This window comes from Triticum aestivum, chromosome 3A (genome assembly GCF_018294505.1).
Source record: "Triticum aestivum cultivar Chinese Spring chromosome 3A, IWGSC CS RefSeq v2.1, whole genome shotgun sequence".
Lineage (NCBI taxonomy): Eukaryota > Viridiplantae > Streptophyta > Magnoliopsida > Poales > Poaceae > Triticum > Triticum aestivum.
In genome coordinates this window covers 39,256,904-39,328,992 of record NC_057800.1, presented here as the reverse complement: position 1 = coordinate 39,328,992, position 72,089 = coordinate 39,256,904, and the positions used below count along the sequence as shown (strand labels likewise).

The window sequence follows — 72,089 nt, the reverse complement described above, 5'->3', positions numbered from 1 at the left end:
GGCAGCCCCTGGTGCGGTTTAAGCCGTGTTTTGGGCGTGCCGGGATGGTGTCCCTCCCCCTATGCCCATGGTATTTCCAGAGCGTAGTTATGGACGCGAAGTACTGGCGTCGCCTTTTTGCGAGGGTTGGGGTTGGGGCCGCATTGCTACGCCTGCTCGGAACGTGCCAGGCGGTCTTGTTGTAGGTTACTCCGGGCGCGCTTGACGGTGTCCGGACGTTTAATGGCCGGACTGGAGAACTGCCTGGAGGGGCTGCTTTGTACTTCCGCTGCAAGGGCCCCCATGTGCTCCTCCGTTCGAAGGGAGCGTTCGGTGTTTCCATTGACCATAATTACTCCACGAGGGCCTGGCATCTTGAGCTTAAGGTATGCGTAGTGCGGTACCGCATTGAATTTGGCGAATGTGGTTCGCCCGAGTAGTGCGTGATAGCCACTACGAAACGGGACTATGTCGAAGATTAACTCCTCGCTTCAGAAATTATCCGGAGATCCGAAGACCACTTCAAGTGTGACTGAGCCTATGCAGTTGGCCTCTACACCTGGTATTACGCCTTTAAAGGTCGTTTTGGTGGGCTTAATCCTCGAGGGATCTATGCCCATTTTCCGCACTGTATCCTGGTAAAGCAGGTTCAGGCTGCTGCCGCCGTCCATAAGGACTCTAGTGAGATGAAATCCGTCAATAATTGGGTCTAGAACCAATGCGGCGAATCCGCCATGACGGATGCTAGTGGGATGGTCCCTTCGATCAAAGGTGATCGAGCAGGTGGACCATGGGTTGAACTTTGGGGCGACTGGCTCTACCACGTATACGTCCCTTAATGCACGCTTCTGCTCCCTTTTGGGGACACGGGTTGCGTATATCATGTTCACCGTCCGCACTTGTGGGGGAAAACCCTTCTGTCCACTGTTGTTCGGTGGCCGGGGCTCCTTGTCGTCATCACTATGCAGCCCCTTGTCTTCATTGTCGGTGCTTAACTTGCCTGCCTGCTTGAACACCCAACAATCCCTGTTGGTGTGATTGGCCGGCTTTTCGGGGGTGCCATGTATTTGGCACAAGCGGTCGAGTATTCGGTCCAAGCTGGACGGGCCCCTAGGATTCCTTTTGAATGGCTTTTTCCGCTGACCAGATTTAGAGCCTCTGAATCCGGCATTAACTGCCGTATCCTCAGCATTGTCGCCATTAATGCGGCGCTTCTGCTTGTTGCGACGCGTCCTGCCACTAATGTCCCTGGTGTCCGAACTGCCAGGGTTCTTGGTCATATTGTTGCTACGAGCAAGCCAGCTGTATTCTCCCGCGCAAAAGCGGGTCATGAGTGTCGTGAGTGCTGCCATAGATTTTGGCTTTTCCTGTCTGAGGTGCCGGGCCAGCCACTCGTCGCGGATATAGTGCTTGAAGGCTGCTAGGGCCTCAGCGTCCGGACAGTCGACTATTTGATTTTTCTTTGTTAGGAACCGTGTCCAGAATTGTCTGGCCGATTCCTCTGGCTGCTGGATTACGTGACTTAGGTCATCGGCGTCTGGGGGTCGCACATAAGTGCCCTGGAAATTGTCGAGGAATGCGGCTTCCAGGTCCTCCCAACAACTGATTGACCCTGTTGGCAAGCTATTGAGCCAATGCCGAGCTGGTCCTTTAAGCTTGAGTGGGAGGTATTTGATGGCGTGAAAATCATCGCCGCGGGCCATGTGGATATGAAGGAGATAATCCTCGATCTATACCGCAGGGTCTGTTGTGCCATCATATGATTCGATGTTTACGGGTTTGAAACCCTCGTGAATTTGATGATCCATTATTTCGTCTGTAAAGAACAGTGGGTGTGTGGCACCTCTGTACTGGGCGATATCATGATGTAGCTCCAATGAGCTTTGTCTACTGTGTTCGGCCCTGCCGAATTTGTGGCCGGCGTGACGCTTACCGTCTCGAGCCGTGGGGTGCCCACGCGATCCGTAGATCGAACGTGTTTGCCTTGCCTTGTCCTCCAACATGTCTCGTAAGTCCGGCGCATATTCTTGTGCCTTGGTACGGGGTGCGGCTTGAGTAGAGGGCCGGGAGGCCTCTCTGTCGCGGCCACGAGGTGGCCGTTCGGCCGCATCAAGTGCTTCATCCTCTAATTGGGGTAGCAACCTGCACTTTGGGTAACTCTTGAAGGGGGGTTCGAGTTTATGCTCTTCGGCCGCAAGGACTTCGGTCCATCTGTCAACCAGCAAATCTTGATCAGCTCGGAGTTGTTGCTGTTTTTTCTTGAGGCTTCTTGCCGTGGCCATAAGCCTGCATTGGAAACGCTTTTGCTCAACGGGATCCTCTGGAACGACGAATTCGTCGTCGAGGCTTGCCTCGTCTTCGGAGGGAGACATATAGTTATCGTCCTCGACCTCTCTGTCTGCCGCTTTCTCATGAGGGCTGGTTTCTCCATCCTCCTGTGCTAAACCTTGCTGGAGGGGGTTTTCTTCGGCACTCTCCGGAGTATTATTATCTCCCGTGCTGGAATCACCGTTTTTGTGTTGGCGGGATTTTGAGCGGCGCCGCTGACGCCGGCGCTTGGGCTGTTTCTTGGAGGGGTCATCCTCCGCTGTTCCATCGCCCTCTCCCTCTTTTGGGGTGTCCACCATGCAAATGTCATATGACGAGGTGGCTTTCCAGGGCCTAGTAGGCGCTGGTTCTTCATCATCTCCTTCATCGGCGTCCATACCGTCGATGTCTTCGGAGTCGAAGTCGAGCATGTCGGTTAAGTCGTCGACAGTGGCCACAAAGTGGGTGGTGGGTGGGTTTTGAATTTCTTCATCGTCCGTACCCCAACCTTGCTGGCCGTAGTCCGGCCACGGCTCTCCTGATAAAGAGAGAGACTTCAGTGACTTCAGGATATCGCCGAAAGGCGAGTGCTGAAAGATGTCTGCGGCAGTGAACTCCATGATCGGCGCCCAATCAGATTCGACTGGCAGGGGCGCGGAGGGTTCGGAGTCCGGAGAGGAGTCCGGCTCCTTGGAATCACGAGCCTCGCAGAGTACGGGGCTGGAGTTCGGGTCAATCGACGTTTGGATCGCAGCCCCCAAGGTGGCGTCCAACCGCCCATCCTCGATCGGCGTGGTCGGCTCCGAACTAAGGGTCGGAGCCGATGCGGGTGCGGCCTCCGGGGCACTGTTCGGTGGCAGAGCTATATCATGCTCATCGTGACAGTGCGGCGTGCTCGGCAGTGGTTCGAATCCGTTGAGGATCAAGTCCCCGCGGATGTCAGCCATGTAGTTTAAACTTCCAAACCTGACATGACGGCCAGGGGCGTAGCTTTCGATCTGCTCTAGATGGCCAAGTGAATTGGCCCGCAGTGCGAAGCCGCCAAAGACGAAGATCTGTCCGGGGAGGAAGGTCTCACCCTGGACTGCATCGCCATTGATGATCGTAGGAGCCATCGGGCCTGACGGCGACGACATAGAGGAACTCTCAATGAAAGCACCAATGTCGGTGTCAAAACCGGCGGATCTCGGGTAGGGGGTCCCGAACTGTGCGTCTAGGCCGGATGGTAACAGGAGGCAAGGAACACGAAGTTTTACCCAGGTTCGGGCCCTCTCGATGGAGGTAAAACCCTACGTCCTGCTTGATTAATATTGATGATATGGGTAGTACAAGAGTAGATCTACCACGAGATCAGAGAGGCTAAACCCTAGAAGCTGGCCTATGGTATGATTGTTGATGTGTATGTTTTCCTACGGACTAAAACCCTCCGATTTATATAGACACCGATAGGGTTAGGGTTACATAGAGTCGGTTACAATGGTAGGAGATCTGAACATCCGCATCGCCAAGCTTGCCTTCCACGCCAAGGAAAGTCCCTTCCGGACACGGGACGGAGTCTTCAATCTTGTATCTTCATAATCTAGGAGTCTGGCTGAAGGTATAGTTCGGCTATCCGAACACCCCCTAATCCAGGACTCCCTCAGTGGGGCACTGTCAAACTCAGGGAGGCCGATCCGGACAGGATCCGGCAGCGGGACGTCCTCTATGTAAAACCATTACGAAGGCCAGTCCTCGGACGCCTTCTTTGGGGTTCCAGATAGATATCCGGTCCCGGCGATGCGCCACACTTCGGCTCCGCCCACTTGATATGTTGACCCCTTCTTAGAACGGGGCACGAGGCAGAACAGCTCTTTCCACAGCCCGAAATGAGCCTCAACACCCAAAAGCAGCTCGCAGAGGGCTATGAAGCCCGCGATATGCAATACGGAGGCAGGCGTAAGATTGTGTAGCTGGAGGCCATAGAACTCCAAGAGCCCCCGGAGAAACGGATGGATTGGAAATCCGAGCCCTCTTATTAAATAAGGGACAAGGCATACCCGCTCTCCTTTGGAGGGATTAGGGTCACTCTCCGCTTGCTCTCCGCCATTATAGATGGCAAGACCGGCTCGAACCGGGACCATATAGGCCGGGGGGAGAAATCCCTTGGTCTGGAGCGTCACTAGCCCGCTATGCGGGATGGAGCATCTCTCCCAATATCCAGGCTTAGGGCTGGAAGGGCGAAGGGAGGAGTTGCGACGGCTGGCCATGGTGGAATGGACCTTTGTCGGATGCGCTCTGATGAACACTCGCGAAGGGGAGAAGGTGTGGTATGGATCTAAATCCTCGTCCCCTTAAATGGGCGGCTCATTTACGCGGCTAGGGGTGTGGATGTAAAAACACTCAGACTTTTCATATTCGTTTGACATGTGGGAGACGGCCATTATTGGGCGTAGAAGCCAAGGAGCGCAACATTTACAAGAAATCGGACTTTATTCGGCAGTTACACGGAATTCGGAAGAGAACCCGCCTTGCAATGCCGAAGACAATCTGCACGCCGGACTCATCGTCGGTGAAGCCTGGTTAGGGGGCTACTGAGGGAGTCCTGGATTAGGGGGTGTTTGGATAGCCGGACTATACCTTCAGCCAGACTCCTGGACTATGAAGATACAAGATTGAAGACTTCGTCCCGTGTCCGGAAGGGACTTTCCTTGGCGTGGAAGGCAAGCTTGGCGATACGGATATGCAGATCTCCTACCATTGTAACTGACTTTGTGTAACCCTAACCCTCTCCGGTGTCTATATAAACCGGAGGGTTTTAGTCCGTAGGACAACATACAGAACAACAATCATACCATAGGCTAGCTTCTAGGGTTTAGCCTCTCCGATCTCGTGGTAGATCTACTCTTGTACTACCCATATCATCAATATTAATCAAGCAGGACATAGGGTTTTACCTCCATCGAGAGGGCCCAAATCTGGGTAAAACTTCGTGTCCCTTGCCTCCTGTTACCATCCGGCCTAGACGCATAGTTCGGGACCCCCTACCCGAGATCCGCCGGTTTTGACACCGACAGCCACTCTCTTTGGAGTAGCCCCTGGGATAGCATGGCTCGCCAAACGCCTCCCCTTTTGAGCGCAAAACTGTGCGGTGGGTGAGGCAGAACGAGGGAACTCTTTCGGAGGACATGTCTCCTGATTACTTACGTGCGAAGCGGGGAGAAGACCGGGATAGTCGGCGGTGATGGCCACTTCGTGTCGTCATAGATCGCCTGCTAAAACAACCCATCCTCGAGCACCACGAATATATCCGGATCCTCTTCAAATCTGGGGTCAAGGTCCCGTTTGTGGCCCTCTGGCTGCGGGGCGGGCCTGTGAAGCCCCTCGGAGATCTTTCGCCATTGCTGTTATAAATGGACGGATTAATATTAATTGAAAGTGGCTCAGGGAGTGGAGTGAGTAGAGCAGAGGGGTTGGGACTTACCCAGCTAAGAGGATTGTACATGGAAAATCCATCTCTGCGCTTGATATGAAGAAATTCCTCTTCCTCCCCTTTGAACAGTTCGACCAATATTTTGGCCAATGCGGCGGGGGTGTCCGGACCCTTTCGGCCACAACGGGAGGTGTCATCCTCCCCATTGTAGTGCCACATGGGAAGCCCTCTGTATTGGAGTGGCTGAACCCCCCGTACTATGGAAGTCGCCATTACCTCGACTATTGATAATCCAAACTGGGCGAGCGTCTTTATCTTCCTCATGAGTTGACGAATTTCCGCACTATCTTCCTCCTCGAGGCTTCGAGGGCGCCAACTGTGGCGTTTCTTCAAAGGAACGCTTGTGAACACGGGAAGACCCCTCCGAACTGGGTCAGGAAGTGCGACGTCCTCGATATAGAACCATTCAAAAGGCCATTCTTCAGAGTGCCGGACAGGTATCCGGTCTCGGCGATGCGCCATACCTCGGCTCCGCCCACTTCAAATATGGATCCCTCATGGTTACGTGGGACGAGACAGAACAACTTTCTCCACAATTTAAAATGGGCCTCACAACCCAGGAACAGCTCACAAAGAGCCACGTAACCCGCGATGTACAGGATGGAGGCGGGAGTGAAGTTGTGCAGTTGGAGGCCATAATACTCCAGAAGCCCTCGGAGGAACGGATGAATTGGAAATCCGACACCTCTTAGCATATAAGGGATGAAGCACACTCGCTCCCCTCTAGATGGGTTGGGGAAATTCTCCGCCTGGGCCTCGTATGAAGGAGGTCAACCTTGCCCGAACAGGGACCAGATCCGCGGGGGGAAGGAATCCCTGTGTTTCCAGCTTCACTAGCTGACCATGGGATACGGAACATTTCTCCCAATCGCCTTTTTCTGGGATGCAGGGACGGGAGGAAGAGCTCGGAGCGCAAGCCATGTGGGAATGGTCTTTCCTAGCAAGCTCTGAGGATTTTTTTTCGCGTGGTACTGAATGGATCTGAGATCCAATCTCTTTAAATAGACATTTCTCCTTGCATGGCCGGGGTGTTATGTGTAAAAACACCCTAACCTTTCGCATTCGCTAGACACATGGAAGCTGAAGTTGTTGATGCGCAGAAGCCAAGGGGAATGACATTAAATGAAAAGCCGAATACATCACTTTGAAGTCATCGGAGGAGGAACCCGCCTTGCAGTGCCGAAGATAATCTGCGCGCCGGACACCTCGTCATTGAAGTCTGGTTCGGGGACTATTGAGGGAGTCCTGGACTAAGGGGTCCTCGCGCGTCCGGCCTGTTAGCCATGGGCCGGCCTGATAGGCTGTGAAGATACAAAGACCGAAGACTCTACCCGTGTCCGGGTGGGACTCTCCTTGGCATGGAAGGCAAGGCTGGCGACCAAATATGAAGATTCCTTTCTCTATAACCGACCTTATGTACCTCTAGTTCCCTCCGATGTCTATATAAACCGGAGGGCTAGGTCTGTAGAGGGGACAATCATAATCATAGTCATACATGCTAGACTTCTAGGGTTTTAGCCATTACGATCTCGTGGTAGATCAACTCTTGTAGCACTCATATTCATCAAGATCAATCAAGCAGGAAGTAGGGTATTACCTCCATAGAGAGGGCCCGAACCTGGGTAAACATTGTGTCCCAATCTCCTGTTACCATCGACCTTAGACGCATAGTTCGGGACCCCCTACCCGAGATCCGCCGGTTTTGACACCGGCACCAAGTGCTTGTGATAGTTTGAGAAGAAACATATTTAAGGTGGTAGAAACCCTCTTCGCGGAGCGAGGTGGGACTAAATTTTTTTTAGTAAAATTAGCAGTAGCGGGTATTATAGGAATGCACTAGTGCTATGATCTGTAGCAGTAGCGCTCTTCGCGCTGCTGCTAAAACTAGCTTTGCGGCGGGGTCGGGGGAATTATAGCAGTAGCGCGGCTTTGAGGGCCCGCGCTACTGCTAATTCTATTTCAGCAACGTGTTCTGTTGGAGTGCGCTGCTGCTATGTAGCAGCAGCGCCTTATTTTAAAACATGCTGCTAGTAAGATCCTGTGTATATGCTTTTTCCTAGTAGTGGGCCGTTGGGGAATGGGACGATCTATGTATTGTGTGTCTTGGATGTGAAAATGGGTGCAAACTAGAGGAGATCGGCGCGGGCTTGTGAGGTTACAGAGAAGAACGAGAGAGAGAGAGAGAGAGAGAGAGAGAGAGAGAGAGAGAGAGAGAGAGAGAGAGAGAGAGAGAGAGAGAGGGGGGGGGAGGAGGAGAGGAGGAGGAAACAGAGTGCGAGCAGTCGAGAGGAAGGAGACGACCGCGTCGGCCTTATCCAGACCTTTTCGGTCAAGGCCTGGCCGAAAAGAGCCCAGTTCGGTCGCGCGTAGGCCGAAGCTATGATTTTCGGCCGGCCCGTCACCGACGCCACCTCTTCGGCCCAGATGAGGCCTGCTTTGGTCAAACCCTAGACGAAAAGCCCTTTTCAGTCTAACCCTGGCCGAATACACCCTCTTCGGCGAACACGAGGCCGACAGGGTCATAGTTTTGATATTTTTACATTGGGTGCTATAGTTTCCGAATTTTCTGTAAAAAATGATAGTTTTGATGCAGACCACAATCTGCATCCGCTCCTGCACTACCTCCCAAGCTCCATGCCGGTGCTGGAGCAAACGCCGTCGCAACGGCGGACCCCGAGGACACAGGTCCACGACCAGGATGGCACCGCCGCCACGCCATCCTTACTTGAACAGACTGGTTTCTAAATTCATCCCCAACCATAGGACGAATGGCCTCATCAGGAATAGATCCGAAGAATCTTTATTCAGCACTGTCATCATCGCCGCCGAAATCAAGATGAGTAAAAACGATCCACGCGCGTGGATCCGGCAACCCCTTACCACCGACAACCGAAGTCGCCGACAGAGGGGAGCCGCCGGAGGACGGCGCTAGAAGGTTGGCCTCCTGGCGGCCGCTAGGGTTCTAGCCGCCAGGACGCGAGAGGAAAAACGGGCTTAACCGCGCAATTTTCTGCTTCGTTTTGCCGACCTACACTGGTAGTCGGAAGCCCCGGTTCTACTCGGACCGAACTTCCTAAATAAAAGCGAGCCCCTTCTCCCTCTTCCCAGCCAACAAATCCACGGCTCGACTTGGCGGATTGAGCTATCGATCGAGTTCGTTCTAAAGTTCAGATCGATCTTTAAATCTTTTCTCATGGAGGCAGCGATGGCTGGATCATCGTCGCTGCAGTGGCAGGCGGAGGAGGCGTGGCAGGCGTACCTGCGGCAGCAGCGGTCGCGGATCGGGTGGGCGCAGTACCTCCGGTGCCGGCCCATGGCCCTTCTCGGCAAGGCGGGCGCGGACGACGGCAACCGGGTCGTGATGCCGGCGTCGGCGCTGGACGGGATCAGCTCGGCGCTGGTGGACTACCCGCTCATGTTCCGGGTCCAGAACGCCGCCACCCTCGACGCCACCAACTGCGGCATGCTCGAGTTCGGCGCCGAGGAGGGGTTCGTGTACGTGCCCGCACTCATCATGGTGCGGCTCGGGCTGGAGGAGGACGACCTGGTGCTCATGACCAGCACGTCGCTCCCCAAGGCCACGTCCGTCAAGCTGCGGCCGCACACCATGGATTTTCTGGGAGCCAAGGACCTCAAGCAGCTGCTCGAGTTCAACGTCAGACTGAACACGCCGTGCGTGACGGTCGGCGACACGATCGCCGTCGCCGAGGGGGGCCGGCGGTACCTCCTGGACGTCGTCGAGGCCAAGCCCGCCGACGCCGTCTCCACCCTCGACACCGACTGCGAGGTCGACTTCGCGACGCCGCTCGACTACGTGCAGCCTCCTGCTCCGGTGCCAGTGAAAGTCGCTGCCGCCCCATGCCAAGACTGCGCCCACGGCAGCGAGCGGCGGTTCGTCGGCGTCGGGATAAGGATGGACGGCAAGCCCGTGGAGCATACGCCGGCCCCTGCGCCTGCGCCGGAGGCCGGTTCTTCGGGGGGTAAGGGGAAGAGTGCTAGTGAGCATGTGCTTCGGTTCTTCGGCGGCCGCGGCTCGGTGGCGGTGCCACCTCCCGGCCCCAAGATGGCGAAGAAGAAAGTGGACGGCAAGGAGGACAAGGAGGCCAAATGGTTCACCGGCCAGAAGTATACCCTCAACAAGACGCAAGCAACGACTGAAACAGTCAGCAGTTGATGTTTTGTTGTTAGTGACATACAAGTTTAAAGTTCGCCACGGAAAATATGTGGCTTTTTTTTTGACACAATGTATTGTGGCTCTCTACCTAGATGTTGGTGAAAATTTGGCCATCTTTTCAGTGTGTACTGATTAAGGGATCTATGTAGTGTCGTCGTCTATGTATTGTTTCACGCATATAAATATTTACGAGTTACAAAAAAATTCAATAAATTTACAGAAAAATTATCAATGTCTATATATGAAATCAGGATCGCCTATTTTTCTCCTTCTCCGTCAAGGACGTGTTGGCTTTGCCTTGTCTCCCGGTCTGAGTTACTCCCTTCGTCCTATAATGTAAGAACATTTTTTAAGCTAAAGCAGCTTGAAAAATTTCAAAGGCGAATGGAGTATGTTGTCATGTGCTCGTTGGTTGTTGTTAAAAGAGAATTTGAGTAATCATGCACGTGCAATATAACAATGCCATGTTTTCGTGGAGGCAACAAAAAAGTGCATTGTATTTGTCTCTATTTTTCGGGTAGAAGATGGCGATTTCGTGTTGTGGTGCTATTTTGCACGCATACTGGTCAGTGGTACACTATTCTTTACAAAGTGGTGCTAAGGAAAGAAATGCTTTAAAGCTGGCTCAAAGAATCACAAACTTTTTTCTTTATGTAAACAAACAGTTAATCATATGAAAACAAAGATATGCAGAAAAAACATTGTAGGCATATATTAAAAACAGATGAATACCAACCACCCAATTCTCGTCCGAGGAAAAAATTTCAAATGGAAATTTTCAAATTTTGTACATTACTCCCACTCAAACGTAAGTAATTATTTATTGGACATAAGGCTTCATTGAGAAGAACATAAGGCATCTTTGAGGGAACATGAGAACCTCTCCTCGAAAAAAAGAAGTGAACAGAGGAATCAATAGAAGCTAACCCTTGTAACGACTGAAGCAGTCTGTAGTTCATGGTTTGTTGTTAGTGTAGCAGAAGTTTAAGTTTGCCACGAAAAATATGTGGCTTTTTTCATTTTTGAGACACAAATGTTTTGTGGCTGTCTACCTAGATGTTGGTGAAAATTTTGGCAAAATTTCAGTGTGTCCTGATTAAGTGATCTATATGTAGTGTCATTGTCTATGTATTGTTTCACGCATATAAATATTTACGAGTTAAAATTTTCTATATTTCATTAAATTTACAGAAAAAATTATCAATGTCTACAATACGAAAACAGGATCTGGCTAGGACACATCTTGATTAAGTCTCAGTTGACTGATGTCATCCATATGTGCTCTAGCCTATTTTCCTCCTTCTCCGACGATCTTGGCGTGTTGGCTTTGCCTTGTCTCCGGGTCTGAGTTATGTTGTTGTGTGCTCATCAGTTGTAGTTAAACGGGATTTGGGATGGACTTTGTGCTTGCAATTCCTTGCTCATGAGTTAGTACATGAACTTACTTCCCCATGTGTTGGAGTGCACACCATTTTTATTAACAAACACCCACATAGAGGCATTATAATGTCTACACCATTTTTAATTCCACGGACATCTTGTGAAGAAGTGTGTAACCTCTTTTCTAAAATTACATGAATACTTTTTAAGAATGCGTGAATATTTATAAATTACATGAACACTTTAAAAAAAGGAATATTTTATAAATACATAAACACTTTTTAAAATGTGAGAATATTTTATTAAAAATTGCATGAACATTTCTAAAAATTGTTCATTGAGTATTGAAAAAATGTTCATTATGTATTTTGGAAAGAACTTAAACATGTATTTTTTCTAATATACACACAAGAAAATATATTTCTAAAAATGATTATGGTTACAAAGGAAAAAGGAACAAATTAACTAGATAAACAATGGAAGAAATAAAAATGATAAAATAGGAGAAGGAAAATAAAAATGGAAAAAAAAAGAAAACTGGGGATAAAAAATGAGAAAACAACAAAAAAATATAGGAAACAAATTAACAGTGCAGTACCTGTTGTACCATGTGCAGTTGAAGATTTAGTGGTAGACATGCAACTAGCCGACATCCGTTCCCCCAAGCTGCAGTCGCATTGTCCCCCCTTGCAGGTGTGGGGGTTGGCCTACTATATATGGAACGTTGAACTATTTGTATGCGATGAAGTTCAAAGCTTGTGTTTGCTTTGGTCTGTTATGAAATAAATATATTTTTTTAAATTGTGACTATACATATCTTATTGTCCTTCCTTCCATCAAAAAAGCGCAAATTATGAGCGTAATCTTACCACCTCAAGTCAAAAATGTTACCACAACCCTATCCTTCATTCATTACTCGACCCAAACACTTCGATGGTTGTCCTCAACCATATTTCATCCTTTGAACCAATCAAATCATGGGATAAGCCACCCATCCAACCAAACAGAAAAAGGGTCATCCCTTGCTAGCTGGTTGGAGTACACTCAACTACAGTAGCATGTCCCTTAAACTAAACACATCATGGGGTATTCCGAACAAGAAGGAAAGGCTGACTTGGCTAATCTCCTAGCTTTAAGTTTTGTGTTTTGAAATCAACTCTCAGTAAGACATTCTAAGATTTTTATCAATTCTGTTTAATTTTGCATGGCCCAAATACATATCCAAATAAGTTTTGCTATTTCTCATCTAGACCAGAAATAGTTACCTCACATCTACTTCTCCAGCCATCGGAGTAACGTCGGGATTCATATTTTCTTTAACGCGCAGAATGCCAGAGCGAGGCGCGAGCATAGCCGAAGCGATCAGAACAGATTTTTTTTGTCGAAAGCATGGTGTTGTGCGAGAGGCCAAGTGGCTCACCATGTGCAACTTTCCATTTTTTTTTCTTAGACTTGTCTCTTTTTTTTGCGGAGCACATCTATGTGTATTTTTTAGTCTCTTTGTTCTATTTCCCTTTCCATGCGGACCCATTCCTGTATAGTTTATTTTGTCTTTAGACCTATGTAGGTTTTTATCTTTAGTTTATTTTCTTGAAAAGCTTCTTCAAAGCAGAGTCAAGAAGTCATCGAAGTTCAACTGGGACTATAGTTTGTTTTTCATTCTAGTTGCAACTTCACCTTGACTCGCAACTAGGGCTCATAGTTTATAGTTGTCTCAATTGCCAGTCCATCGTCGATTCGCAACCGATATCGTAATTTTGTGTAGTCCCAGTTGCAAGTCCACCATAGAATTGGACCCATTTTTTTAATCCCAGTTGCAAGTTCACCCTCGACTACCAACTCGGTCCCAACATTATTTGTGTCACAGTTGCAAGTTCACCCTTGACTTGCAACTGGGATCCAACCTTTTCTGTCTTAGTTGCAAATCCACCCTTGACTCACAACTCGGGCCTAACCTTATTTTGTCCCAGTTGCAAGTCCATCCTCGACTCGCAATTGGGGCTCGACCTTTTGTTGGTCCCAGTTGGAAGTCCACCCTCAACAGGCAACTAAGGCCCAACCTTTTTTTATCTTAGTTGCAGGTCTACCGTCAACAGCGTGCAAACCACGGATGACACGGCCCAACAAGCTAGGATACTTTTTTTCTTCATGTTTTTTATTTTCTTTCTTTTACCATTTTTTCTTTTCACCTCTCCTTTTAATTTTTCTAATTTTCAAAAGTTTATTTCACTTTCATTTTTATTATTTTTTCGTAAATTCACAAGTTTTTAAAAATGTTCAAAAATTCATAAATTTAATCATTTTTCCAAAATTGTTTGTGTTTATGAAAAATGAAAATTTCAAAATGTATTCATTTTTTCAAAATTTGTTCGCAAGATATAATTTTTTTTCATGTTTTTTAAGCAAGTCCAAATGTTTGAAGCACTGTTCACATTTCCAAAAAAAATTCAAAAAATGTCCAACCTTTTTAAAAAAGTGTGCGCTTTTTCAGAAAAAAATTCACGTTTCCCGTAAATGTTTGGAAGTTTGTAAAAATATTTGTCTTGCCTAAAAAGACATTTCTCAATTTTAAAATTATTACATTTTGGCAAAAACATCTTAATTTTAAAATTTGTTCATCTCAATAAAAAAATCATAATTTCAGGAAATGTTCAAAAAATTCTGAATTATTGTATTTACCGCTGAATATCTCTACTCCTAATGTCTCGGTACATAAGTCGTTCGTTCGTTTCGTTAGTTCCTTCCATCCTTCCCTTCTATATACGACGCCAATCAAATAAGTTCAGGATTGTTGAGTGGATTAGCGGCTGGCCCAACAATAAGGGAAGGCCAGGAGAGGTGGCTGGTTTTTCGGGTTTCCGTGTGCGTGCGTTTGCATGATTTGTTTCTTTTTTTTTACCGTGGAGAAAAGGGTGAAGGAAGGGGCGAACGATGGAAGGGGTAGCGATCAACGCACGTTACCCCTTCCATCCCACCTCTGGAGATGCCCTAACGTCGTTCGTTTGTCCTCCCATCCCACCTCTGGATCGATAAGCCTCGTATAATCCCACCTCGTTACCCCTTCCACCGATTTTCTTTTGAACCAAACCTCACCGATCTTTTCTGGTTTTTTCTCCATCATGTATCCCACGTCTCAGCCCTCCCGGTACGCTCACCCTGATCGATCATTGACCGACGAGGTATCCCATTTTTTTTGCGTGGAGACGAGGGATCCTTTTCCTTCCCACAAATCTCAATAGAATCAAATCTTTCCCAAATCACAACAGAATCAAAGACTTTCATGCCACGGATTCCCTCATGTTCCTTCCCGAACATATCTCAAACGAATAAAATTATCTCAATCAATAGAGTAAATCAGGAGTACATCGCGTACGTATGCCCAGAACAAAATTCGGGACGTGATCCCCTGAATCTTTCTGTACATACTCCTTCCAGATCGCTGCTGGTAGTCTTGGTCTCTTGGAACATGAAGGGCACCAGCTTGTGAGCCAACATCTTTTCCATCTCATGCTGCTCCAGCGGTAGATTATCTTAGTATATTGTTATAAGTTCTAACCCTCCGTGTTATCTATGGATTTCTCAAGCATGAGTCGTGCCGCTGATGATGCATCACAAACATGCAATGGTAGGATACCTCTGATCTCTGTTTTCCCCGTAAATCCCTCTCCTCTCTCTCTATGGTTCGGGTCTCTAATCTCGGCATGATGCACCCGGGCCTGCCATTGCAGACGTAGCCGACATGAGGGTCGCCATCAATCCCGCCGTCGAAACCACCCACCAGACGTGGCCAAGCCATCTGGTCCTCGCCAACGAGTACCGCTCCTCCGGAGCTTGCAAGGTTTTCTCCTCCACACGATCGAGTTGAGGAAGTCATCTTCGATCTCGTCGCTCGGGGTTGTGTGTCCTGATCTCATGAGCGGCAGCAGTTTGATCGACGCAGGAGGTGGCCGTGTTAACTGATGTCACCCACCCGAGGCGGACGACCCTTGCCGCCACCAAGCTCCTCCCGCAGGTGACCCGATGCGGGGGAGTGGTGTTGCCTGCAGTCGGTGGCTTCTCCAAGGGTGAGCGTAAGCGTGGCGAGCCAGCGGCGCCGTGGGCTACGCTCAGCGCCATGGTATGGCTGCAGGGGTGGACATCGTGTGGCATGGCCACGAGGCCAAAGCAAGATCATTAGATCAGGCTGGGCTGCTACTGGTTGCCGTTCCTCGTTGCTCGAAGGTGAAAATCTCATGCTGCCATGTGCTTGTCCTCTCATGTATGAATCATTTGCAGATGCAGGTAATGTGCACATATCTCTATGCCTGTACTCCCTCCGTTCGGAATTACTTGTCGCAGAAATGGATGTATCTAGACGTATCATCCATTTCTGCGACAAGTAATTCTGAACGGAGGGAGTATTTGGCAATTTATGCAGGTGATGATCCAGCGCCATGATGCAAAATTCAGTTTATGTGTTATGTGTCTTCAAAGGATTTGGCAGTTTTGGCACCAGGATTTTTTGGCCAAATGCGTCATTTCAACCATAAGTAGAATACGAACTTGTGAGACAGAGCTGATTGATACGTTTGTGGACCTTTAAAAAATGTAGAACTGAGTAGTTTTCTTCAGTAATTATACCAATTAGCTACCTACTTACATTTAAGTTCTTTGTGAAATACTGTAATTGTTAGATATAGCTGACTTTGAATAATTATTAGTAGCATGTACACGTCTATCATTACTGATAATGCTAAGTAGGTCCATTGTTTAATGAAAGTTATACGGTTTCGGTATTGTAATAGGTTATTTGTTGACTGATGCTTATCTTGTTCCCTGGTTGAGCTCAACATCAAACGTTCTACGCTTCCTTTTTGATAGCCGAGAGGTGTACTGTGAAAGGAAGACTTGCTCCAAAGGTTGTAATGCCATTTACTATGTAGATGATTCCGGCAACTTCTCAAACAAGTCAACATTATCATTCATCATGTAGATGGTTGGAGAACGCACAGAGCGCGAATGACAGCATCAAACAAATGTAGCAGAGCAAGGTGATGAATTCTCCCATGTTTTGTAATCTGAATCTTCACTAGAATCTCTCGATTGTTCGATCCAGTTTGTTGTTATAGTACAATTATTCCTAAACTGGATCTTTGCTCGAATAGCTTGATCGATCCAGTATGTTGTTATTGTGGTGCCGGTCCCTGGCCCCGACATACTAATCCTCGTAGCTTGTGCCTCTGACACGGCCTCCCTCATCGACGCGACCAAGTTTGGGATGATGCATAAGCATGCAGCATCCCTCGTGAAGGAGAAGCAGGAGCTGCTCCTTCACACCCTCCTTATATAGTTGGGTTGACATTTATCTCACGTTGTTTCAAACATAAATTGATTGTCCATCAAGTAGGAAATTTTGGTTTTCTCTGCATGGCATGATATTATTCCCTTTTCTAGGTCTAATTTATGAAGAAACCAGTACAGAGGATCTTCTAGAAAGAAACCCTTTTCTAGGTCTAATTGATGACGAGGCTTTGCTATGCCGTGTGTTTGAATGATTTCTTCAGAGTGTTGTCATTATGAAACTAAATATGTGCGACAATTATTCAGTTGGCGGCTGTGCCCGTGTTTTTCAGGTTTATCTTGAATAATGAACTTTAGCGACTGTTTTTGCACTGTGTGAATTGTTATAAACATGTTAATACCAAGTGTGTCTTGATGAGTAATAAAAAGAAAAATCATCCTTTGCATGAATGGTCGATCTGATATGGTGCTTCCAGTTTGATGCGTTGTTCCTGTGTTTTTGGTTTGGTCTGCTAGAGCAGGAGGAGTTTTCTATAAAAGTGTATTGATCTGTGTGTGTAATTCTGAAAACTGTATTGCCACCATGGTTTCTGTGTGTTGAATTTTAAACTAAACATAAGTTGGTTATCTTTTCTTGTTCGATGGGCCATGGAATTGAATGCTGGGGACATGGCAGTCAGGGGTACAGTTGTGACAAGTGTGTGCCTGTGTGAGGTTGCCCACCCAAAGTTCGAATTTCAAATGACAAGAGCAGGAGAAACAGAGGTTGTTTTTAAATAAACAGCAGCAGAGTCACTCCTCCGCCATTCTTGCCCCATTTGATGCATTCCATCGTCGAGTTTGAAGAGGACTGAAGAGTAGAGGTTAGCACTTAGCAGTTGTGTCGATGGCTCCTATAGTGCTATCTCTGTCGGGGTCTGGTGCTACGAAGTCGGATATAACTTCGAAGCTGAATGTACTTTCTCTTGAGGTAATTCTAATTACTCTGTAAACGTTCCACTAGGTTGGATTTGCATGAACTTTCAATCAGCAAGTTTAGCTCGCGTGTAGGGTTCAACTGATATGAAAGTTCAATTAACCAGACATCAGAGATGTGTGTCTGGTACTCTGGTGTCTTTGACAATGTAAGCATAACGCCCGTGTAGGCAACTGGCCAACTGTGCATTAAGATCGTGTCCATAATCTGTAATTTGGTGGCCCACTACATCAAGCTTGGGCATTAAGATATCTATTGACCTATCCATGTGGAATTAAGACGTCTATTGACCTATCCATGTGTATTACTTCAGATTATCAATTTTGGCACTCCAATTTAGAAAGTTAAGCAGTTGGCAATTATATGTGAAGTTTCAAGCGGAAGTGAGATTAGTAATCAATTTTCTATGAAAGAGAAACACACATAAATAAATAATAGAAAAGCTTAAAAATCCAAAATAAATGAAAACTTTGGTGTTCATAATTTTCTCTTTGTTCATTATATTTTTCTTGATTGTTGTATCATGCAATATTAATCAAATATCTACATTTGAGCTACATTTTTTTTATTTTGTCTCAGAACTTTTAAAATCCAAAATACCACGTAACATTTTGAATGTTATCTCTTTAGGTTATCATATTTAGCTCACGGCTCCAACTTCTCTTGAAGGGAAACTCATGGTTCCAACTTGATATGCCCTCTCTTTCATTTGGTTTATTAGAGCATATAATTTTTAAAATTGTTGACCTAAAAGCAGTTTTAGGTATAGGAGACGGTAATCTTTTGTTTTTGCTCTTCTCTAATGAATACATAAATTTGTACCATGAGTCAGGCATACGCACGAGGGAGGGAATAAGAGAGAAATATCGACATTTTTCATGCTTTGGATGATCATTTCTATTCATAGCTTTCTTTTTTGCTTGGCGACACATGAGTGTGGCTCAGTCGTGGTAGGACTCGGGATCATGAGTGGGTCCAATATAGAACCAGGAGGTATAATACTAAGATGGGAAGGCGGTTGCCGCCCTTGTTTCTTGTTGTTGTCCTGTCACAACAGCATCTATCACTGGCTCACTTAGAACCCGAGTTAGTAGATTTTGTAATAAGAGTGAGGATTGAGAGTAAGTGGGATGGGGGTTGGTCTATTCAGTATTGTTGTTTGAGTGCAATAATTTCCCTACTTTAGAAAATGTGGCAAATTATATTTCACTGGAGATGGTTTCATAGCAAATTGAATGAGCAAATGGTTCATTTTTTTCTATAAGTCGTAGAATATTTTTGTAGGATAGAAGGGTAAATGCATTGGTTGATTGCTTCAAGAGTTAATAACGGATAAGATGTCATATCAGTTGCATGCCCAACAACGAGTATCATATTTATGTTTTGTGGACATGCACGACATTCCACTATATGTTACAACGTGGTAATGTTTCAGAAGACATTGGATCTGCCCTTTAGGCACAGAGGGGCGGCACGGGCGGCGCATGCCTCCTCCCCCTTGATGGCGGTGGTGGATCGGCACAAACACGTGGGGAGGAGGCAGAGAGCGGGGCGATTGGCGGGGGACTCCTCATTGGCGGTCCATGGGGAAGTATAGTGTGAATGAGGGAGGGTCCATGATGATGGTGAGGCGGGTGTCATCTTGTTTTAAAGAAGAGGGGTCCAGTGAGAAATGTCCCGCTACGGCGGAAGACCGAGATGGAAGGGAGGGTTCGAGCATGAAAAGGAAAGGGTGCTTCGTAGGGTGGTTTTTTTGGTTGGGGCCGTGTGTTGGGGATCACATCGCGGATAGTCCGCACAACCATATCCCCCCCCCCCCCCCCCCGTTTGATATCCAAACACGTCTGAACGTATGCGAGAGAAATGAGCTTCGACCTTGAAGATTATCTTAATCATTTATTTGATTCATTTATATGTGTTATAGCCTATAGCAACGCACGGGCGTTCTACTAGTAGTCTTTAGTGTTTCGCGGTGACAAGAAGTCACTAACGCCCAATAGTTCTAGTGACTAGCTACGGGCGCGCCTTCGTAAACTCCATAAGAGTTGTTTTTTCAAATAAGCCCCCGGATCTATTATAGAGGATCTCCAACAGTACAAAGCACCCCACATAGAGAGAAAATTACAAACAAGTCCATGAGATGCTCAACAACTCAAAGCTCCAACGCGAGTCGCAGGCGCGCCTCCGCTGTCGCCATCACTGCTCCACAACCTTGGCCGGCCAAACCTTGTCTGATCGTGCGGACGGGAAATCGCCGTACTACAGTCTAGGAGGACCAACGCGCCGAAACCGAAGCCGTCGTCGAAGAAGCTTTAAACAAATCTGAAGAAGCCCACGTCCAACACACACTCACTAGCTTGACGGCGACGCCGGAGAGAAAACCACCACCACAAAGTAGAAGCCAGAGAGCACGACACCATTGCAGCAACAGGGAGCCACCAGAGCACGAAAATCGTCGACGCCACACATGGCCGGAATCGCAGCGACCACCGACCCCTCTTGCCAGACAAAGCCACCCAGATCTGCCAGAACGACCCTGTCCGGGACACCATATGCCACAGCAGAAGGAAGAGAAACCAGTCCGCTAGGGAAGGATCTGGTACAAATTTATTTATAACCGCTGCCATCGCCACCAAGTATGAGAAGAGCACCGGAGGAAACCCTAAACACCTAGGCTACTGTTGTACAAGCACACACGCCGATTCCGGCGACCCCCCTCCCACCGGCGACCACGAACAGGCCCGACCCATAGACCGGGCGAACGGGCTGCCCGCCTTGGGCCCCGAGGAGGCAGGGGCCCCGGCCCAGGTAGTATACCTTCATAGAGCCCCAAAAAAATACACGAAAAACAAAACGTCGAACCGTGCAAGGAAAAGCCCACTAGGCAAACCTCACAAAGGAATTGATTGACAATCAGTCTGTTAGCACGGGACCCCAGACCGGCTATTCCTCTGCTTTGCCAAATCCCAGACTTAGCGCCGCCCCTCCGATGCCTCTCCGATTCTGAAGTCGTGGCCGGCCATTAAAGGATAGCTACGGCGCAAATCATTCCCCAATCAGCTCCCCTTCCTTTCTCAACGCCCTGCCCGTTTCCTAGACTTTTGAGAGACCGGGAAGGTACTTACATGTTCTTCTTTCCTGTAATTTCGTTCTTCAATTCCAACATTCGTTGATTAGTAGCTTTGCGCACGATTCAACGTTGCACATCCGCTACATCTGCATGGATCTTCTTCTGTTCTTCATTGGATCCAAATGTGAGAGTGCTCAGGCAGGAGTCTAGGGGAAGGGAGAGATTTTATCCACTTCATCGTGTCGTCTTCTTTGTTCCTGCTAACTACTGCGGCGTACGGATCAAGCCATCTACATCCACATCAATCAAAATCCAGGTGCTTTTGATCCCTTTATTAACCGGTTTTATGCAGCTTGTTCAGTGACATGTCTTCAAAAAATTATTTGTCTAGTAGTGGAATCTCAAAAGGGATCAATTACTGTTAACTTTTTCAAAACTAGAACTCTTCTAGAGTACTCAGTTTGCTTTGCTATTCCTTATGCAGGATAGTTTGGAAGAGGTGAATTATTATTTGGGTGAAGAATTTTTGGAGTAAAGAAACATTGCATATTGGGGGAGGATCCAGAACAACTGTAAGTTATCCAATTAATTTTATATATCATGGTAACACAAATATTTAAGTAGCAACCAGTTTTTACAAGGACATTTGGTGTGCAAAAAAATTGATGTCTGTATTGATAATTAGGAAATTAATCTTTTGTGGAGCTATATTGTTTCATTACTATCCCGATGCACTTCTATTGATCGATTAATAGTGATACTGCCAGTCTAAGAGTACAATGATAATCAATCTATGCTATGTACTGGATATTTACATTAATTTTGAAAAGAAAAACTGAGCTTTTGTGTTCCAAGAAGGGCCCCTTGTTTTTGTCTTACCCCGGGGCCCCATATATCTGTGGGACAGCCCTGACCACGAAGGTCGACGGGGGAGAGGTGCCGCCAACGGACAGTGTTAGCACACCGGTCGCCGGATGCGAAGTCGCCTCTTTCTCTCATCCCTAAGAGTTCTTGTGTTTGATTCTAAGCGATTGCAGTATTCACAAATCGCGCCACGCTTGCTAATAAGCCAGCCCAGTCGGGGGCTCACTGTGCGGCGCGTGACAGTCAGACACAACACCCGGCAGCTGCTCAACCCAACAAAAAACCTGAAACAAACAAACAGACACAAGACAAACAAAAGAAAAACAAACACTTTGGCACATTTGATAGCTATCCTGGCTGATAATTGAAGCTTGCAATGGAGAGAAGGATATCCGGGCACCTTACTCTGCTATCCTGGCTGATTGTTTTCAGGTTGCACATGAAATATCAGATTTGAAGTTTCAGCATTGCCCTCGGGAAGCAAACACTTTGGCACATTTGGTAGCTAGACATCCATATGATTCCCAGGTAGTTTTGTTGTGGGTGGATGAACCCCCGAATTTCATTTTACCGCATGTAATCAAAGATGTAAACTTTTTGACTTTGAAATAAAGTGCCAATAGGTTTTCCGGCTTTGCTACATCAACGAAGGATTACGGGGTTTTACAGGCCTTGGCGCCCACCCCCACCAGTTAAAATCAGGGGGTGCAGATTAATTAGGAGGAGGGAGTTATTTAGCCTAAGGACACCGATAACCCCCGAACGTTCGGCGTGGAGGCACCCCAGCCCGAACGAATCGTTCGTGCTGGAAGGGTCGCTGGAACGAGCAAACTCGTTCGGTAGAAAGTACCCCTCCAGCCCGAACGATCCCACATCGCACAACCTTGTCGCTAGCGATTTGGCTCCTCCCCTCCAGCGAACCAGCCCAAAATGGGACAAGCCCAGAAACGTCATTGCCTTCAAGAATTAAAAAAAAACAAAGAATTATAATATTGAAGGCCCAAAACTGCTTCTGTCCTAAAAAAAGTGAACACACGAAAAGGCCTAAAAATGCACTGGATGAAGAAAAACAATGCCTGAAAAAAATCCAGAAACAAAAAGTTGCCATCCTTTAATGAACAAAACTACCATACGATTATGAAAAAAAGGTATATTACAGAAATGATTTGCCATGATGTTCATGCACACTTCATGGCAAATGAGTGTGGAAATTTTGCCATGATACTATGAAAACACACAAAAAACAGAAAAAATGGCCATATAAGATAGAACAAAAAAGATTTGTACAAAAATTGCCATTGTGCATGTATAGAAAAATTGGACCCTGATAACCACCGACCATTCGGTCTGGGGACATCCCAAACCGAACCTTTTGTTCTGTAAATCAGCTCCCTCGCGACGAACGTTTTTGTTCGATCGAAAGAGCTCTCCTTCCCAAACGACCTCCCTCCCTCCCCTCCAATGGACCAGCCCAGCCCAGAAACACAATTGCCTTCAAGAATTAAAAACAAATTACAATATTTGTAGGCCCAAAAACTGCCGTGTTTTTGTACATATTAATTTGCCATGGCAATTTTGCCATGTTTTTGAACATATTAAGTTGACATGGCAAGTTTGGCATGTTTTTGAACATCTATAAACTTTGCCATGTTTCTGAAAATCATATCTTGCCATGGTAAATTTTCCATGTTTTCAAATAAAAAGGTGCCACCGCAAATCACATGAATTTTGTCATATAGAGCCTTATACAGTATAAATTCGCTATTGTTTATGAACAAGGACAGAGATAAAATTGCCATGAACTTTGCAAGTATCAACTACACAACATCCTGAACCAACGTATATTTATCTATGGCAAATAAATAGTAAAACTTGCCATGGCAATAAAAGTTCAATATTGCCATAGCGATTTAGGTAAATTTGCCATGTTAATAAAAGTCCAAGAAATAGTAAAACTTGCCATGGCAATAAAAGTTAAAATTGCCATCGGGACTTAGGTGAATTTGCCATGTTAATAAAGGTAAAGTTGCCATGGAAAATAAATAGTAAAACTTGCCATGGCAATCAAGTGTTAAAATTGCCATGGGGATGTAGGTAATTTTGCCATGTTAATGAAGGTGAAATAATTAGTAAAACTTGCCATGGCAATATTTGCCATTTTGTGTTATTTTCGACAATTTAAAGAATTGCCGCGGAAATTTAAAAAATCAAAAGCTGCCATGGCAAGAAAGCAATGAACTCGCCATGATTCGAGAACTAAATTTGCCATGATTCGATAACTATGTTTGCCATCTTACAGGGATCAAGTTTGGTATGATGCGTAAACTAAATTTTGCCACGATCAATCAAATATTTTTTTAATGTTTACATGGCAAAAAGTATAAGATTAGTTGCCATGGTTGAAAACAGTAAATTTGCGCTATGATCCAAAATCGAAAGTTGCCATGGCAAGAAAGCAATGATTTTTCCGAGAACTGAATTTACCATCATTTGATAACTATATTTCCCATCTTCCAGGAAAATTTAAAAAAATTGTACAGTGAGGCGGCAAATTTAAGAAAAAATGTATCATACAGTACATGTTTAGTTCTGAATCATTTTGTCTAAATGAAAAGCAGCTTTGATTACTCCATATCCCTTTTCAGTTTAATTAGCTGATGTTGTTCAACGAAGATGACCACAAACTCTAAAAATCCCTTTCCCCACTACAGATTCAGCGCACATAGCCTGATCAATCCAGCCACAAATCATTTATTTTCTTCTCGAAACTCATAGCCTATCACCACCACAACAAAATCTAGGGACACAAAAATACCATTCTGTCCTGGAAGACTAGTATGTATCTCTGTTTTGTTCAGATCACACAAAACAAATGATTCAGTCAGTAGAGTGGCAAGACTTGAAAAATTGTTACAAGAACAAATTTTTAACTTGCCATCATACCAATACTAACTAATGTCTAGCAATTGCCACGACTATAAACCATTTTACTAACATTTTTGTACATTTTTTGTTTTTTTATTGTTGTAATATAGCATAATGTACAAAATCCTAGAATTGTTAACTTTACATTTCACTGCCAAACTATGCAAATTTGCCATGGATTTTGATTCAAATTGGTTATATTTCAAAAATGCAAGGCAAACAATTTCTAAATCTTGCCATCTGATATTTGCCATTGAAATATATAACGTGTTGCCAACATTTTGCCATGAACTTGATCGAAAGCCCTTAACTCCACACTCTACCAGAACCAGATGAGCTTCTCACACGCTCAGTAGATGTGCGAGCTTGTAATCTCCGTGGTCAAGAGCTATGCACAATTCGTATGAAAACAATTGAGAAACATGGCATACCTCAGGACACCATCTCTTCGTTGACAGCCGGCTCGGGCGCCATTGGTAGTAGACATGGCATGGCTAGTCCAGCGAGCCGCCCCGTCCTTGCGCAGTTCAAACTCGTGAACGCCAAGTTGGAGCTCCGTGGTGGCCACCAGGAAGTGCGCGGCCAGCGCCGACGGAAGCAGTGCCACCACGCAGCGTAGGTCTCCGGCTGCATCTCAACACCTGCCGCACCTAAGAGCATCTCCAACAGCCGCGCTAAGCGCCGCGCGCAAAAAACCTGTTTACCGCGCGCGCTGTGGCTGGTTTTGCGCGCCCGCCTGCGCTGGCTTCAGCAGCCGCGCTATAATGCAGCGCGCGCGCCGCTCCAGCAGAGCGCAAAAATACAGCGCGCGCGACTCGCCGGGCATTTTGCATATATGATATTTTGGACAAAAATAAACATGTAAAATTTGACACAAACAAGTTGATGAATAAAAGTTCATGCCCACAAATTCAAAATCATGCCCACAAGTTCATCCAACCAAGTTCAAATGCAAACTAAAGTTCAAGACATGAAAGACACATCAATCTTCATCTTCCTCGTCTTCGTCTTCGTCCTCATCTTCCGAAGACGACTCTTCCGCCTCCGAAGATGAATCTTCCTCCCTCTCCTCATCACGCACCGCATCACACACCGCATCATGTGAAGCTCCGACGGTGTTGGCAAGATCTTCAACGGCATCTTCATGGAAATGTGTGTGAGAAGGCACATCGAAAGACATTGCACCCATGGCGGCCGGAGGTGCACCCATGCCTCCCATGAGAGAAGCAAAACTCATGCCTCCCATGGCGGCCATAGCGTCGGAGGGTGCTCCAAAGCCACCCATGCCTTCCATGGCGGCCGGAGGTGCACCCATGCCTCCCATGGCGGCCGGAGGTGCACCCATGCCTCCCATGGCGGACGGATGTGCACCCATGCCTCCCATGGCTCCGAAGCCACCCATGCCTCCCATAGCGCCGAGGCCACCGCCACCCATGGCGCCGAAGCCACCGCCACCCATGGCGCCGAGGCCACCGCCACCCATTGCACGAACCAAGGCTCTTTTTTGGATCAAGACTTCTTGTTGGGCAAGATTGGCATACTCTTTTTGCGCCGCATTGAGGTTAGATGTGTCCAAAAAGAACAAGTGCTTCTCCCATTCCAACAACTTAGCTCGCTCCTCGTTGCTCACTTTCCTCTCCTCCAAAGCCACCTTTCTCTCCTCGGCCGCCACCCTTCTCTCCTCGGCCGCCAACCTCCTCTCCTCGGCCACGGCATCTTGGTTCCTTGCCATTTTCCTCACCTCATTGGCTTCGACCCTTGCCTTCACAATAGCTTCCATAGCATTTTTGAGCTCATCATCTCCTTTCCTCTTCTTCTTTTTGGTTTTGTCTTTCTTGCACCCATCCGGTCGTTTTGGCTTCGAGTATGAAACCGAGTTGGGTGTGGGGCTTCTCTTGCCGTCATCACTTGATGCATCATCCTCCTCATCATCATCATTCATCTCAATTGCTCGCTTCCGTTTGTTGCTCAAATGCAAATCCTCCAAACCATCACGCTTCTTCCATTTCTCATCATCCTTTAACACTTCATAGCAATGAGGCAAGGTAAAGACCCTGCCTTTCTTGATCTTCCCCTTCTTGGTTGTCCTTGTCTCTTCTTTGAACAAGTTTTGTGCAATGTTGTACTACAAGAAAAACAAAACAAGTTAGCACTTCGGTCACCAAAAACAAGTATGATGAACATATATGAGATGCCACTTACTCGATCATCCTCATTTGTGCCACTTGGGTTAATCTTGTCAACTGCCTTTTGTACGGCCGCCCACTTTTGACAATCCGAGTTGATTGTCGACCATCGGGACCGAAGTGATCTCTCGGAGCGGTCAATTCCACTTAAGTTGTGAGCATCAAAGTGTTCTTTCATTTGCCCCCAATACGCGTCTCTACTTTGATCACCTCCAATGGATGGATCCCTCGACACTTGCAAATAAGTATGGCATAGTAACTTGTCATCGTTGGTTGAGTAATTGCCCGCTCTTCTTTTCGGCGCCTCGACAATTCCCTCACCCTCCTCGTCCACCTCAAACTCATGGTCTTCGAAATGGATGTCATTGGTTTGAGACCAATGCGAATTGTTGGACCTAACACCCATAGTGGACATGTATGCATCATCATTGAGACTACAAAGTTTTTTGAACAATGCAAATAAGCTATCTATATGTGATGATGATGCATTGAAAAATAAGAAGAAAAGAAAAGTTGGAAATTTTTTCACCTTGGGGGCATTTCGTCGAACACGTGGTGCGCGTCGGCGGCCGGCTCAACGAGTGAGCTCGCCGGCGCTTCGGTAGCCGCCGCGGCCGTCGAACACCCTGCAAGCTTCTTTCCCCTCGCCTTCGTGGTGCCGGAGCCGTCCGCCACCTTGTTTTTCTTCGCGGATGTTTTGCCCTTCTTCATCCGCGCCGCATTGGGGACCTTCTTCGACGGTGCGGCGGCGGCACGGGACGGCGCCGGCGCGACGCCACCCGGCGCCGTGGTCATCCGCGGCGGCAAGAAGAGGCTGCGCGCGAAGCCGACGCTCGGCGGAGCTCCGGCGGTGGCGACGCCAGCGCTTCCCGCGCTAGGGTTTCCGGCGGCGGCGGCGGCGGGGGGTGGGGGGTCGCGGCTGTACAGCGGGGTGAGCGGGGCGCCGGTGTGCGCGTCCATGGGTGGGTGGCAGGGCGCCGGCGCCGGCGGGCGCGGGGCGTAGGACGAGGAGAGGAGAGAGTGCGGCGCGAGCGCTCGAGTATGCCGCGCGCTGTAGCTGGCGCCCGAAATACGCCGTGCGGGTAAGTGTTTTCAACCGCGCGCCCAACCCGTTATAGCGCGTGCACCGTTTTTGCGCGCCCGCTGGAGCGACCCGCCGCGTTGCGCGCGCGCTAAAACGGCCTAATTTGCGGCGCGGCACTAGTTTAGCGCGGCTGTTGGAGATGCTCTAAATGCGGCAATCTCCAGGGCAGCTCCTTCGCCGCGCCTCCTCTCTGTCGCCCCCGCCGCACCTAAGCGCGGCCGTCTCCATCACAGCTCATCCGCCGGGCCTCCTCTCTGCCGCCACCGCTGCAACCGGCGGATCCTCCCCACGCTAGCGGTCGGGCTCTCCATCCGGGATCCGTCGGAGCACAACCAAGGGGCCTCCTCAGCCTCCTCCCCCATGGCCGCAAGCCGCAACGCCTCGAGGACGGCGCAGCCCGCCTTGTCTCCGCCGCGGGACACCCCCGATGTTGGGTACGGTGGAGCATCTAGACGGCGTTCTTCCAGCTCCTCGTCTCCGTCGCCCCCTGGCTCCTTTCTGACGTCGCCTGCCTCGTCGCCGGCGCAAGACAGTTCTCCGCGAGGCAAGTGTGTGGGATGCGAGTGAGCGGTGGAGAAGGGACTGGGAGAGGATAAGATAGCGACAGGCGTTCGGGACGAGTCGTTGTTCTACCGAACGAAAAAGAACGTGACGTGGCTGATATCCACGCTATAAGATTTGTGCTAGAAATCAAACGGCTCAGGAGGCGTTCGGGCCAAAACGCCGTTCGGTACTTATTGATTCGAACTCCCAAACCGTGCCATATACCCTTGGCCTGCCGCGCCGACCTCATCGCCACAATCTCCAGAACCACCATGACGTCGCCCTCCACCGTCCCGTTCCGCACCTCCGACCTGATCGGCCCACCACCACACATCGCCACCGACGCCGCCGCCTCACCGGACTGGACGTTGCTCAGCAGGACGGCTCGGCTGTCGGACCACCGGAACGCGTCCACTGCCGAGTGCCACACGCCGGAGGGCCAGCCCGTGGCGGTGTCCTTCTGGCCGGCGGACCCGCCGGGCCTCTCCCACCTCACCGTCCATTGCCCCGGCCTCGACGCCTCCGACTTCTATGACAACACCCCGCCCGTCGTCCTCTGCGCCGAGGGGCCCCTCGTGCTCCTCCGCCTCGCCCTCAACTTCCCCGAGTGGAGGTCCGTTCACCTCTTCGTCTACTCCGCCGCCGGGAACGGGGATAAGAGGCCGTCGCTGCACCTGCTCCCGTGCCCGGACCCCGAGGTCGACGACATCGGCGGCCACCCCCCGGTCCAGGACTTCGAGGGCAAGGCCCAGCAGCTCGGTCTCCTGCCCTGCGGCGACCGCGGGGGCTACGCCGTGGCCTTGCTCCACCACGGGTGGAACGAGTCCCACGGGCGGACCCGGCAGTACTACGTGTTCGTCTTCTCGTCGGAGACGAACTCGTGGACCAGACGCAAGGCGGCGCCGCTCCACCTGTCCAAGTCCGACCAGGCGCTGTTCGACCGTCACGTCTATGGCTGCTCCAAGCAGGTCGCCGTGGGAAGGAGCTCGGTGGGCTGGGTCGACCTCGTGTGCGGCATCCTCCTTGCCTGCAACCTGTTCGACAAACGTCCCGTCGTCAAATTCATCCCGTTCCCGGCATCGAGGGTACCCATCGCCAACCAGAAAGACGATGACAACCCTTACTACGCCCCGGAGTACTTCTCCGACGTCGTCTGCTCTGGCGACCTGATCAAGTTCGTCAAGATCGACTTCGCCGACCCCGACTGCAGGACCACCGGCAAAATTAAAAGCTGGAGAGCCACCACATGGTGCAGGAGGGTATGTTGGGACGACTGGCGCAGGCGATGCACCGTTGACGTCGACGACGTCTCAGTCGACCAGAGCTACTCCGCTCTGCTGCCGGAGCTGCTGGACGAGGAGACCCAGGAGCTGGAGCTGAGGAACCTAGAATTCCTCATCCCCACGCTGGGCATGCACGACGACGACCTTCTTTACATGTTGGCCAGGGATGGTGGTGGAACAGGCGACGGCACGGCCTGGGTCGTCGCCGTCGACATGAGACGCGCGGTGATGGAGGCGTTGGTCCCGGTTTCTACCGAGATGGGCTACGCCGTCACGATGTACTGCCCATGCGCCTTCCCCAAGTACCTCGACGGCGACATCATCATGGCACTAGGTACATAATTTCTCCACACGTGATTGACTTACTACCCGGCGATAAACTACAAGCAGTCCAATGAGTTTATGGTTCGTTTTGTGGTTGATCAGGTGCAAGCATGGAGGCTGAAACAGCTGCTGATAATTCTGCCGACACAAATATTAGCACTAGTAATCAAAACTTCTCTGATGAAGAAGATAGTGACTACCAAGGTAAACTTGTTTTACTAGCATAGTGTTTTTGCAAATTGATTGGTCGTACCGGATCATTCGATCTTCTCTCCCGGGCTGTTGGTCCAGCAAGATTCGTCGTAATTCAGCTCCTGTTGGAATCAGGAGATCGGTTCTCAGATTATTGGTGCGCCGAGTCCCTTGAGGGGTATGCCTTGCCCTTCTATGGAGAAGAAGGAGGGCAAGTCTTTTCTGATGAAGAGGGGAGTGACCAAGGTAGCCTGTTTTACTAGCATAATACTTTTGCGAATACATCTGAACCATTTGATCTTCCCTTCCTGGCCATTGGCCCAGCAAGATCCGTTTTAACTGAGCTCTTGTTGGAATTAGGAAATGGCATCAGAACTTGGTGCGGCCAGTCCTACTATGGCGAAGCCCGCTATGGCTACTGTGAAGAAGATGAAGGAGGAGGAGACATGGGCAATCCGATGGACAATGCTGATGTATTTGGAGAATTGCCGCAATACGTATCCGATCCCGACCCCGACCCTCGAGCGAACCGGCGGAAGGAGAAGAAGAAGATGAGGAGGAGAAAGAAGAAGGATAACAGGAGGAGAAGCAAGAAGCAGGTGCAGGAGCAGGAGCAGAAGCATCATCCCCTGCTGCAGCTTGTGCAGTTTCTGGATGGCCGGCCGGAGTTGCACCCGATCTGTTTTGCTGCCTGTGTACTGATAGCGATCATTGTAAGAGAACTTTTGGGTACCAACCCGTGGCAGGCTGGTTGAGCAGAGCTATGTTTTGTGCATGATTGATGAAAGCTCAAGCTTTTCTGTAATGCAGCTTTTGCCAGGAATTGCTTGTGGCTCCTGGGCAACATGGAGCCTGAATTTTGAAAAATCAAAGTTTTGTAGTTTCAAAGAATTCTGAAACAACACACATGTAAATATGGATGTATAATGCATATTTTAGTTTCGTTACGAAATGCGTTTTTATGTGAGCTGCACGAAAGCATCATACATTTCACTATTCACTATCAAATTACAGTTTCTCTAGTCCATAAAAATGAATATGTAGTATACACCCATATCTATGGGTATATTGTTTCAAGCGTTAAAAAAAGTGTATATTGTTTCAACATTTTTTGAACATAAAAAATTTATTCTACTTTCTCAAGGCTTTTGGTGACGAAACGGTGACTCATATCTTTTTTGCTGATCTTTTTTATTGTGACCGGAAAAAACATTTATATTGTGCAATTCCCTGCTTGGCATGTAATTAAACCATTAGATCAAAAATTACGTGTATGAAAAGTGAACCTCGTTATTCAAATAACACTACATACATCAAGTTTGATGTTGAGTTTTTCATGAGTAAAAGATGCATCCATTTTACACACTTTAGCTCTATTGAAAATTCAAACTATACCTGTAATCTTAATGTTCGTTTGGGAATCCTAAATATCAAAATAGCTTGTGTTTTCACTAACCCGTGGTTAGTGATGTCATAAGAAAGATACTAAGACGACATAGATGTTTATATAAGGAACATGGAGGAACATAGGGATATAATAAGAATTAAAAAATAACTCATGTTCATACAATGAAAGTGGGTAGTTTTGGGAAAATGTATGTCTATTCATAAATTAAGTGGATAATTTTCTAAAAGTTCTTAAACACAGAGGGATTGGCAGAATTCACCCCAATGCAAAAAAAAAATCCTTAGCAGGCTCAGTCAAAAGATAGAATTTGGTGTTAATAACTTTATTGCATGGTTTAAAATTTGAAATCTTGGTTCGGTAACATTTGGAAAAAGTGCATATGAAAAAGCTTGATTTTGCACATGAGGCACAGGGTTGTTTGCTATGTCTTGAGCTTGCGTTGGTTTTCCCCGAAGAGGAAGAGATGATGCAGCAGAGTAGCGTAAGTATTTCCCTCAGTTTTTGAGAACCAAGGTATCAATCCAGTAGGAGCCCACGCTCAAGTCCCTCGTACCTGCACAAAGCGATAGCTACTCGCAACCAACGCGATTAGGGGTTGTCAAACCCTTCACGGTCACTTACGAGAGTGAGATCTGATAGATAGAATATTTTTGGTATTTTTGATATAAGGATGCAAAGTAAAAAAGTAAAAGCAAAGTAAATAGCAAAAGAATATAAAAGTGATGGAGATTGATATGATGAGGATAGACCCGGGGGCCATAGGTTTCACTAGTGGCTTCTCTCAAGAGCATAAATATTCTACGGTGGGTGAACAAATTACCATAGAGCAATTGATAGAATTGTGCATAATTATGAGAATATCTAGGCATGATCATGTATATAGGCATCATGTCCGTGACAAGTAGATCGAAACGATTCTGCATCTACTACTATTACTCCACTCATCGACCGCTATCCAGCATGCATCTAGAGTATTAAGTTAAAAACAGAGTAACGCCTTAAGTAAGATGACATGATGTAGAGAGATAAATTCATGCAATATGAAATAAATCCCATCTTGTTATCCTCGATGGCAACGATACAATATGTGCCTTGCTACCCCTTTGTCACTGGATAAGGACACCGCAACACTACTAGGGAAAACCTTATACATAGAAGTTTATCAGCAGCACGGTCTAAAATGAGACGCTACTACTAATTAGTAGTAGCGAGGGGTATAAAACCCACGCTACAACTAAGTTGATAGTAGTAGCGAGGGTAACAAACCTGCGCTACTACTAAGTGGTCTGCACCATGTCCCCCGGGAAAAACCATAGTAGTAGCGAGGGGTATAAAACCCATGCTACTACTAAGTTGATAGTAGTAGCAAGGGATATAAACCCGCGCTGCTACTAAGTGGCCTCCACTTTTGCACCATCCACCCCGGCCCGATCCACTCCCACCCCATCACTCTCTCTCACATCCCTAAAAAAACTCTCTCATGCCGGCTCCTCTCCCCACGATCTCCTCGCCGCCGCCGCCGCCACCCCATCCCCCGCCCCGCATCTCTCTTTCTCTCTCTCGACAGCACTCGAGCAAATCTCCGACGACGGGCCTCCTCTATTTTGGCGGCGGTGGAGGATTCCGGCACACGCGGCGAGGCATCCGTCCTTCCATGACGGCCTGATGGGCGGAGCGAGGTGGCACGGCATCCACGGCCTTCACCCCTAGCGGCGGCGTGCGTCGAGGAGTCGGGGGCTCTAACATGAGGCGCGGCGCCGCTCTCCCCTGCACGGCGGCAGTGGCCTCCCGCCGGTGTCAGTTACGGATTTTCTCGCGGAAGATCTGAGGTCAGCGGGTCTCCGACGCCGCGGGTGGTGGTCGCGGATGCCGACGCAGGGGATGGTGCGGGCTGCGCGTGGTGGTGGGGGACGCCGACGTGCTGCGCTCTGGTTTGTTTTCTCGCCGGTGCGGAGCTTGCTGCACGGACTGCCCAGCCCATGCGTTGGCGAAGTCTCGTGTCATGGTAGCCACTACTTCTGCTGATGCGTGTGCGGCCAGGTATTGTCACTAGTTTCTGATGATAGCATTTGTAGCGTACAGACATTAAAACCATGACGATTCACCACTACTTCTGCCTCCCATTTTAGTGTCAATTGATGCTGGTCCGTGATAGTAGTCCTGGGATAGTAATTGAGTTGGGATTTTGGATTTGATTCACTATTGGATTGATGCTACTTTTTCAGTTGTGTAAAAACAGAGCAAATTATCACCAACTGACATGACAATTTTACAATCTTTTTATAGCTATCATCTTTTTTTTAGTAAAACTAGGCCAATGCCCATGCGTTGCAACGGGAAGAAGAAATGTTATATGAGTGATACAACATCATCATGTACTTTATTTGGCTATCAAGAATTAACTCAACAAAATACTTTATTTGGCTCTATACAACATCATCATGTACACTGCACATATCTATTTAAATAAAAATATTTCTTCATATCTACCTCCTAATACATTGCTCTTACAAGGTCAAAAACCTAATGCTTTTCCAAAATATATCTACTTATCTGAAAAAACATTCTGGAATTCCTTCCACATGTTTGAGTCAAAAACTGAAACCGCCATAATTATCCAATTAAGTGCAAATGGAAGTCGACGAATTCATAAGCAATACATTCCCGATTAAAATTCAACTCACATGTGCCGGAATCCTCCACTTCTGAGTCACAACTTAGAATAGAGAGTAATGCAAGAGATAGGAACCCATGTGTGTAGCGATTTAACAAGCAATTTAAAGTCAAAATCATCAGGATCAATAGCTTACCTATCCACCCTGTTATGGTCCACGCTGTCCTTGCAGCAATAAGTGTACGAAAGAAAAATAAGAGTGCTGCTTGGCTGCACCTTGTGCTCACGTCCAAACTTTAGGTTCAGCAAAGAAAAGCTAAAAAAGAATTAAGCTCATGCAAGTGTCACCACACAAATAGACTAACGACTGATATGCTATTTTAACCAATGTCGGGCATTTCGTCAAGCATGTAGTGCACAGTGAGATATAGCAGGCACACATCGTCTCAGAGACGACTTCTCCCTCAGACAGGCCTAGGTCCAGCATCTCAACAACCAAGCGATTCATATTGGTATTGTGTCCCTAGGAGCGTTTGTCAGGATGCTATCTATACCCAACGAACTGTGGATTTCTTCAGTTAAATTGCCAACACCTTCAGTTAATGCTTGAGTAATCCACAGCAACTCTTCGCTGCCGGTTGAAGCGTGGAAAGCTGCAAGTCGAGGTGGTACTAACAACAAGCGAGACCTTCAGCCACAACAATCAAGCAAGTGCTAGATCACAGGCTACACTAAGCAAGTAAATAACGTGCTTCACACACACTGCCTAGTACAAAGCAAAAACTAAAGGAGAACAGAAGATAACTACATGACCTTCGCTTCGCATTATGTGGTAGTCGTCGTGCTTGCAGGGGAGGAGGCCAGATGAGGCAAGCCTGGCCTAGCCGCTGACGACGGCCAAGGGTGCTCGATTGAGCTCGTGGATGATGTCTCGTCTCTCGACGGTGAAGTCAGCAAAAGACCGAATGACATGGTTCCTGTCCCTGTAAGTAGCAGTGCTCTCTTCCTATAATTGCTAGAATGTAGATTGTATATATGTTCTGATCAATGCAAATGCTGAGCCATGTTCCACTTTTACTGCTCTACGTTATATTTTTACTACCTAAAGGGGTTAAGTACAGCAGTTTTGGGTTTCTACAGTTACAAGGGCTTCAGAGTTCCACCTTTTTTGTATTATCTAATTATGAAATAACAAGCATGCTCTGAAGTTTAGAGGGGTTGTGATTGCTAGTTCCTGCTAGGTAATCATAAGAATGCTTGGGTTATTACTCAAGGACGCCGGACACTATTTCCGGGATAATATGTTAAATGCAGAATTATCGATCTTCCTTAGTGGATGCCCATGGTTCGATCATGTGTCGGTTCCTATCAATGCAAGTGCTGAGCTACGTTCCATTTTTACTATTCTGTGTGATAGTTCTTGCACTTTACTACGTTCCCTCTTAAGGCGGGCCACCTTTCACACTAATAATGAGTTTGTTGCGCATTAATCTAGAAAATAGAAGTTCAGAACCTGCACCTCTAACTCTATGTCGATGATCAACAAGCTCATTCTTTCGCGATTTTCGTTCACTTGCATGTGTTCCCTTGAAGATCAGTGTTATGTCTTAGATTCTGTTGCTTACTCATTTTGCTAATGCAGCATGTCCCTAAAACAAACGGAGACATTCCTTCCTTTGATGAGGCGATTTCAGATCACTGGAGACTTCTCGACAAGTTGGTGCTGTATGGCCTGGTCATCTAGTTCCTCAACCCCAAAGGTCTATTATTTATTTCCTTCATGGTGTCTCTGCATACTCGCTGCTTGCTTCTGCTTACCATGTGGAGGTGCAGATGGGGATTACTGACTTGTTTGTGTCCTGTTTTCTGTCGATGCAGTGCAAGCGTCCATCGCCGCAAACACATGGGTGGTCAGTGGGACTCCCCAGACCAAGAGTATGGATCCATCTCACTTCTCTATCATTTGGCCATGATGATGATGATGCAAGTTGTAACATTCTTAGATTGGATTTATGGATGCATCGCTTTAATGCAACAGCTAACCCTCATTCGCATCCATTCAGGCGAGATCCACTGGTTGTTATTCCTTAATTATCCTAGTCAATCTGAACAAGTTTATAACATCTCTCTATGCACCCGATTAGTCTTGTATCCCTGAAGCCATGCACTTTGGTCTTATAGTTCACAGCAAGTGGTCTGATGGGCCGTTGTTTGTCCTTGTTGGTCTGCTTTCGTTTTGGAAAATCATCCTATAAGATTTGTGCTGTCCTATCAAGCAATTGATCTGATGGGTTGTGAGCTTTTTAGCTGTCCAGCATCACCCTATGGCAGATAATCATTTCTATTATGTGTTAATGCTTTCCTTTTAAACTACTTCAAGAAACCAAAGAAATTGGATTCTTTTAGCCGTATTATCCTTTGAACATCTATATGAAATGATCTAAGTTTAAGTATATTTAGTTTTGAATAAAACTAAAGGCAATTAATGTGAAAATTAGATATGTCCTATTACCTGGCAATATCTAGTTCATCTAGGCTTGGTTGGCAATATATATTATCTAGACATTAATTTCATTTGTTTGTAGCTATTACATAGGTGATCTCTTGTTAATAGAAATCACTCACTTTTTTGTTTTCGTATATTTATTCCCGTAGCTACTGTACATCACAACATGCAAGGAAATATATGTCTGCTGAAATTTAATTTTATTTGTTCTTTGTTCTTTACAGAAATCTAGGATTCATAAATGGGCGAAGCACATAAGGGAGAAGAAGATGATTGCAAGGATGGAGAGGGAGCAAATCATTTGGAGGGATAGAATGCCACTGTTTGGTGTTTTTATGCATTTTTTTGCTTTCAACTGTGTTTGCACTAGCTGGGAATAAGTGAATAGGCAATAAGTGTAGATGTATGGATATGCTCTAATGCTCCTGGTTTACTATAAATCTTCGGTTTGGAATGATGTGTAATGCTGCTGGTTTATTACAAATCTGGGCTTGTTTTAGTTGTTATAATTGTATGCATAAAATGGAATTGATGGATTTTTTTTTTAATTCCTAATTAGTTAGTAGTAGCGTGGGGGTGAAATGGAGCGCTACTAGTATTCAGGATACTAGTAGCGTGTGGTACTATAGACGCCCTACTACTATTTTGTTACTAGTAGCGCGGGTGACATCCGCGCTACTAGTAAAATGTTACGCTACTACTAACTATTAGCTGTAGCGCGATACTAGTAGAGCGGGTACCCGCGCTGCTAGTAGCCATTTTACCCGCGCTGCTAGTAGCCTTTTTCCTAGTAGTATAAGATTGAACCCAAGGCTAAGCACTTCTTCCATGGCAAGAACTACCAATCTAGTTGGCCAAACCAAACGGATAATTCGAAGAGACTTGTAAAGATAACCAATCATGCATAAAAGACTTCAGATAAGATTCAAATATTATTCATAGATAGACTTGATCATAAACCCACAATTCATCGGTCTCAACAAACACACCGCAAAAAGAAGATTACATCGAATAGATCTCCACAAGAGAGGGGGAGAACTTTGTATTGAGATTCAAAGAGAGAGAAGAAGCCATCTAGCTACTAACTATGGACCCGAAGGTCTAAGGTAAACTACTCACACTTCATCGGAGGGCTAGGATGATGTAGAAGCCCTCCGTGATGACGGCCCTCTTCCGGCGGAGCTCCGGAACAGGCCCCGAGATGGGATCTCGTGGATACAGAAAGTTGCGGCGGTGGAATTAGGTTTTTGGCTCCTGTTCTGATCGTTTGGGGGTACGTGTGTATATATAGGAGGAAGGAGTACGTCGGTGGAGCACCGAGGGGCCCACGAGGCAGGGGGCGCGCCCTAAAGGGGGCGCCCCCCACCCTCGTGACCACCTCTTTGATCCCTTGCAGTAGGGTCCAAGTCTGCTAGATCACGTTCGGTGAGAAAATCATGTTTCCGAAGATTTTATTCCGTTTGGACTCCGTTTGATATTCTGTTTATCCGAAATACTGAAATAGGCAAAAAAAACAACAATTCTGGGCTGGGCTTCCGGTTAATAGGTTAGTCACAAAAATAATATAAAAGTGGAAAATAAAGCTCAATATAGTCCAAAACAGTAGATAATATAGCATGGAGTAATCAAAAATTATAGATACGTTGGAGACGTATCAGGCATCCCCAAGCTTAATTCATGCTCGTTCTCGAGTAAGTAAATGATAAAAAGAAATTTTTTGATGCGGAGTGCTACTTGGCATAATTTCAATTCAAATCTTCTTAATTGTGGTATGAATATTCAGATTAGAAAGATTCAAGACAAAAGTTTATATTGACATAGAAAATAATAGTACTTCAAGCATACTAACAAAGCAATTATGTCTTCTCAAAATAACATGGCCAAAGAAAGTTATCCCTACAAAATCATATAGTCTGGCTATGCTCCATCTTCCCCACACAAAGTATTTAAATCATGCACAACCCCGATGACAAGCCAAGAAATTGTTCCATACTCTAACTTTTTCAAAACTTTTTCAATCTTCACGCAATACATGAGCGTGAGCCATGGATATAACACTATAGGTGGAATAGAATGGTGGTTGTGGAGAAGACAAAAAGGAGAAGATAGTCTCACATCAACTAGGCGTATCAACGGGCTATGGAGATGCCCATCAATAGATATCAATGTGAGTGAGTAGGGATTGCCATGCAACGGATGCACTAAAGATATAAATATATGAAAGCTCAACAAAAAAAACTAGTGGGTGTGCATCCAACTTGCTTGCTCACGAAGGCCTAGGGCAATTTGAGGAAGTCCATCATTGGAATATACAAGCCAAGTTCTATAACGTAAAATTCCGACTAGTATATGAAAGTGACAACATATGAGACTCTCTATATGAAGAACATGGTGCTACTTTGAAGCACAATATATGAGACTTGCTATATCATGGTGCTACTTTGCAGCACAAGTGTGGAAAAAAAGGATAGTAGCATTGCCCCTTATTTTTTTGGGGCCTTCTTTTTTTTTCTTTGGCCTTTCTTTTTTAGGACAATGCTCTATTGAATGATGATCATCACACTTCTATTTATTTACAACTCAATGATTACAACACGATACTAAAACAAAGTATGACTCTATATGAATGCCTTCGGCGGTGTACCGGGATATGCAATGAATCAAGAGTGACAAGTATGAAAGAATTATGAATGGTGGCTTTGCCACAAATACTATGTCAACTACATGATCATGCTAAGCAATATGACAATGATGGATGTGTCATGATGAACTAGGTGGTGGAAAGTTGCATGGCAATATATCTCAGAATGGCTATGGAAATGCCATAATAGGTAGGTATGGTGGCTGTTTTGAGGAAGGTATATGGTAGGTGTATGATACCGGCGAAAGGTGCGCGGTATTAGGGAGGCTAGCAAGGGTGGAAGGGTGAGAGTGCGTATAATCCATGGACTCAACATTAGTCATAAAGAACTCATATACTTATTGCAAAAATTTAGAAGTTATCAAAGCAAAGTATTACGCGCATGCTCCTAGGGGGATAGATTGGTAGGAAAAGACCATCGCTCGTCCCCGACCGCCACTCATAAGGAAGACAATCAATAAATAAACCATGCTCCGACTTTATCACATAACGGTTCACCATATGTGCATGCTACGGTAATCACAAACTTCAATACAAGTATTCTTTAAATTCACAACTACTCAACTAGCATGACTTTAATATTATCACCTCCATATCTCAAAACAATTATCATACTTCAATCTTTTCTTAGTATTCAACACACTCAAAAGAAAGTTTCACAAATCTTCAATACCAAGCATATTATTATTAGGCAAATTACCATGCTATTAAGAGACTCTCAAATTAATCTAAGTAAAGCATGAGAGATCAATAGTTTCTTTAAAACGAATCCACCACCGTGCTCTAAAAGATCTAAGTGAAGCACATAGAGCAAAATTATAACGCTCAAAAGGTATAAGTGAAGCACATAGAGCAAAATTATCTAGCTCAAAGGATATAAGTGAAGCACATAGAGCAAAATTATCTACCTCAAAGGATATAAGTGAAGCACATAGAGCAAAATTATCTAGCTCAAAAGATATAAGTGAAGCACATAGAGCAAAATTATCTAGCTCAAAGGATATAAGTGAAGCACATAGAGTATTCTATCAAATTTTAATTCATGTATGGCTCTCTCAAAAGGTGTGTATAGCAAGGATGATTGTGGCATACTAACAAACAACGATACAAATAATACAAGATGCTCCAAGCAAAACACATATCATGTTGGTGAATAAAAATATAGCTCCAAATAAATTACCGATGGAAGTGGACGGAAAGAGGGGATGCCTTCCGGGGCATCCCCAAGCTTTGACCTTTTGGTGTCCTTAGATTATATTGGGGGTTCCATGGGCATCCCCAAGCTTAGGCTCTTGCCACTCCTTGTTCCATGATCCATCAAAAGAATTCACCCAAAACTTGAAAACTTCACAACACAAAACTCAAGATAGAAAACTCGTGAGCTCCGTTAGCGTAAGAAAACAAAAGACCACTTCAAAGTACTGTAATTAACTCATTATTTATTTATATTGGTGTTAAACCTATTGTATTCCTACTTCTCTATGGATTATAAACTATTTTACTAGCCATAGATTCATCAAAATAAGCAAACAACACACGAAAAACAGAATCTGTCAAAAACAGAACAGTCTGTAGTAATCTGTAGCTAGCGCAAAATCTGGAACTCCAAAAATTCTAAAATAAATTGCTGGACGTGAGGAATTTATCTATTAATCATCTGCAAAAATAATTAACTAAATATCACTCTCAAAATAAAAATGACAGCAGTTCTCGTGAGCGCTAAAGTTTCTGTTTTTTACAGCAAGTTCAACAAGACTTTCCCCAAGTCTTCCCAACGGTTCTACTTGGCACAAACACTAATTAAAAAAAACACAACCAAAACAGAGGCTAAATAATTTATTTCTTACTAAACAGGAGCAAAAATCAAGGAATAAAAAAAAATTGGGTTGCCTCCCAACAAGCGTTATTGTTTAACGCCCCTAGCTAGGCATAACAAACAAGGATAGATCTAGGTATTGCCATCTTTGGTAGGTAATCCATAAGTGGCTCTCATGATAGTTTCATATGGTAATTTTATTTTCTTTCTTGTAAAGTGTTCCATGCCCTTTTTAATGGAAATTGAAATCTAATATTCCCTTCCTTCATATCAATAATCGCACCAACCGTTCTAAGGAAAGGTCTACCAAGAATAATAGGGCAAGAAGGATTGCAATCTATATCAAGAACACTGAAATCTACGGGCACATAATTCCTATTTGCAACAATAAGAACATCATTAATTTTTCCCATAGGTTTCTTAATAGTGGAATCCGCAAGATGCAAGTTTAGAGAGCAATCATCAAAATTACGGAAATCTAGTAAATCACACAAAGTCTTGGGAATAGTAGAGACACTAGCACACAAATCACACAAAGCATAAAACTAATGATCTTTAATTTTAATTTTAATAGTTGGTTCCCACTCATCATAGAGTTTTCTAGGGATAGAAACTTTCAACTCAAGTTTTTCTTCATAAGATTGCATCAAGGCATCAACAATATGTTCGGTGAAGGCTTTATTTCGACTATAATTATGCACGGATTGCAACAAGGAAATACAATCAATCAAAGAACAATTTTCATAATTAAATTCCTTGAAATCCGATATAGTGGGTTTAGCAACATCTAGATTTTTATTTTTTTCCACCCCACTTTCATCAATTTCATCATTAAGATCTAAACACTCTGAATTTTTAGAACGCCTTCTAGGTAAAGGAAGATCATATTCAGTTTCATCAAGATTCATATTGCAAAATAAAGATTTAATAGGAGACACATCAATAACTTTTAGATCTTCATCTTGATTTTCATAGGAATTAGAAGAACACGCTTTAATAAAGGCATCTTTGGAAGCACGCATCCTAGCGGTTCTTTCTTTACACTCATCAATTGAAATTCTCATGGCTTTTAGAGACTCATTAATATCATGCTTAGGTGGAATAGATCTAAGTTTCAAAGCATCAACATCAAGAGCAATTCTATCAACGTTCCTAGCCAAATCATCAATCTTAAGCAATTTTTCTTCAATCATAGCATTAAAATTCTTTTGCAAAGAAATAAATTCTTTAATATTAGATTCTAAATCAGAGGGAATCTTATTATAATTTCCATAAGAGTTGTTGTAGGAATTCTCATAATTATTAGAAGGATTACTTGGATATGGCCTAGGATTAAAATTCCCTCTATAAGCGTTGTTACCAAAATTATTCCTACCAACAAAATTCACATCCATAGATTCATTGTTATTCTCAATCAAAGTAGACAAAGGCATATCATTAGGATCAGAAGAAACACTCTTAGTAGCAAATAATTTCATAAGTTCATCCATCTTTCCACTCAACACATTAAGTTCTTCTATCGCATGCACTTTTTTATTAGAAGTTCTTTCAGTATGCCATTGAGAATAATTAACCATAATATTATCTAGGAGTTTAGTAGCATCTCCTAAAGTGATTTCCATAAAAGTGCCTCCCGCGCCGAATCTAAAAGATTTCTAGAAGCAAAATTCAATCCGGCATAAATTTTTTATATAATCATCCACAAATTCAAACCATGAGTAGGGCAATTATGTATCATTAATTTCATTCTCTCCCAAGCTTGTGCAACATGTTCATGATCAAGTTTTTTAAAGTTCATTATATCGTTTCTAAGAGAGATGATCTTAGCGGGAGGAAAATGCTTAGAGATAAAAGCATCTTTGCACTTGTTCCATGAATCAATACTATTCTTAGGCAAAGATGAAAACCAAGCTTTAGCACGATCTCTAAGTGAAAAAGGAAATAGCTTCAATTTAAGGACATCATTATTGACATCTTTTTTCTTTTGCATATCACATAAATCAACGAAGCTATTCAGATGAGTAGCGTCATCTTCGCTAGGAAGGTCGGCGAATTAATCTTTCATAACAAGATTCAACAAAGCAGTATTAATTTCACAAGATTCAGCATCGGTAAGAGGAGCAATCGCAGTGCTAAGGAAATCATTATTATTGGTATTGATGAAGTCACACAATTTGGTAGTACCTTGAGCCATTGCGACAAACAAGCAATCTAACACACGAGCAAACAAAAAGCAAGCGGAAAAAGAGGCAAAAAAGAGGGAGGATAGAGAGAGAGGGCGAATAAACGGCAAGGGTGAATTGGGGGGGGGGGAGAGAAAAACGAGAGGCAAATGGCAAATAATGTAATGCGAGAGATAGGGATTGTGATGGGTACTTGGTATGTTGACTTTTTGCGTAGACTCCCCGACAACGGCGCCAGAAATCCTTCTTGCTACGTCTTGAGCTTGCGTTGGTTTTCCCCGAAGAGGAAGGGATGATGCAGCAGAGTAGCGTAAGTATTTCCCTCAGTTTTTGAGAACCAAGGTATCAATCCAGTAGGAGCCCACGCTCAAGTCCCTCGTACCTGCACAAAGCGATAGCTACTCGCAACCAACGCGATTAGGGGTTGTCAAACCCTTCACGGTCACTTACGGGAGTGAGATCTGATAGATAGAATATTTTTGGTATTTTTGATATAAGGATGCAAAGTAAAAAGTAAAAGCAAAGTAAATAGCAAAACAATATAAAAGTGATGGAGATTGATATGATGAGAATAGACCCGGGGGCCATAGGTTTCACTAGTGGCTTCTCTCAAAAGCATAAGTATTCTACGGTGGGTGAACAAATTACCGTTGAGCAATTGATAGAATTGTGCATAATTATGAGAATATCTAGGCATGATCATGTATATAGGCATCACGTCCGTGATAAGTAGATCGAAACGATTCTGCATCTACTACTATTACTCCACTCATCGACCGCTATCCAGCATGCATCTAGAGTATTAAGTTAAAAACAGAGTAACGCCTTAAGCAAGATGACATGATGTAGAGAGATAAATTCATGCAATATGAAATAAAACCCATCTTGTTATCCTCGATGGCAACGATACAATACGTGCCTTGCTGCCCCTTCTGTCACTGGGTAAGGACACCGCAAGATCAAACCCAAAGCTAAGCACTTCTCCCATGGCAAGAACTACCAATCTAGTTGGCCAAACCAAACAGATAATTCGAAGAGACTTGTAAAGATAACCAATCATGCATAAAAGAATTCAGATAAGATTCAAATATTATTCATAGATAGAGTTGATCATAAACCCACAATTCATCGGTCTCAACAAACACACTGCAAAAAGAAGATTACATCGAATAGATCTCCACAAGAGAGGGGGAGAACTTTGTATTGAGATTCAAAGAGAGAGAAGAAGCCATCTAGCTACTAACTATGGACCCGAAGGTCTGAGGTAAACTACTCACACTTCATCGGAGAGGCTAGGATGATGTAGAAGCCCTCCGTGATGACGGCCCTCTTCCGGCGGAGCTCCATAACAGGCCCAAGATGGGATCTCGTGGATACAGAAAGTTGCGGCGGTGGAATTAGGTTTTTGGCTCCTGTTCTGATCGTTTGGGGGTACGTGTGTATATATAGGAGGAAGGAGTACGTCGGTGGAGCACCGAGGGGCCCACGAGGCAGGGGCACGCCCTAGGGGGCGCCCCCCACCCTCGTGACCACCTCTTTGATCCCTTGCAGTAGGGTCCAAGTCTCCTGGATCACGTTTGGTGAGAAAATCACGTTCCCGAAGATTTTATTTCGTTTGGACTTCGTTTGATATCCTGTTTATCCGAAACACTGAAATAGGCAAAAAACAACAATTCTGGGCTGGGCCTCCGGTTAATAGGTTAGTCCCAAAAATAATATAAAAGTGGAAAATAAAGCCCAATATAGTCCAAAACAGTAGATAATATAGCATGGAGCAATCAAAAATTATAGATACGTTGGAGACGTATCATTGTTCTATTTTAATTCACACCCCTGTCCACAAACTCTAGCTGCCACCACTCTCCATCAGTTAGGCCAGTCCCTCCTCCTCCACTTCCTCTTCGATGGTGGGAGGGGTAGAGACCCGGATTTGCATTATTGATTTGTAGTTAGGCCTCTTAGGATTATAGTTCTGTTCCCCAAGGATGATGTCGTGCATATTAGGACTAAGGTTTCTTCGATTCCTGGTCCCTCATCAGTGGCATAGAGGAGGGTGGAGGATCGTCTCATTGTCGCCCTTCTAGAGTAGTGGATCTGGTCGTGTCTTCATGTTATGTTGGGGATCTTCGAAGGTGTATTTCGGTTGAGTGGATAGCGCCCCTTCGTGTCTTGGTCCCCTGACTCCTTCTCTAACCGGCGACATTCGACCATTTTTTTGACATGGTCGTGGATCTTGTGAATATATGTCTCCATGGACTAGTCTGGCTAGATATAGGGTGGTCGTCCATGCCTCTTCATCATTTTTTTCTCCAGGACGATGATCTGTTTCCCAGATCATTGTCCCCTCACACCTTGTGGCTCCGACCGACTACTTCTTGTTTCGTCAAATACGTTTCCCTAGCTTCGTTGGTATTTCAGAGGGCCAGATGCGGCATCGAGCTTTGTTTACGACATTAAATTTTCAATGAATATTGTGTAATTTTTAATATCTTTAAAGATGACCTTGTAAGAGTCGGTTGACTTTGACATACGGCATTTGTCATTTTCAGAAGAAAGAAAAAGAATGATTTGTTTAGTTAAAGGGAGTGCATATACTTTAGGTGCATGGAAAACCGATTCACATCGGCCACATTCAATCATGTCCGTTATATCTGCATCCAACAGCTCAAGGTCGTTTTCCTCCTCCCACAATTTTCCTTTACACAAGATCCAATCCAGCAGTCCTCACCAACCGCCATCTAACCCAGCTCTAACCGCAGGCCTCCACCACTCACGGGCCTAATCACCCCCTCCCCCTCAACCCCCACCGCCGCGTCAACCCCCCTAAGCCCCGCTCTGATGAATAGCTCCGGCGACCCTCCCTCCTCCCGACACACCTGGTTAAGTTTGGGACTCGCTCCTGCCGGCTATCGCCGACTCCCGCTCGTACACGGCTCAGCCTCGCCGTAGCCGGCGCTCGACATGTCCTCTTCAGCCTCGCACTGCCCTTTGCCAAAAGTGACCGACACCACAAAAATTTTCAGGCACGTGATATTTACAAAACCGTTAGTTAAAACGTCTCATAAGTTCTGAACGAATAATTACGTGAGAGTAGAGGGGTTTTTCCGTGAATAACCCTTTTGCCTCTCTGCTTCCACAGCACAGCGCGAGCTCGCGGAGAGGACGACGCAGCCCAAGTTACCAAACCCCCAACCCCCTCCGCCTCCGGCGACACCCCTCCCGCCGCCGCCCGGCGAGATGTCGTCGCTCTGCCGCGCGCCGCGGGAGACCGACTTCGCGCGCTTCCCGGACTCCGCCCCCATCGTCATCGACAACGGCGCCTCCACCTTCCGCATCGGGTAGGAGCCCCCTCTCCCCCTCCCGCCGCCGCCCCCGGAACTCCCCGAAACCCTAACCCTAACGCGCGTCTCCTTGGTTTGCTCCGTTGCGTGCAGGTGGGCTGGCGAGGCGGAGCCGCGCGTCTCCTTCCGTAACATCGTGCAGAGGCCCCGCCACCGCAGCTCAGGTACGTGACGCGCGGGACGCTTAGAAATCTCGGCCTATGCGGTTGCCTGATGCGAATGCGTTTGGATTTTGCGTCGTTGTGGTTCGTTTGTGCAATGGCGCTCGCGGGTTCAGAAGTTCGTCGTGGCATTCCGTTGGTGATTGGGTGCTGTTCATGCGACTTGGTTTTGTCGTGATGCACCGAAATTGGGCGTATCCTTTTAGATTGATGATATACGTTTAGTGTTTTTTTAATGGTACTTTGGTTTACTTACTGTCAGTGATTCTGAAAGCGTTTTTCAAGTCAGATGTCTGTAGAAATATTTTTGCAGTTGTGCGACTGCGCTGCAATGTTCATGGTTTTCTGAATGTACAAAATGGGCATCACTTTATCTTGAATGTCAGTTGATGGACTTGTAAGAGGATTGGAGCGAATTCTCATATTTTAACTGATTGCAGTTTGTTTCCGATTCAACAGGTGAAACTGTGACAGTTGTAGGAGACACTGATCCAGCTCTAATGAAGTACTTTGACTGCACACGGACATCAATTCGCTCAGCGTTCGATGATGATGTCGTCTATCAGTTTGAGTACATGGAATATGTGGGTCACTCCTACGACATTATCTTCCTGTTTTTTTTATTTGTCAGCGAGATTAGCAAATGGTTTATTATGTGTTTTTAGGCTTCAAATGGATAAACTGAGCAGTCAATGTGGCCTGTCATCCTTTCTCCAGAGTGCACTTTTAATTTTTGCATTTTTAGGGATGCGCAACTCTTAGGTCTTGACTATATGCTTGATACTGATCATATTGGAAAGAGTTCATACGAGTGTTAAAATATCAGAAAGATGCATAATCAATGCTTAAGGGAAAATTCGATTTGTGCCCCTTTTGATTTTGAGTTGATAAAGAACTTCAAAATGTACTATTGTAACAGACAAGTAACTGTACTAATTTAACCTTTTTGATCTGGTATTATTTGAATGTTGCAGATTCTTGATTATGCTTTTGACCGATTAGGTGCCACATCAGAGGTAAATTTACCTGTGTCAACACATGCCTCTTGAATAATTTCCTTTAGTCTTATTTTCTTTTCTTCCTTGGTTTGGTGGCTCGTCTTTTACTTTGCACCTGATAAATAAGTAACTTCTATGTAGTTAGTCCTGTTGAATAAGAAAAGGAGGAACCAGGGGTTGGTTATACATGTCAATTTACAATTCCAGTTACCAGTGTAGTATATGTAGTGGGGACTAGGGACTAGGGACTAGGAAACATTTTTCTAGTGAGTGGAAGTCAAACAACGTCGTAAGGGCTTTGGGAAAGATCTTTAGTCTCAGCCTCCGAGCATAAGCAAGGTGAACAGAAAGAGTGAACTATGCAACTCCATTTTCTGCAAATGACAAGCAGGGACGATTATCTCATTTCACCAGTTTTTTTCCTTAGCAGTGCTAAGGAATAACACAGGAAGAGTTGGTATTCCGGAGCTAGTAGCTTGCTGTTCTCATGCAATGAATCTGTAAAGTGAGCCTACACATCAGTTTATTTAGTCTCGCAGTTCTAAATCTGATAGTTATTGACTTGAAAGATGAGTAACTTTTATATTTACATGTATCTTTAAACTTCACCAACTTTGTTTTTTTTCCTATAAACAATTATTTCACAACCCAGGGTTTTCATATAAACAAATAATTGTTTGTATACTGTTGAAATCTAACTATTATTTGTTTAAATACCGATCAGGTGGGCCATCCCATTCTTATGACAGAGTGTGAGTGCAATCCATCCTTTTCTCGAGCACGAATGTCTGAACTTCTTTTCGAGACATATGGTGTGCCATCCGTTGGTAATGTCTTTTGTGATCTTTCTGTGCTTTTGTTATGACTTATGAACTGCATCTGTTAGTATAGTAGTGCAGTAGCACAGTCGATAGAAGCATAAGTACTAATGTTTTCTCTTACCATTTGCATTTCAGCTTTTGGTATCGATGATGTATTTAGTTACAAGTACAATCAGAAGCTTGGAAACTGCGGAGAAGATGGGTTGGCTATTTCGTGTGAATTTGGAACATGCCACGTTGTTCCAGTAAGTTTGTTTCTTCAAGATACGGCTTTCTCCAACTGTGTGCAACATACAAGTCATTTCATATGTCTCCTTTTGTCAGATACCATGAAATGAGTACAATTACATCTGTTTAGGAGGAAATACCATTGACTGTGTTTGAATTTTAAGTTTCTAACTGGATAAACAGGGACATTTTATAGTAGATCATATGTTGAATAAAATGAATAAAAAGAAACAGATGCTACCGTAGATTATGTGTTGCTGTCCAGGCATGCTCTGTCCCCTTTTTCTGCTCCCAGCTCCACAACTTCAGTCAAAAAGATGCCTTCACCTATTGGGTTACTGTGGAGAGCTTGAGTGAACAATATTATTCTGGCACTCTCTCCATGAGGATCTTCTTATATACTCCTCCATGTTAGACACCATACTTTGATGCATTAATCACAGTGAGATTCTGTTCCTTGACCCCCCCCCCCCCCCCCCCCCTGAAATACTAACAAAATGAATGCACAACAAATTCTTCGTTTGGACGGAATGTGCTGTATATTAGTTTGGCTTGTTGACTGTTTCAGACCATGTTCAAGAAAAAGTCTCAGCACTTGTGTTTATCTATCTGTATATTTCAAATTAAGTTGTTGACCTATGGACTAAAAGCCATGTTGGATCTGTTTTCAGTTCTTAAAAGGGCAGCCTGTGCTGGGGGCATGCTGCCGAACAAATGTTGGTGGATCTCACATTACTGATTTCCTGAGGCAGCTCCTCTCTCTTAAATATCCCTATCACGTGTATGTATGAGCACATTTTTCCGAAGTACTTTGTATTATTTGTTTTCCCTAATCCATACCATTTGCATGTCTAACAGTAATCATTTTACATTTGCATAGGGCAAACTTTACATGGGAAAAGGCTGAAGAGCTGAAGAAGGAACATTGTTATATAGCTGCTGATTATATGTCAGAGTTGCAGATATTCAAAGTAAGATATTTGTATCTATTTCTTTGTTCGCTTGTCAATTTTTAGAATTATCAAATTCCTATTTCCGATCTGTTTTTCGTATAGAAAGGACATTCTTTCTACTCCAGTTGCTTATCATTTTCTTAGAATTTCTTTCTAGAAGTATGTTTATAGCAATTATATGCATTCTTGCAACACCATGAATTGATCACTTCAGTTTGCAGAATAACAAGGAAGAAGCTGAAGAGAAGACTAGGTACTGGCAGCTACCATGGGTACCCCCACCCAGAGATGAACCGCCATCTGAGGAAGAGCTAGCGAGGAAGGCGGCTTATAAGGAAAAGGCTGGTCAACGTTTGCGAGACATGGCTGCTGCAAAGAGGTCTCAGAAGATAGCAGATCTGGAAGAAAAACTCTCTGGCCTGGAGGATTTGATGGATCACCTTGATGGAGCTGATGAATCGCAAACAACGTCTATTCTGGGTAGATCTGGATACCTTTCCCAGCAGGAAATTAAGTCTGATATTCTGAAAGCAACACAGTCTCTAAGAAAAGCGAAGGGGGAGTCCAATGGCAATGAGGAGAACGCAGATGCTTCAGGAGCTGATAAGTACCCACTTGTATCTGTCCCTGATGACATGTTGACACCAGAGCAGGTATGTGTTTAGTTAAGCTATCGTCTGTGACTTGTTATGTACTCCCTCCGTTCGGAATTACTTGTCTCGAAAATGGATGTATCTAGATGTATTTTAGTTCTAGATACATCCATTTCCGAGACAAGTAATTCCGAACGGAGGGAGTAGTCAACAATGAGATTCCATTAATGTGCTTTTGGGATCATCTTGCACCTTCTTAATGTTAGGATAAACGTAATCTCCCATGGTTAACATTGCTCTGTGTCTGTGTTCCATTTTTGCTCTTATCCAGTTGAAGGAAAAGAAGAAACAGATACTACTTAAAACCACGACAGAGGGCAAGCTGCGCGCCAAGCAGAGGCGTGCCGAGGAGGCAGCATTGAGGGAGAAACAAGAAGAAGAGAGGCGCACGTAAGTGGCAACATTCTCAGTCTGCAATTTATTACTCCCTCTGTTCACAAATACAAGATGTTCTGGATATTCCAATATGGACTAAATGCGGACTGAAATGAGTGAACAAACACACTAAAATGTGTCTATACATCCGAGTCAGAAAAAAGTTAGAACATCTTATATTTGTGAATGGAAGGAGTATATGGTAAAGTCCTCCTGTATGAAGTCACATGCCATTGTGTCTTGTTGATGAAATAGTTACTACCTTAAAGCCATTTGACTCTTTTTTTTGTTCTTTCGAGACGTTCCATGTTCATCAAATTTTAAACTGTAGGAGGAAAGTACATTTCTGTATTTTGTAACACATTTTTTTACCAATTTTAAAGGAAAAGCTAGTGTTTATCATAATAGCAAACTAGTAACCACATTAAAAAAAGACTAAGGGAGAAGAAAGCCCCTAACTTTTCATCTAACTACTAGGTGGGAGACTCAAACCCAGGTGGGGTGAGTGGAACCATGTCATTTTTCTTTAGGAGAGCTCCCCCTAGCAACCACATACCGCTGAGCTCAGAACTGCATTCGCCTAATGCATTAGAAGTTTCTTAAAGCCTTTGTTTCTATAAGAGAACATCACTAGAAAGGCAGAATCTGGGAAGTGGGTGCTGCTATTCACTATGTACTGTCAGTTTTACTTGACAATATGTGGTGTCTTGTGTTAAAGATGCTCTTCCTCCAAATTGGTATGACTTTTCTGCAACCTGTCTTAGAGATCAAAGTTATGGGCTGATAGGTTCTACAACCTGGTTGATACGGATAGGGTACTCCCTAAGCTGTTGTAGTTGTGCTTGAGGTTTTCTATTGTTTCTTCTGTAATATGTTGTCACTCTTAACTACACAGGGAGAACCCAGAGTTATACTTTGATGAGCTCCGTGCCCGATATTTAGAACTTTCTGAGAAAGTTGATCAGAGGAAGCGACAAAAGGTTAACGGCAACAATAATTCATCTGGTGCCGTAGGCCGTGGCGAGCGTCTAAATGCCGCCCAGAAAGAAAGAATGCGGCTGCTCACCACTGCTGCATTTGACCGAGGGAAAGGCGAGGACACTTTTGGAATGAGAGATGAAGATTGGTTGGTCTACAAAAAGATGAGCAAAGAGAATGAGGAAGATGATGATGGGAAAGATGACGATGAATCAGAACTTGCTCGAATCGCATCAAAAATCCAGGTAAGGTCCCACTCTCTAGCTTTCCTCTTCATGATGTCCATTTTCTCATATTTACGTTTCTTTGGTGAAGTAAAAAACACTAAAACTAATTGTATCATAATAACACGACGCTTCCCCGTGCAGGAGGTGGACCCTACATTTGTGAACAAACATGACGCTGTTGAACCAGCTCCAGACCCTCATAAAGTCCGGCCTCTCACCGCAGACGATTTCAAAATCGCCATCGGGATCGAGCGGTTCCGCTGCCCCGAAGTACTATTCCAGCCCGGCATGATAGGAGTCGACCAGGCTGGCATCGATGAGATGGTCAGCATCTCCCTCAGGAGGCTACTGGAGGACGAGTCTGTCAAGGAGCGCCTCTGCCAGTCCATCCTCGTCACAGGTGGCAGCTCCCTGTTCCCCGGGATGATCCCTCGGCTCGAATCCGGGATCCGGCAGTTCCGGCCCTATCTCGCGCCGCTGAAGCTTGTGAGAGCTGCCGACCCCATCCTGGACGCGTGGCGGGGTGCTGCCGCCTTTGCGGCTTCCAGCAAGTTTGGGAAGCAGACTTTCACCTTGGCGGATTACAGAGAGCACGGCGAGAGCCTGTTCCATCGCTACAATATTGTCTACACGTTGTAGCATCGTTTTCTTGATGTGCTCCGCTAACGTATAGGGAAACTGACGCGTCTTGCTTGTGAACAGAAGTATTTTTGCTTGTGATCCTGCATCTTGTGAAGATGGCATACTTTTAAGTCGGCTTAGAAACATTGATACTGATAATTATTGTTTATTAGAGAGTAGGGCATTTTGAAGACCGAGCTCCATGGAGCCCTTTATTTTGAAAAATTCAAAATTCAAAAATTTTGGTTTTAAAAATTCTGAAAAAATACACATGTATGCAAGGATGAAAGTGTATGTGAAACATTTCAGGATGAAATACCTTAAATTGTGAGCTGCACAAAAAAAAATCATTGACTTTAAAGATGAACAGTACATATGCTAAAAGCCCCAGATTTGTCTTTTTTGTGTAGCTCACGGTTTAATGTATTTCGACCTGAAAATTTGCACACGTGTACATTATGTATCTAGGTATATGTGTATTTATTTTCAGAATTTTTTGAAACCGAAAAGTTTGAATTTTGAAGTTCTCAAATAAAGGCCTTTATGGAGCTCGGTCTCCGTTTGGCATTTTCGTTTATTAGACAGTATCTTAATCGATATCCTTAGTCCATGCACTTTATCAAAAGAAATGCATACTCTAATTGTTGTGCTACTTATAAAGGTTTGGAGCCAGTCCTGAATGATGTGTTTTCCTTTTTGGTTTTGTACCAACGTAATGCTCGTGTTATGGTTGATATATACTGTGCTGCTGTCCTCCCAGTAACTTCTAGTCATATATTATTAAATATTGATGCACATATTATCGCCTGATTTTTAAATATGAGGTTCAGTTTCAACATAATGTATTCTTAAATCCATCGAAAGCTCTATTTAAGTTCAGTTTTAGTCCTTTTCTACTATCTCAAGAAAATATATTATACATTAAATTGGAAAAATATTTGATCATGCCTACATACAATTTTAATTTTTAATATGCAAAACTACAAATCAATTTTCCTAAGTATGACATAAATATATTTTAAGGGGTTTTGCATATGAGAAAAGACTACACGTGAAGTTAAAACGAACCCATTACAATTTTTGAATTACTTTAATCTTAATTCAATTAAAATTTGGATTTCAAAACAACTACTATGTTACTACTGTCTCCAAGTAAAATACTTGTAGGCATATTCATAAATAATGGTACACAAAATTTGAAGTTTAACTTGAACATAATAACTTAATGCATTCTAAAAATCCTTCAAAAGCTCAATTTAAATTAAATTCTAGTACTCTCCCCACCGTTCCAAATAGCACCAGACTCTTTTTATTAATATATTTATTACTCTAAACTTTGAAAACTGCAATTTACCTTTTTTGTATAATAACATAAATATAGGTTTAGATGTTCTACATATGAGAAATGACTAGACATGTGAAGCTAAAATTGATCCACTAAGAAATATGAATTACCTTTAATCACAATTTAATTTCACAAATTGAAACTAAAACAACTTAAAAACGAAAAATGCAGAATAACTTGCATTATAGTTTACAGTTTTTTGGAGTAACCTTGATTGGAATTAAATTGAGGAGAACTAGTACCATTTAGGACTTCCAAAAGAATTTCTATTAATAGTGTTTGAATATTGTCATGGTGGGCACACGACAGATGCCATGTGATGGCTAAAGAGAGGAGGAGGCTCGAGGGCACTGGTGGGCTCCAGAGGCGAGGTCGGCATGAGCGAGCGCGGGACGCAAGACATACCCAGGTTTGGGGCTCTCTGAAGAGATAACACCCCTAGTCCTGCCGAGTGTGGTTTATATGTAACAATACAGAGTTGCTCATAGAGCTGTATGGAGGGAGAAGGGGGTCTGGCCAAGGCTTAGGCTGCTCCCTCTCATCGGGTGTTGCTTTGTGTGTGATCGATTGTGTGAATGAAGTGGGTTTTGCCCGTATGCGAGGGGGCTCCTGGGGGGTTTTATAGGTCACCCCCAGGGGTACAATGGTAATATCACAAAGCCATGGGGCCGGGTTGTCAGTGTCCAGGAACCCGGTGCTGGGACCCGCCGGGTGCCAGGGCTCGCCGGGTTCTCCGGGCACGGGCCCCATGCGCCTAGGGGCACTGTGTGCCGTCTTGTCGATCGTCAGAGCATGGCCGGGTTGAGTCGGCTACAGTGGCGCTCCGTCAGGTCGCCGCTTGTGGACGTCATTGGTCACGCCGGGACACTGTTGCCACGCCCGGCCTAGTCAGTGGGTAGGCGTAGGGAACTGTAGCCATGCCGACCCTAGTCAGTGTTGGGGAACGTAGTAATTTCAAAAAAATTCCTACGCACACGCAAGATCATGGTGATGCATAGCAACGAGAGGGGAGAGTGTTGTCCATGTACCCTCGTAGACCGAAAGCGGAAGCGTTAGCACAACGCGGTTGATGTAGTCGTACGTCTTCACGATCCGACCGATCAAGTACCGAACGTACAGCACCTCCGAGTCCAGCACACGTTCAGCCCGATGACGTCCCTCGAACTCCGATCCAGCCGAGTGTTGAGGAAGAGTTTCGTTAGCACGACGGTGTGGTGACGATGATGATGTTCTACCGACGCAGGGCTTCGCCTAAGCACCGCTACAGTATTATCAAGGTGGACTATGATGGAGGGGGCACGGCACACGGCTAAAAGATCAAACGATCAATTGTTGTGTCTCTAGGGTGCCCCTTCCCCCGTATATAAAGGAGAAACGGGGGGGGGGGGGGTGCGGCCGGCCAGGAGAGGGGGCGCGCAGGAGGAGTCCTACTCCCACCGGGAGTAGGACTCCCTCCCTTTTTCCTAGTTGGATTAGGAGAGAGAGAGAGAGGGGAAAGAGGTGGAGGAGAAGAAGGAAGGGGGGGGCGCCGCCCCCCTCTCCTTGTCCTATTCGGACTAGGGGGGAGGGGCGCGCAGCCCTTGCCATGGCTGCCTCTCCTCTCTTCCACCAAGGCCCACTATGGCCCATTAACCTCCCGGTACTCCGGTAAAATCCCGATTTCACCCGGAACACTTCCGACATCCAAACATAGGCTTCCAATATATCAATCTTCATGTGTCGACCATTTTGAGACTCCTCGTCATGTCCGTGATCACATCCGTGACTCCGAACAACCTTCGGTACATCAAAACATATAAACTCATAATATAACTGTCATCGAAACGTTAAGCGTGCGGACCCTACGGGTTCAAGAACTATGTAGACATGACCGAGACACGTCTCCAGTCAATAACCAATAGCGGAACCTGGATGCTCATATTGGCTCCCACATATTCTACGAAGATCTTTATCGGTCAGACCGCATAACAACATACGTTGTTCCCTTTGTCATCGGTATGTTACTTGCCCGAGATTCGATCGTCGGTATCTCAATACCTAGTTCAATCTCGTTACCGGCAAGTCTCTTTACTCGTTCCGTAATACATCATCCCACAAACTAACTCATTAGTTGCAATGCTTGCAAGGCTTAAGTGATGTGTATTACCGAGAGGGCCTAGAGATACCTCTCCGACAATCGGAGTGACAAATCCTAATCTCGAAATACACCAACCCAACAAGTACCTTTGAAGACACCTGTAGAGCACCTTTATAATCACCCAATTACGTTGTGACGTTTGGTAGCACACAAAGTGTTCCTCCGGTAAATGGGAGTTGCATAATCTCATAGTCATAGGAACATGTATAAGTCATGAAGAAAGCAATAGCAACATGATCGAGTGCTATGCTAACAGAATGGGTCAAGTCAATCACATCATTCTCCTAATGATGTGATCCCGTTAATCAAATGATAACCCATGTCAATGGCTAGGAAACTTAACCATCTTTGATCAACGAGCTAGTCAAGTAGAGTCATACTAGTGACACTCTGTTTGTCTATGTATTCACACATGTATTATGTTTCCGGTTAATACAATTCTAGCATGAATAATAAACATTTATCATGATATAAGGAAATAAATAATAACTTTATTATTGCCTCTAGGGAATATTTCCTTCAGTCAGCGGGTAGGTGGAGGGCACTGTTGCCTCGTCTGGCTGACCAGAGGCATGGACGGAGTACTGTGGCGTTGATCATTAGCTGGCGGAGACTCGTCCCATCGTACGATTGGGATGGGACGGCCGCTGACCCTTGGCCGGGTTTGGAGAATACGCCAAGGGCGGTGCTGGCTTGCTGGAGAAGTCTTGAGCTTGGTTGTTGGGGACGAGTCGAGGAGCTTGGCCGGGTCGGCCTGCTTGGCCGGATCGAGCGACCTGGCCGAGTCGAGCAACTTGGCCAAGGTCGGGCCGGATTGAGGGGAGATGCTGGCCCCATTGTTTTTTGAAAAAGATCCGGATTCCGTTGCCTGTCTGGGGTTCATCCCCCCGATAAATATCTTGAGATGTGACATCCTTGAAGCATATGACTCAAGAGTTACAATGGACCATATGTGGGACGACTTTGTTAGAACAGTTTTTTGGAGTAACCTTGATTGGAATTAAATTGAGGAGAACTAGTACCATTTAGGACTTCCAAAAGAATTTCTATTAATAATGTTTGAATATCTTGAGATGTGACATCCTTGAAGCATATGACTCAAGAGTCACAATGGACCACATGTGGGACGACTTTGTCAGAAATTTAGAATACATGTTCAATGTTAAATTGGTTAAAAAGATGTAACAAGCAGAAAAACAAGCGCTTTTTAACTACCATACTTCAGTATCTCTAATCAAATAAATGCACTTCATACTTCTTAAATCACGTAGCTCAAGAAAATATTTCTCAAGTATAGTTGTTGTTGTCACAAGGATAAATAAATACAAAAGAACTAGAATTCACTCTAACAACAACAACAACAACAACAACAACAACAACAACAACAACAACAACAACAACAACAACAACAACACACCACCAGTAGCAAGAACAACGACAATAACAACTCTCATGAATGCAATTTGTTCTCAACGTCAACTTTTTAAGAAGGAACCTTTTGTTCTAGATGTTTTTTCACAACTACATTATTTTCCAGTAGAACAATCAGTTGTTTGGGACGGAAAAAGAGGTATTCTGGTGGAAGTAAAATAAGAAAACATATTCATTTTCCTCTTTTCAAAATGATATGACTACGTGGGTTCGGTTGTGGTTCTATTTTTAAGAAGAGAAATAAAAGATCTGTGGTGATATTTTTTTCAAAAAAACTCCCAATCTATTCATGAACCATGACTGTGCAAAGAACACAAAAATAATAAAAATCACATCCAGCCCAATGACGTCCCTCGAACTCCGATCCAGCCGAGTGTTGAGGGAGAGTTTCGTCAGCACGATGGCATGATGAAGATGTTGATGTTCTACCGACGCAGGGTTTCGCCTAAGCACCGCTACAGTATTATCGAGGTGGACTATGGTGGAGGGGGGCACCGCACACGGCTAAGGGACGATCAACTTGATCAACTTGTGTGTCTAGAGGTGCCCCCCTGCCCCTGTATATAAAGGAGCAAGGGGGGAGGCCGGCTGACCCTCTATGGGCGCGCCAGGAGGAGGAGTCCTCCTCCTAGTAGGAGTAGGACTCCCCTTTCCTACTCCTACTAGGAGGAGGGGAGTCCTACTCCTACTAGGAGGAGGATAGGAAGGAGGAGAAGGAGAAGGAAGGAGAAGGAGGAAAAGGAGGAAAGGGGGGCCGGCCCCCTAGTCCAATTCGGTTTGGGATAGGGGGGCCGCGCGCCCTGCCTCCTCTCTTCCACCACTTGGCCCATGTGGCCCATTACTTCTTCCTCGTATTCCCGTAACTCCCCGGTACCCCCGAATCACTCGGAACCTTTCCGATGTCTGAATATAGTCGTCCAATATATCGATATTTACGTCTCGACCATTTCGAGACTCCTCGTCATGTCCCGCTCTCATCCGGGACTCTGAACTCCTTCGGTACATCAAAACATATAAACTCATAATATAACTGTCATCGTAGCGTTAAGCGTGCGGACCCTACGGGTTCGAGAACTATGTAGACATGACCGAGACACGTCTCCGGTCAATAACCAATAGCGGAACCTGGATGCTCATATTGGCTCCTACATATTCTACGAAGATCTTTTATCGGTCAGACCGCATAACAACATACGTTGTTCACTTTGTCATCTGTATGTTACTTGCCCGAGATTCGATCGTCGGCATCTCAATACCTAGTTCAATCTCGTTACCGACAAGTCTCTTTACTCGTTCCGTAATACATCATCTCACAACTAACTCATTAGTTGCAATGCTTGCAAGGCTTATAGTGATGTGCATTACCGAGTGGGCCCAGAGATACCTCTCCGACAATCGGAGTGACAAATCCTAATCTCGAAATACACCAACCCAACAAGTACCTTTGGAGACACCTGTAGAGCACCTTTATAATCACCCAGTTACGTTGTGACGTTTGGTAGCACACAAAGTGTTCCTCTGGTAAACGGGAGTTGCATAATCTCATAGTCATAGGAACATGTATAAGTTATGAAGAAAGCAATAGCAACAAACTAAACGATCAAGTGCTATGCTAACGGAATGGGTCAAGTCAATCACATCATTCTCTAATGATGTGATCCCGTTAATAAAATGACAACTCATGTCTATGGCTAGGAAACTTAACCATCTTTAATTCAACGAGCTAGTCAAGTAGAGGCATACTAGTGACATACTGTTTGTCTATGTATTCACACATGTATTATGTTTCCGGTTAATACAATTCTAGCATGAATAATAAACATTTATCATGATATAAGGAAATAAGTAATAACTTTATTATTTGTTCTAGGGCATATTTCCTTCAGTCTTCCACTTGCACTAGAGTCAATAATCTAGTTCACATCGCCATGTGATTTAACATCAATAGTTCACATCACCATGTGATTAACACCCATAGTTTACATTGTCATGTGACCAACACCCAAAGGGTTTACTAGAGTCAATAATCTAGTTCACATCGCTATGTGATTAATACCAAAAAAGTACTAAGGTGTGATCATGTTTTGCTTGTGAGAGAAGTTTAGTCAACGGGTCTGCCACATTCAGATCCGTAAGTATTTTGCAAATATCTATGTCAACAATGCTCTGCACGGAGCTACTCTAGCTAATTGCTCCCACTTTCAATATGTATCCAATTTGAGATTTAGATTCATCTGGATCAGTGTCAAAATTTGCATCGACGTAACCTTTTACATCGAACCTTTTGTCACTTCCATAATCGAGAAACATATCCTTATTCCACTACGGATAATTTTGACCAATGTCCAGTGATCTACTCCTAGATCACTATTGTACTCCTTTGCCAAACTCAGGGCAGGGTATACAATAGGTCTGGTACACAGCATGGCATACTTTATAGAACCTATGGCTGAGGCATAGGGAATGACTTTCATTTTCTCTCTATCTTCTGCCGTGGTCGGGTTTTCACACCTTGTAACACAGGCAAGAACTCCTTCTTTGACTGTTCCATTTTGAACTACTTCAAAATCTTGTCAAGGTATGTACTCATTGAAAAACTTATCAAGCGTCTTGATTTATCTCTATAGATCTTGATGCTCAATATGTAAGCAGCTTCACCGAGGTCTTTCTTTGAAAAAACTCCTTTCAAACATTCCTTTATGCTTTGCAGAATAATTCTACATCATCTCCGATCAATCATATGTCATACATATACTTATCAGAAATGCTGTAGTGCTCCCACTCACTTTCTTGTAAATACAGGCTTCACCGCAAGTCTGTATAAAACTATATGCTTTGATCAACTTATCAAAGCGTATATTCCAACTCCGAGATGCTTGCACCAGTCCATAGATGGATCGCTGGAGCTTGCATATTTTGTTAGTACCTTTAGGATCGACAAAACCTTCTGTTTGCATCATATACAACTCTTCTTTAATAAATCCTATTAAGGAATGTAGTTTTGTTTATCCATTTGCCAGATTTCATAAAATGCGACAATAGCTAACATGATTCGGACAGACTTAAGCATAGATACGAGTGAGAAATTCTCATCGTGGTCAACACCTTGAACTGGTCGAAAACCTTTTTGCGACAATTCTAGCTTTGTAGATAGTAACACTACTATCAGCGTCCGTCTTCCTCTTGAAGATCCATTTAATCTCAATGGCTCGCCGATCTTTGGGCAAGTCAATCAAAGTCCATACTTTGTTCTTATACATGGATCTCATCTCAGATTTCATGGCCTCAAGCCATTTCGCGGAATCTGGGCTCATCATCGCTTCCTCATAGTTCGTAGGCTCGTCATGGTCAAGTAACATGACCTCCAGAACAGGATTACCGTACCACTCTGGTGCGGATCTCACTCTGGTTTACCTACGAGGTTCGATAGTAACTTGATATGAAGTTACATGATCATCATCATTAACTTCCTCACTAATTGATGTAGTAGTCATAGGAACAGATTTCTGTGATGAACTACTTTCCAATAAGGGAGCAGGTACAGTTACCTCATCAAGTTCTACTTTCCTCCCACTCACTTCTTTCGAGAGAAACTCCTTCTCTAGAAAGGATCCATTCTCAGCAACGAATATCTTGCCTTCGGATCTGTGATAGAAGGTGTACCCAACAATTTCTTTTGGGTATCCCATGAAGACGCACTTCTCCGATTTGGGTTTGAGCTTATCAGGTTGAAACTTTTTCACATAAGCATTGCAACCTCAAACTTTAAGAAACGACAACTTAGGTTTCTTGCAAAGCCATAGTTCATACGGTGTCGTCTCAAAGGATTTAGATGGTGCCCTATTTAACGTGAATGTAGCTGTCTCTAATGCATAACCTCAAAACGATAGCGGTAAATCAGTAAGAAATGTCATAGATCGCACCATATCTAACAAAGCACGGTTACAACGTTCGGACACACCATTACACTATGGTGTTCCAGGTGGCGTGAGTAGTGAAACTATTTCACATTGTTTTAACTGAAGGCCAAACTCGTAACTCAAATATTTTATTTCTGCGGTCATATCGTAGAAACTTTTATTTTTGTTACGACGATTCTCCACTTCACTCTGAAATTATTTGAACTTTTCAAATGTTTCAGACTTGTGTTTCATCAAGTAGATATACTCATATCTGCTCAAATCATCTGTGAAGATCAGAAAATAATGATACCTATCGCGAGCCTCAATATTCATTGGACCACATACATTAGTATGTATGATTTCCAACAAATCTTTTGCTCGCTCCATTGTTCCGGAGAACGGAGTCTTAGTCATCTTGCCCATGAGGCATGGTTCACAAGCATCAACTGATTCATAATCAAATGATTCCAAAAGTCCATCAGCATGGATTTTCTTCATGCGCTTTACACCAATATGACCTAAACGGCAGTGCCACAAATAAATTGCACTATCATTATTAACTTTGCATCTTTTGGCTTCAATATTATGAAAATGTGTATCACCACGATCGAGATCCAACAAACCATTTTCATTGGGTGTATGACCATAGAAGGTTTTATCCATGTAAACAGAACAACAATTATTCTCTAACTTACATGAATAACCGTATTGCAATAAACATGATCCAATCATATTCATGCTCAACGCAAACACTAAATACCATTTATTTTAGGTTTAACACTAATCCCGAAAGTATAGGGAGTGTGCGATGATGATCATATCAATCTTGGAACCATTTCCAATACACATCGTCACTTCACCCTAACTAGTCTCTGTTCATTCTGCAACTCCCGTTTCGAGTTACTATTCTTAGCAACTGAACCAGTATCAAATACCGAGGGGTTGCTACAAACACTAGTAATATACACATCAATAATCTGTATATCAAATATACATTTGTTCACTTTGCCATCCTTCTTATCTGCCAAATACTTGGGGTAGTTCCGCTTCCAGTGACCAGTCTCTTTGCAGTAGAATCACTCAGTTTCAGGCTTAGGTTCAGACTTGGGTTTTTCACTTGAGCAGCAACTCGCTTACCGTTCTTCTTGAAGTTTCCCTTTCTTCCCTTTGTCCCTTTACTTGAAACTAGTGGTTTTGTTTACCATCAACACTTGATGCTTTTCTTGATTTCTACCTTCGTCGATTTCAGCATCACAAAGAGCTTGGGAATCGTTTTCGTTATCCCTTGCATATTATAGTTCATCACAAAGTTCTACTAACTTGGTGATGGTGACTAGAGAATTCTGTCAATCACTATTTTATCTGGAAGATTAACTCCCACTTGATTCAAGCGATTGTAGTACCCAGACAATCTGAGCACATGCTCACTGCTTGAGCTATTCTCCTCCATCTTTTAGTTATAGAACTTGTTGGAGACTTCATATCTCTCAACTCGGGTATTTGCTTGAAATGTTAACTTCAACTCCTGGAACATCTCATATGGTCCATGACGTTCAAAACGTCTTTGAAGTCCCGATTCTAAGCCGTTTAAGCATGGTGCACTAAACTATCAAGTAGTCATCATATTGAGCTAGCCAAACGTTCATAACGTCTGCATCTGCTCCTGCAATAGGTCTGTTACCTAGCGGTGCATCAAGGACATAATTCTTCTGTGCAGCAATGGGGATAAACCTCAGATCACGGATCCAATCCGCATCATTGCTACTAACATCTTTCAACTTAGTTTTCTCTAGGAACATATCAAAATAAACACGGGGAATCAACAACGCGAGCTATTGATCTACAACATGATTCGCAAAATACTATCAGGACTAAGTTCATGATAAATTTAAGTTCAATTTAATCATATTACTTAAGAACTCCCACTTAGAAAGACATCCCTCTAATCTTCTAAGTGATCACGTGATCCAAATCAACTAAACCATAACCGATCATCACGTGAAATGGAGTAGCTTTCAATGGTGAACATCAATATGTTGATCATATCTACTATATGATTCACGCTCGACCTTTCGGTCTCAGTGTTCCGAGGCCATATCTGCATATGCTAGGCTCGTCAAGTTTAACCTGAGTATTTTGCGTATTCAAAACTGGCTTGCACCCGTTGTAGATGGACGTAGAGCTTATCACACCCGATCATCACGTGGTGTCTGGGCACGACGAACTTTGGCAACGGTGCATACTCAGGGAGAACACTTTTATCTTGAAATTTAGTGAGAGATCATCTTATAATGCTACCGTCAATCAAAGCAAGATAAGATGCATAAAAGATAAACATCACATGCAATCAATATAAGTGATATGATATGGCCATCATCATCTTGTGCTTATGATCTCCATCTCCGAAGCACCGTCATGATCACCATCGTCACCGGCGCGACACCTTGATCACCATCGTAGCATCGTTGTCGTCTCGCCAATCTTATGCTTCCACGACTACCGCTACCGCTTAGTAATAAAGTAAAGCATTACAGCGTAATTGCATTGCATACAATAAAGCGACAACCATATGGCTCATGCCAGTTGCCGATAACTCGGTTACAAAACATGACCATCTCATACAATAAAATTTAGCATCATGTCTTGACCATATCACATCACAACATGCCCTGCCAAAACAAGTTAGACGTCCTCTACTTTGTTGTTGCAAGTTTTACGTGGTTGCTACGGGCTTTAGCAAGAACCGTTCTTACCTACGCATCAAAACCACAATGATAGTTTGTCAAGTTGGTGCTGTTTTAACCTTCGCAAGGACCGGGCGTAGCCACACTTGGTTCAACTAAAGTTGGAGAAACTGACACCCGCCAGCCACCTGTGTGCAAAGCACGTCGGTAGAACCAGTCTCGTGTAAGCGTACGCGTAATGTTGGTCCGGGCCGCTTCATCCAACAATACCGCCGAACCAAAGTATGACATGCTGGTAAGCAGTATGACTTATATCGCCCACAACTCACTTGTGTTATACTCATGCACACCATCAATGCATAAAACTTAGGCTCTGATACCACTGTTGGGGAACGTAGTAATTTCAAAAAATTTCCTACGCACACGCTAGTTCATGGTGATGCATAGCAACGAGAGGGGAGAGTGTTGTCCACATACCCTCGTAGACCGAAAGCGGAAGCATTAGCACAACGTGGTTGATGTAGTTGTACGTCTTCACGATCCGACCGATCAATTACCGAACGCACGGCACCTCCGAGTTCAGCACACGTTCAGCCCGATGACGTCCCTCGAACTCCGATCTAGCCGAGTGTTGAGGGAGAGTTTCGTCAGCACGACGGCGTGGTGAAGATGTTGATGTTCTACCGATGCAGGGCTTCGCCTAAGCACCGCTACAGTATTATCGAGGTGGACTATGGTGGAGGGGGGCACCGCACACGGCTAAGGGACAATCAACTAGATCAACTTGTGTGTCTAGAGGTGCCCCCTGCCCCTGTATATAAAGGAGCAAGGGGGGAGGCCGGCCGGCCCTCTATGGGCGCGCCAGGAGGAGGAGTCCTCCTCCTAGTAGGAGTAGGACTCCCCTTTCCTACTCCTACTAGGAGTAGGACAGGAAGGATGAGAAGGAGAAGGAAGGAGAAGGAGGAAAAGGAGGAAAGGGGGGCCGGCCCCCTAGTCCAAATCGGATTGGGCTAGGGGGCCGCGCGGGCTGCCTCCTCTCTTCCACCACTTGGCCCATGAGGCCCATTACTTCTTCCTCGTATTCCCGTAACTCCCCGGTACCCCCGAAAATACCCGAATCACTCGGAACCTTTCCGATGTCCGAATATAGTCGTCCAATATATTGATCTTTACGTCTCGACCATTTAGAGACTCCTCGTCATGTCCCCGATCTCATCTGGGACTCTGAACTCCTTCGGTACATCAAAACATATAAACTCATAATATAACTGTCATCGTAGCGTTAAGCGTGCGGACCCTACGGGTTCGAGAACTATGTAGACATGACCGAGACACGTCTCCGGTCAATAACCAATAGCGGAACCTGGATGCCCATATTGTCTCCTACATATTCTACGAAGATCTTTTATCGGTCAAACCGCATAACAACATACGTTGTTCCCTTTGTCATCGGTATGTTACTTGCCCGAGATTCGATCGTCGGCATCTCAATACCTAGTTCAATCTCGTTACCGGCAAGTCTCTTTACTCGTTCCGTAATACATCATCTCGCAACTAACTCATTAGTTGCAATGCTTGCAAGGCTTATAGTGATGTGCATTACCGAGTGGGCCCAGAGATACCTCTCCGACAATCGGAGTGACAAATCCTAATCTCAAAATACGCCAACCCAACAAGTACCTTTGGAGACACCTGTAGAGCACCTTTATAATCACCCAGTTACGTTGTGACGTTTGGTAGCACACAAAGTGTTCCTCTGGTAAACGGGAGTTGCATAATCTTATAGTCATAGGAACATGTATAAGTTATGAAGAAAGCAATAGCAACAAACTAAACAATCAAGTGCTATGCTAACGGAATGGTTCAAGTCAATCACATCATTCTCTAATGATGTGATCATGTTAATCAAATGACAACTCATGTCTATGGCTAGGAAACTTAACCATCTTTGATTCAACGAGCTAGTCAAGTAGAGGCATACTAGTGACATACTGTTTGTCTATGTATTCACACATGTATTATGTTTCTGGTTAATACAATTCTAGCATGAATAATAAACATTTATCATGATATAAGGAGATAAATAATAACTTTATTATTGCCTCTAGAGCATATTTCCTTCACACTTGTGCCAGAAGCAAGGCATCATCGAGTTCAACATGGTCATGAGATTATAAGGCCATATCAAGATTAGTGCGTTCATGAGACCATAAAAGTTAACCACTTGACATTAAGTTCAAAACTAAGAGCATCAACACGAGAGAGCAAGTACCAAGACTACGAACATAATAAGAAAGGAGAAGCCAGCTGACACAGTGGCAGTAGAGACCGTAAAACTAAGAAGCCACAACTATTCAATATACTAATAAGTAACTCCACTCAACCGCCTTTCGATCAACTTCATGGGTGGCACTTCATATGAACCTGATGTAAATTGTATGAGATATACATGGCATAGAATGTTTTTTCTATATACAATGAGTTTGTGATTTAAAGCTTATGGATAGTGGTTTCCTCCTTTAAATTTTGAAGACGAAGACACATATCTGATACTCTTTCATCCCTGCCGCCTTGACAAACTTTGACCAATTGTTTGTTATTGTGGCCCTCTCATCAACTCGGAACTGTCTCGTACCATCATGTCCTCATCCGGTTAATCGAGATGGTCCTCGAGATTGTCTTTTGTAAAGCGATAGGAGAAATATTGGAAATGGAAATATGCAATTGTCAATGTCGGGTACTACGATACACAACTGGTAAGAAGAAACAAGGTGCACCTAGCCTTGTCTATCCCGTTGGTTCAACGCGTCAAATTCAATACCGATTCCAAATTCAAAACAACTATGCAACATGGCGAGAGGAAAGACGAATAGATGCCCTTGTCAGACTAAAAAGATGCATATTTAATGACTCAACAAACCATCACATACATCCTTGGTCGTAAGCCATGTTTTTCAATAGAATTGAGCTCAGAACCAAACAAAAACTGGTGGAAAAGATCTTAATTGGCCATCATTCCAAGTTAGAAACCGTAGACAATTGACCATTAGGAAAGCAAATAGATAGGAAACATGAATCACTTTGTACATACATATGTTATGCGCGGGGAGATACACCTATAGTAGTTATGAACAAAATGGTAGCGCAAGTATAAGTACTACTATCACATCTAAGAAACATCAATTGCTGAAAAAATAGCCTGAAAATTAGAGTAAACACAAAGGATAAATGACCTCAGGATAAATCAAAAACAGTAAAGAGCAATGCCACACAGGGTCAATAGTAAATAAAAATATAGTCCACTAAAATATGTACACACATGTATAACACTACAAACTTGTTGGCATTATAAGCTGTAGTTGAGACATGCACCAAGTACTACATAACAAATTGAAGTGTCTTTTCTTTTCATAGGTACACATCCTTTAGTATATCTCAGCCAGAAAAAAAAATCTCCTAAGAGAATGTTCTACTGTCAGGATGGGCACCTCAACCAGAACAAGACAAATCTCATAAGGAGAATGTTCTACTGACATGATAGGTATAGTAAAGTCTCGACTGTCACATTGATACATAATCATCTTGTTACAAAAGAGGAAAAGCACAATCACCACCTGACCAATGGCCATGATTTGGTCTGTTAATCAATCAGACCTGCAATGGTTGTATAGTATATCTATAAGACACCAACTGTCTATTTACGTAAATCTGACCACAACACCATCATTGCTTATGCGTAAAATTATGTATTTGACATGTGAAAGGAAAAAATAAATCATATATTCTTACTGTTTAAAAACCTAAACTTTGCTTTATGTGTCGATACCTGTCCTCGGAATCTATTCTTAGCACCCACCGCCAATTTGAAGACCAAAACTAAATGAAAGCATTAAGTCTAGACTTTTATGCTTGCTCTGCAACAATGTTGGTGTAGCTGTGCAAATATTCGAACCATTAAATTCCACTTATGCATTTGCCTAGAACATGATAGATAGATATAGTTAACATAAACTGGAAGGATGAAATGAAAAACGAAATTAGCATTTGCTTCAGCATGTTGTTAGGCTATGCTCTTAGAAGACAAATGTTTACTGTGCAATGGATACGCCCAACTAACAAGCATTAATATGTCTTACAAAGGGAGCATCGCGGCATACCGAGAAAAATGAATGGGAATCGTTTCTGGCCGGGGCACCGGCCGAACCGTTCCGCCGGTCTCATCCATGCGCGCGCTGCAGCAAGTCAAGTCACGACACGTGGGGTGGTGGGTCCCAATCACACGGCCTTATCCCCTTACAGCTTTCTCTCCAACTCCTCGTTGTTCCTTCTATGTTTTCTCTCTCTTCCCACCTTGCAGATCCCGCCTCGCCGGCGTTTTCCCGAGCTGCCGTCCCCTCGCGGCACCAGCAGCTACCCTTCTTCCTTCTCCCTCTCCTCCCTTTCCTCCTCTCTTCCCTTTTTGCTGCAACTGGCGACATGCCAAACGCGGGGAGGACCGAGGTGCCTGTGCTACAACCATGGCCACGGGGAGGAGCTGCAACCGCGGTACTGGGAGAGTTGCAAACGGCGTTTTCCCGTGCTACAACCACGGACATAAAAGCTACATCCAGTAGATAAAAAGCTTCAACCAGACAACGAAATACAGAAAATGTTACAACCGTTTGACAAAAAGCTTCAACCCGCAGATGAAAAAGCTTCAAATAGAGATTGAGAAATCCTCCTCGATGACGACCATGGCGTCTCTCTGTGTTTTTGTTGCAACCATAGAGTAAAAGGCTGCAACCTTTGTGAAAAGCTTCAAGCTCAGGTGAAAAAAGCTTCAATTGGCACGGTGGAAAGTTTCAATCCACGAGAAAAGCTTCAACAGGCATAGGAAAAGCTTCAACCGATGAGATAAAAAGCTTCAACCTCACTCGCCAATGGCAGCGAGCGGCGACGTTGAGAGCTGCGTCAGCGACACGATAGTGCAGCGACGATGGCAGCTGGTAGGTGTTGCAACGACAGGGGGTGCCGGTGTGCTTCAAGACGGCGCCATTTTTTGCTACATGGGGGCGACGGGCTTTCTGCTGGATCAGGGTGCAAGTACGGATGCTGCGACAACGACGGGGACAGCGACCGACGGCGACGGGGACGGAGAGCGCATCCAGCAGCATGGGACTAGGGGGGGGAGGAGGTCCAGGTGAGGGGGCTAGTCGCCGGTGGCAGGAGCGGCTGGGATGGGGGCGCGGTGAAGAAGAAAAAGAGGAAGAAGAAGTCAACACGGGGGAGGAGGCGTGAGGAACAGATCTAACGGCTCGAGCTCGCGGATCGGACGGCTGGGGCTTGACCGGCCCAACAATTGGGCTGGTGCACCGGCGCAAATCACCGCCCATGAAAACGGACGATCACTGGAGACCGTCTAGGATCTTTTCCTTCGTGCATTTGGCCTCGGACACTGGTGCAGTTGGCATCACTTTCTCATAGTACTGCTGAGCCTGCCGGTTCTTCCCTTCTGGACCATGATGCGCCATCTCCTTTATTTGCATGGCCGGCCAATGCGTCTTCACAGCCGCATACGCCTCTCGTGCACCCTCCAAGCATGTCGAGTGTTTCCACGGTCCAAACTAAGGAACAACTCCTCGCAGCCGCTGTGCCAGGCCAAGAAAGTTGGTCGGCAGCGACGCGTCCGGCCATAAGGCCGTGCAGAGGTCCACGATGACATGCATTGCCAGACGATGCAGCTCGGCCATTTCCTTGAGTTGGTTGCCGAGCAGCTAGGGCTGAGAAGGATCCTGGAACTGCAGCCAGAACGAGCTCTCGGCAGTCACACCTTCATGACTGACAAAGTGCTTGCACGCCTTCTCCATGCTGAGAGGAAGGTCCGAGAACTTACCTGACAAACGTCATTTTCGCGTTAGTACAGGACACGCTTCGCGTCTGAATACACACTGCAGTGGCCTCCTGATAATCCTCCTTCATCTTCTTGAGCTCGACGGTGTCCCTTTGACAAGAATCGTTTAGAGCGTGTGGGCGGATTTGGCTCACACCACACGTGAAAGGATTCCTGCGAAAAGGACACCGTCGAGCTCCAGAAGCTGAAGCTCAAGCTCCTGATAATCTGCAAAAAGTACTTATACTTATTATCCCATGGGCATTTCTTAGAGACATGTTAACTTATTTCACGTTGATGAATATATTCAAGGGAATTGCTTGTGCGTGATGCGCCGGCCGAAAATTTATCTGGTCTCGTGCCACACTGGCCTCCCGCACCCACGAAGCCGCCCCTTCGCGTGTATATGGTGGGTCCCGCGCAGATCAGCCCTATCCTATCTTATCTTCTCCATCGCTTCATCCCCTACCTCCAGTTTTCTTCTTCAACGATGCGTTTCTCTTCCTCCCACGTGCTGCCGCGAACCACCAGTGACCAGTCCACCACAAAGCTCACTCATCGGCGGCGAAACCCTCGTGTGGGGAAGACCTCCCCGCCATGCTACAATCCACAAGGCGGAGCATGCAGCGTGCTGCAACCATGGTGAAAATTGTTGAATCTGGCCATGGAAAAAGCTGGAACCACGGTCACGAGATGCTGCGACGGAGGTGCGACAGGGAGGCCACCTCCTAGCCATGGATTTCTTGCTGGAGCTATGGGGCAAGGTTGCTGCTACCAGCTGCATGGTATGCAGGAACCGGTAAGGAATTTTGCTGTATCCGGTGTCATTTTTTGCTGGAAACCAACCCCTTTTCTTTTTTTTTTCTACTACCGGCTTTGTGTTTTGCTGGAACCAACACCTTTTTAGTGACAACCGTGTTGCGACGGAGTTGCGACCCCGTGCTGGCAGCAATTTTTTTCCTGCAACCGTTCTCAGATTTTGCTACTACCGGCAAGTGATTTTGCTACATTCAACATGGCGGAGCTGTGAGCCCCGTGATTTCTTTGCTGCAATCGTTGTTGGATTTGCTACTACTGGCGATGTTTTTTGCTACATCCACTAAAAGGCATTTACTGGTGGTCGGCGTGGAGCTGCAACTAGTGCGGGAAGGTTCTCCAGCAAGCAGCGGAGGGGCGGCAAGGGGTTGGGGTGTGAGCGCCCAGTAGCCGGTGCCCTTGTGGAGCTGCACATGGAGGCGGAGTCACGTGGGCTAGTGGGGATCGGGAGGAAGAGGACGAGTCAACAAGGAGGGCCAGATCGGGGTAGACATTTTGAACGACTGTGGTGCACCAAATCGAACGGCTGCGCAGCGACCAGCTCAAATTTGGGCCGGTGCACCGGCGTAGATTACTGCCCCTATATTCAAACACATGATGAACGCATCGGCTGAAGAACTTGAATATTTTGTTTCATAGTCAATAAGTATTGTTTCGAATAACAAAAAAAGGGTGAACTGTTTTTTGCAGGATCTATACAATTGATTGTTTGGTACTATATATCACTACATGAAACGGTTTTGACACTAACATCTATCCAAAACATCCTTCATCCCAGTCGTCAAATTACAATCTCACACGGAAACAAGCCCATCAACCACGGCGCCAGCCTCCTCCTCCTGCCTGGGGTGGACCGAGTAGTCCCTCCACTTCAACCAGGGATTGTCAGCCTTGAACTTCTCGGCATGGGCGTTGTACTCAGACCTGATCCTGGCCAGGAACGTCTCGGCATCTTCGTCGTCCGAGTCGACCTCTTCGTCCGAGTCGCAGTCCGAGTACTCCACATCCACCCACGTCGGCTTGGTCAGCACCAACTTGACCTGCACCGCCTCCTTGGCCTTGACGGTGACCGGCGCCTCCTCCTCGTCCTCCACCGCCATGGCCTTGACGGTGACCTCGCCGCCGTCCTCCTCCGCCTTCCTCTTGGAGCCGCACCACGCCTTGACGATCGACGATGCCTCCTCCGCCCTGGCCCTGACGAGCTCCTCCGCCTGGAGCGATGGGATGAAGGGAACGCCCTCGAAGCCGGCGGCCGTCGGCGTCTTCTGGACGAACATCACGCCGGATCTCTCCTCTCCTGGTCGGTTAGGGTTTCCTGGATTGGGGATTTCTCTCGCTCGCTGGA

General features: G+C 45.1%; 3 protein-coding genes across 3 annotated transcripts; all 3 read left to right on the top strand.

Annotated features, from left to right (window-relative positions):
• The first annotated feature begins 8,879 nt into the window (after nt 1-8,879).
• Nucleotides 8,880-10,114, top strand: LOC123057779 (ubiquitin recognition factor in ER-associated degradation protein 1). The gene has a single exon (XM_044480675.1). It carries the CDS (start codon nt 8,949-8,951, stop codon nt 9,927-9,929), a length of 981 nt encoding a protein of 326 aa, XP_044336610.1. The 5' UTR covers nt 8,880-8,948; the 3' UTR covers nt 9,930-10,114.
• Nucleotides 10,115-28,477: 18,363 nt separating this feature from the next.
• Nucleotides 28,478-30,998, top strand: LOC123057778 (uncharacterized). Its single transcript, XM_044480674.1, has 4 exons — nt 28,478-29,854; nt 29,947-30,048; nt 30,172-30,282; nt 30,397-30,998. Exons 1-4 carry the CDS (start codon nt 28,510-28,512, stop codon nt 30,789-30,791), a joined length of 1,953 nt encoding a protein of 650 aa, XP_044336609.1. The 5' UTR covers nt 28,478-28,509; the 3' UTR covers nt 30,792-30,998.
• Nucleotides 30,999-46,316: 15,318 nt separating this feature from the next.
• LOC123060086 (actin-related protein 5) lies at nt 46,317-52,719 on the top strand. Its single transcript, XM_044482644.1, has 12 exons — nt 46,317-46,542; nt 46,639-46,709; nt 47,166-47,290; nt 47,681-47,722; nt 48,429-48,531; nt 48,661-48,770; nt 49,425-49,534; nt 49,634-49,724; nt 49,928-50,359; nt 50,631-50,749; nt 51,630-51,957; nt 52,081-52,719. The coding sequence occupies exons 1-12, from the start codon at nt 46,442-46,444 to the stop codon at nt 52,576-52,578; spliced, it is 2,130 nt and encodes a 709-aa protein (XP_044338579.1). The 5' UTR covers nt 46,317-46,441; the 3' UTR covers nt 52,579-52,719.
• The last annotated feature ends 19,370 nt before the right edge of the window (nt 52,720-72,089 follow it).

Coding starts and splice junctions, on each gene's coding strand:
- LOC123057779 (XM_044480675.1), top strand. CDS start 8,949: ATGGAGGCAGCGATGGCTGGATCATCGTCGCTGCAGTGGCAGGCGGAG.
- LOC123057778 (XM_044480674.1), top strand. CDS start 28,510: ATGACGTCGCCCTCCACCGTCCCGTTCCGCACCTCCGACCTGATCGGC. Junction 30,049..30,171: donor AGAAGATAGTGACTACCAAG/GTAAACTTGTTT, acceptor TGTTGGAATCAG/GAGATCGGTTCTCAGATTAT. Junction 30,283..30,396: donor TGAAGAGGGGAGTGACCAAG/GTAGCCTGTTTT, acceptor TGTTGGAATTAG/GAAATGGCATCAGAACTTGG.
- LOC123060086 (XM_044482644.1), top strand. CDS start 46,442: ATGTCGTCGCTCTGCCGCGCGCCGCGGGAGACCGACTTCGCGCGCTTC. Junction 47,291..47,680: donor AGTTTGAGTACATGGAATAT/GTGGGTCACTCC, acceptor TGAATGTTGCAG/ATTCTTGATTATGCTTTTGA. Junction 49,535..49,633: donor CTTAAATATCCCTATCACGT/GTATGTATGAGC, acceptor ACATTTGCATAG/GGCAAACTTTACATGGGAAA.